Genomic DNA, 61202 nt, shown 5'->3' on the forward strand with positions numbered 1-61202 from the left:
AAATGTAGTTGGGTTTTTTTGTTTTTGCCTATGTTCACCTAAATGAAGGTTTATTAAAAATTAAACCCTTAATTCAGTCAGACTTATATTCACATGAACTCAAATATGAATCTTTTGAAAGTGCTATATGAACTGTACAGAAATATGAAAGCGTACAACAACATAACAAAGAAACTGACATGATGCAAAATTGTGACTTTAGAAAAAACAGACATGAAAAAGAATGTGAAAAAAGAAAAAGAATGGAAAAAGAAAGATATCAGGTGATATAAAAGGAAGGTACATGTTATTTTATGCAACTTCAATTTGAATGAGAAGCCTTAAAAGCAAACTGTCTCATCCATTTGACTTTGTATGACTGTTTTTAAAATGTATTCTTGTAATGCAGTTTCAGTAGAATCTAACACGTTGCAAGACGTTACTGTACTTATGTACAGTTTTGAGGTACTTGTACTTTACTTGATTAATTCCATTCTCTGCCACTTTATACTTCTATGCCACCACATTTGAGAGGCAAATATTGTACTTTTTACTAAATTTCTTTAGTTTTCCAGATTAAGACTTTACATTCAAACCTATGATGCATTGTTATAAATAAAACTAATGAACAGCATATAAAGCAGTACGAATTACTGCACCTTAACCAGCTACGATATTAATAACACGATACGATATCTTACACATTTTTGCAATACTAATGCTTATAACAATACATAGGCTACAACATTACAGCAGCTGATTTCTGTTCATTTTCCAACATTACTGATATATATCTTTGAACGTTTTGATTGCATACATCTATAACAATAACAAAACTTTCGTACTTTGATTTAGGCAAAATTTTGAATGCAGTACCTTTACTTGTAACGGAGTACTTTTGCATTGTTTTATTGCTCCTTTACTTAGTAAAAAAAAATCTGAACACTTTTAAATACTACACACTTGAATGAATATATATATAGAAAGCCTTTTTTATTTTAGAGTTAACATAGATTATGTTTTTAAATTAAATTATGTTTGCTGTGTTTGTGTTACGCTTAGTAGTAGCCCTGTTGAAACTGCATTTGATTGCCTATGACTGAATTTCAGGCTCTCCTAATTTACTATTTTTTACTATTTTCTTCTTTGTAACCCATGTTAATTGTGATGGAGCCAAAGATCATTTCCATAATGTGAAAAGAAAAGTTTCTCATCCAACCTTCCTCTACCAGTGGTTATATTATAAGAATCTTCAGAATCAGAGTACCCCTGAGAGGGAACTGGGTAAAATAGATAGATAAAAATACAAAATTGCATATTACAGGAAACTCTAAACACAAAGAACATACACATTGCCAGCACTCATGTTTTATCGAAACATTTTTTACATTTCATTTCTGCTGGACATGAACCGTCTTTGACATCTGCTGTAAATTCTGGCCTCGCGAGACTAATTGGGGTCATACCTCGTCATGTGACGGTCCCATGATCCTATGCGGAAGAAGGGATTTTCAGCAGCGACAACACAACATAGACAGGGGGAAAACGCTAACATTATCCGATTATATTTTCATTTTTTCATCTTAATCTCGCCTCCTGTCAGACCAGCGATGGACGGATCTATCAGAGCATCTTCAGACGCTGCAGCCGGGCCGCCGCCTTACTTTAGAGGGTAAAAATTCACTTCCTTTAAATTAACAGCTATCCTTAGCTAGCTCGCTAGCTAGCTAGCTCGCTAGCTTCTGGCTTAGTTTGCCAGCTGTTCTGCCTGTGGAGTGGCGGCTGGCCTCAAATTCCGCGTCCCTCCTTGCTGCTTGCTGCTGAGCATGTGCCAAAGTTTTAAAAAGACTTTTATTGAATGTGGCAAATCCTGGAACATTACAGTAATCATTGCCAAAGGACATCCCCACATTAGGAGTCAGCATGTTAGTCTCGTTGCTCCTTAACAGTAAGGTCGCTGTCTTGTTTCCTCTCTGCCGACTTATGAACTTTTGTACTCTGCAGAAATGAAAGCTCCCTGGTTTCAGCCCTCAAGACACTGCTGTTCTTCACTATCCTGATGGTCACGCTGCCCATTGGACTCTACTTCGCATCAAAAGCATACATCTTTGAGGGTAAGGTTTGTAACAGGCCAGTAACAGCACCTTACATCATTAATTCATTTTGCTAATGCACATGCGAGCAGGACACTGGCTCAGTGTGCCCTCTTTACATAAAAAGTCGATGTCCAGATGAATACTTTGCACAGGGGCTTGACTGAAACTGGATTTTTTTTAAGGCTTATAACGCTATTGATAGTGTCAAAGAGATAGTTTGCAGCATTCTTTTTATTCAAGATAAATCATACATTAAACTGTAATTATTCAGAGGGAAATGGTTGTGCAGCAGATGCAGTACAAAGTAAGAAAAAGTGCAAATATATCAATAAACATCTCCAAAATCCATAAATGCACAATGCCAAAAATATAAGCAAGGTCAAACTTGTTTCTTTGTGATTTGCAGATAGAACTGCATGAGAAGTGATGTATAGCAGCTGTTGATGCAAACTGTCTTTGGAACATTAAAGACTCGAGACATTTATACACAGAATGGTATCTTCAGATGGATCAAGCCGTGGCTTTCATTATTAGCTTTATTTTTATTGCTGACATTGTTTTAATTTCGGTGATGCAGGGAAAAAAATCCTGTTGTGGTGTAAATAATTACGTATTGCAATACTGATATATGTAGTGATGCAGTATATTTTCCTGATACTAGCTTGAGGAACAATATCCATTGTGGCCAATTACATATTGAATTACTTTCAGGTACTTGGTGTGTGAAAATCCTGTAAATCCAAGTCTGACGTTAAACAGTCCAGTCATTGGTTTATAATCTGGCCCACAAAGACCTAATACAACAGTTTGGTAGCACCTTAGAAATGTATATAAAACTCTGATGCTAAACAAATTATTGTCATCTCAAGATCAGCCAGTTATTTTAACCGGAGATAAAACGTGCTTTAAATTGAAGTGAATTAGTGTTGTAGGTGTCCTGATTCAGTTTCACATTAAAAATGACAGAGACACCCCTGAATTCCTCCTCGTCATCACCACAAACTCTTCTCCACCTCCTTTCCCCAGGTTCGATGAAGATGTCAAGCTCTGACAGCTACTTCTATGCAGCCATTGTTGCTGTGCTCGCCGTGCATGTGGTTTTGGCTTTGTTTGTTTACGTAGCCTGGAACGAAGGCACGCCTAAAGGGAAGGGCAAAGATGATTAGTGCATGTCCTTATCAGCTCGTAAGACCGCAGGAGGCGGACAGACTCGGGCACGGATTCACAGCCCCCCCAACCATGTGCTCCAGCACCATCTACCACCCAGACTGTTAGGGGATCTGGCTTGCGCTTAGGCTTTAACCCGAGGTTAAAGCAAGGAACTGTTGTATTATTCTGTGGCATGGGGGAGTGGAGGCTGTTGGGTGTTTTTTTTCACCAGCCTCAGCAGGCCCACTTTTTGACTTTTTGTTCTCCGAAAATGTTACTTTTGTTGACAGAAGACAGCCCCTATTTTTAAGAGGCTTTATTATAAGCTGCCATTTGCCAAAATGCTCTTAGTCCCTTCACAGTAAAGAGTTTGTCATGTAGGAAAACATCTTGGGTTTTGGATGCTGCATGCGTACACGCACGCACACATCCGCTGTATGTTCTTGTAACGTGTGTGTGTGTAAAGAATTTGCTCTACATCCATTCTGTGAGAGTCTGTGCTACTGAATTGATCATTCTGTCCTCAAATTTCAGTCCTTATCTGCATAAATTTAAATAGGCCTCTTAACTTCAGTCTAAACCCATAATGTGCTAAACTTTCATCCTGTATTTTGGATCAGATCTTTATGATGTCCCGAAAATAATCACATTCATCTCTTTGTCCTTGTAAGCAAGTGTTTGTCTTTCTGTGTCCGTCAACTTTGAATTCGGAAATTATTGCAAGATCACGATGTATTTAAAGGAATGTTTTGTATTGAAGATGTTTGGTGATTTGAGGATGTAGATGTACGTGAAGTCAGTGTGATGCAGATGAGAAAGTTGACTCAAATAAACTTAAAAAAAAAGAAAATTGTAATTATTTTAGCTGTTTCACATATTTCAAAGGCTTTGTGGTATTTTGCATTAATTCATCAAAACACAATGCAGATTTTTATGTTTTCTAAGATTGTGGGCATTTTAGATTGAGCATGGACAAAAACCCTTGCACAATTTGCTCCTGTTAATATTCCCTACAAGGAAGACGGAGCTATAATGATACAGACAAAGTCAAATAGATGTTGTAATCTTCAGGTTTCATATTTTCTATGTTTTTTTAAACTTGTAAGTATCAGTGGCAGTCTTATCCTGAAAAGGTTTGAGGTGAAATATCCGGAGCTTGAGCGTGTGTGTAAATCATATCAGCAGCTTAATGAAAGAGTTTTTTTTTTTTTTTTTTTTTTTAAATGAGGCCTGTGCGCGTGATGAACAAGCTGTATCACACAAGACGCCATGACTTCTACCATCTGTTGTGTGAGCGGCAGTAAACGAAAAATGCATTGAGATTCATGTGAGCATGTGCATTTATTTATTTAGAGGCCTTGTTTACGCGGCGGGTCATCTTAGGTTTATTTATGCAGAGTCAAAGCTTCTATTGAAAACAAACTGTGAGTACAGTCTTTGTGTTGCTGAGTTGGCCATAGATTTGTGATATTGTTCATCCCTGAGGCAAAAATTAAGCTATCACAGTAACAAGCGTGACATGCAAAGAAAATATTCTATAGTGACAACTATGAAAATGGATGACATTCATCCTCTTTCTGCAAGATTCGCCTAAAGGCAATTACTTTCTAAGTTGACCACCCTGATTTTTTCCAGGACTGATAACAGATTATCACGAAAATAATCAGTCTTGTGGCCAAAAGCACTCATGTTTCCTCTCAAATCTGCCGAGACAACAAGATACCTTATTGAGGTCTGCACAGTGTTTCATCTGTCACATGGTGGCAGCAGACTGTCGGCCTGCACCCACAGACCACACAACATGGAAGCTGGCACGAGAACTGGCAGATGCCAAGCCATAATGGCGTTTTCTGCCTCAGAAACCATGTCAGCAGCTGATTTCTGTTAATTTTCCTCTGTTCTGTGTGAGCCTCTCTCTTTCAGCTGCACCCACCCTGCATTCTGCAGAGTTTGGTGTTGGAGCTGTGCACTCTGCGTTGAGTTGTAACAAGGCTGGTGTTGGTGACGAGGTGACAGGCCTGCAAGCGATCAGACTGATTCAGTCAGCAAACATCAGAAGCCCTGTTTTCCCATCGGCTGATATTTCATAAGCTTACCCTTGCGGCAACACAAAGTTGGTGCAAGGGCAGACTGTGCTCCCGGCTCTTTGTCATTTATCACACATTAGCAGGTTGGGCGCATACTGTCAGTGTGATGACAAACAGGCCAGAGAGCACAGAGCACTTCACTGAGTCAGGGTTTAAATAAATGCTACAATACTCCTTGATTTTATTCTGTGTCCTGCCTCCTAAAACACAATCCACATACTGACTCTTTGTGCATTTGTCCTGATTTAACAGATATATAGGACGACATCATAATAGCTGCTAATAATACTCGTTATTTACCAGCAAGGTGTAAGTTAAAACAGAAATGTCATTGCAAAATACAAGGCGCGTCTGTGACATGAATTTCCTTTGACCAGCAGATGGCACGGCAAGCAAATACAACCCTCAGACGAGCAGCTCGTCAGTGTTGAGGTAACAGTAAAGGGAGGGGGCAGTAGAGCGCTGTGCTACAGCTGGTGGATGTAATATGAAGGCACCACTGGGAACGAACAGAGTAAAGTGATGGAATAACTCATCTGGACACATAGAATTATATCCACTATTAAACTAAGCAAGGCAGCGCTGTATTCTGTTAGTCTGTGTTGTTATTTCCCATGAAACTCTGCTGAGGTTCTTTTGAGAAGATAATTATGGGCTTCAGCACAGCGTAAACAGCAACGCTGGGGTGTTATTGTCTGATTTTATTTATTACATATTCATCCCCAACATGTCAAATATTTCTCACAGCAAATAAAGGCATAAAAAAAAACAGTAATTATTTTTCATAAATTATTATTCATGTATGTTTATATATAGGATTATGCCATTACAGTTTTTCATTTACCTGAAAGGTAACCGGCTGGTTATTGGCCTCTTCAGAGCATTACATTTGCTCATAGCTTTCCTTCATACTTGAAACCATAGCAGCTCATCTGTAATGAGTCAGGCAAGCTACATAAGTAACCACTATTTATTGACTCAGTGGCAATAAAACCATTGTAGCAGTTTCATCTTCCCAGGTTTTAGGGACTATACAAAAATGATTAGGTGGGGGTTCAGGAAATGGGAGGGTTGTGTGTATGTGGGATGTTTTAATATAATTATGTTTCTGTTGTAGTAAGCTAGTCCAGCTTTGGGGGAGTGCAGGATTGTCTTTTTTGAATGAACACTATCTCTGCAGAGAGCGTTTCATTTGGCCCCCTCCTGCAGAAAACTCCCACATTAACTACAGTAAAATGTAAGCGTGTCATATAAGGAGACAGTGAGAGCTCCAGGTTCAACAATAAATAAAGACCAGTCAAAAAAGATGCATCATTTTGTTATGTATGCCATTTTGCTGATTCCACTTCTATTGTGCGATTTGATTTGGTGGCTTTGTGAGCATTTTTATATTCAGATATTTAGGTTCGGGGGGCCCTCATAGCTCACCTGGAAGAGCGTGCACCAGGTGTCAAGGCTGAGTCCTCACCACAGCAGCCCAGACCCTTTGCTGCATGTCATCGCCTGCCAGTCACCAGCCAAAATAAAAAGGCTGGAATTAGGGTACACTATCTTAAATTCTGTTATTACACACTTTTATCTATTAATGGCAAAATGAATCTTACCAACACAGTTTTTTCACGTCACTGTACATTGTGGACAGAGCGTTGCAGTTCTTCTCTTAGTCAAGAGGACGATCCAAAGAAAAAGTCGTGCTGTTTTTGAGAAGTGAAACATAATGTTCAGTGTTGTGTAGTCGAGAGTGTCACAGATGATCATGCTGCTATTAATTTCCCTTGCAGAGTAATACCAAAGCCACCACTGATCAAAGTCACGGCAGCTTTATACAAGAAAAGAATCCTCCGCGTCATCTACTGTGAACAAAAACACACAGACTGAAGCTTTAGATTACGCTGCTCTCTGTGCTGTGCTCTGATATTAGCGCTCGTATAATAGATGTAAGTTCTGTGGCTGACACAGGCGCCCTGTATCTCCAAAAAATGTGCTACACTGCATCGTCTGTAATGCTCCGACACTCTGATGCAACTACAACTTGACATGTTGGCCTCGCACTAAAAGGATTTCATTTCAAAGTGCTGGATTTCCATTTCTAGTCATAACTCAGATCTATACATCTGTCAACATTTCAAAAACACATATAAGCCTCTTCTCAGAGACGATCACTTTATTGTATTTTGAAATGATGTATGTCTTAAAATATATTTCAGTAACCTCCGTGTTTTATATTCATTTGTAAAAGTAGCTGTGACATTTTTTCGAATCAGAGACTATTCTGGTTCGCTTACTGATTTATGGAGCTGTACATTACCAATAACACTCCTGACTGTGTTGTGTGGGAGATCTGAAACATATTGGTTCTGGCACGGCACTGAAGGAAAGGGTAGTACGCCCAGACTGCACTCAATCATGTCCAAACACATCAGCAAGCTACACTTTCAGAGATTGTTCTCTTTTGTTTTAATACATCGAAGTAAAAAGTGGAGTTATTGGCCCCCCCGACACACGAAGCACTGACAGAAAATCCTGCACGTTCCGGTCCGAAGGTATGACTTTAATGTCAAGGTTTCCATACCAGGGGTGTCTGTGTGCTGTGTTTTCCTGGCACAGATGAGTGCAAGATGTGCGTGAGCGGGACATGCAGACAGCAGAGTCTTTACACATGACATGTTTGTTCCCGCTCCAGCACGTCCGATTTTAACAGGTTGAAATGTTTGCGTGTAGATACGAGTGACTCAAGCTGCACCAAATTCTAATATCACAGGTTCAGAAGTGTGTCTGCTGGCGGCAGAGCTGCATTGGACATTACAGCTACTGTGCATAGAAACTGAACATCAGCAGTGTTATCATGTCTGCTCCCCGGTGGATCTGGATTTATTTGTTTGAGGAAGAGCTGCAGCATGTGTTGCACTCAAACGGTTCCCCTTTTTCCTCATAAAGACTCGAGGTTATAGATGCACCGCCTAAATTTGCAAATTTAAGACACATTTATTTCAAGCAAGTTTTACAAATATGGTTGTCACCAAGTGCTTTACAGAAAACAAACGACACAAACACACATATAAACAGATATAAACAAAACAATGTGCTTATGATTATGTGCTTGCTGGCTGTCACAGTGAAAAGAGAGAGTACAAATGTGGGAACTCCTGAGACCAGTGCAATTTCTTTTGAGGCGCGTCCTGGAAGCACGTACAGTATTTCCAGAGTCCAATGTGTTGTCAGGTATTGCACAACTGCTCACTTCAAGTCTAAGCAAGTGAACTATGCCGGATGGTGACCTCAAAACAGTTAAAGGAAGTTTAAATTTAACTATTCGCCCTATCTGATTCCCTCAAACGAGGTCAGGTTTCTGCCCTGGATTCTGTTCCCAAAGTCTGAGCAACTTTATACGTAGAGTTGCATTTTTGAGTTCATTCACATTCATGGCACGTTGGACAAAGGACACTCTGGATGCACAACCTGAGCAGACAGCACTTTGGTGATGATGTTTGAGTCTCAGTGACAATAGTGAATAGTGGAAAGGTTCATACCATACACACATCATTTGAAAAACAAACCAATACTAATCAATTTTGGCTGAAAATATGGTGTACCAAATATCATTACTGCTACAGTCTAATGTGAAATCGAATTAAGTTTTTCAAATAAATACAGCTACAGGCACCTTGAAGAGGTCTTAGTTCATCAGAAATGTGATTATTGAACCACATTGGTCTTAACACATTACTGTACATCTTCTCCATGTGCCCTATGCATGTCACTCCCTTCTCAGCCGGAATGAGTCAAACCTGTGCCATCTTAAAGAGGGGGGGTCGGTTCAGCATGTGTGAATGCTTCCAAACAACATACGATCCCCTCAGAGCAATTTAAGACCCCTCAGAGAAACATAAACCTCCTCATATCTTCAGATCGTCTATTCTAGTCTTGTTGTTGCTGTGTTTGGCAGCGCGGCCGGGCCTGGCCTGCGTAGGTGACCCAGGGGCCGATCCTGCTCCCTTCTTTCCTTTCAGGTCACATTCCTCTGGCATGCTGCTGCTTCTCTCCACCGCCAAGTTGTCCTTATTCTGTTTGTAGGCCGCCTTGCTGTGGTAGGGGTGGAAGGACGAGTCCGTGCCGTCGGGCAGAGGGGAGAGGTTGTAGCTGGGTACGGGCGGGTAGGCCGGCTGGACCTGGTGGTGCCCGTGGAAGTATTCGTCGTAACTCGGGGCGAAGGGCACCGAGGCCTCGCTGGGCTCCTTGTGGAGACCATGAGGTGACCGCTCACCTCTCCTGAAGGTGAGGCCCTGGCGACACTTGGTGAAGCCCAGGTGGTAGACCTCGATGAGGTTTAGCAACAGAGACACGCTGGCCACTCCCAGCATGAAGATGATGAAGATGGTTTTCTCTGTGGGACGGGATATGTAGCAGTTTACCACATTGGGGCAGGGCGGTCTGTCGCAGGTGTACATGGGCTTCAGCTCAAAGCCGTACAAAAGGTACTGAGCCACAATGAAGCCCACCTCAAACAGGGTTTTAAAGACCACATTGAAGACATATGTGCGCAAGAGCTCCCCCTGCAGGCGCACTCGGCCCTTATCGTCCCTCACCAGAGGCTTTTTGTGCTTAGCGTCCACAATTAGGGCCTGCTTGTCTGAATGTTGCGCATGTTCCCTCATCTTGTCTTTCTGCTTTTCCTCCATCCGCACCAGGTGGAGGATGTGTCCCAGGTAGATCAACGTGGGGGTGGACACGAAGATGATCTGCAGCACCCAGAAGCGGACGTGGGAGATGGGGAAAGTGATGTCATAGCAGACGTTCTCGCAACCGGGCTGCTTGGTGTCACAGGTGAAGCCCGACTGCTCGTCGCCCCACACCTTCTCTGTGGCAGCACTCAGGATCAGGATGCGGAAGATGAACAGGACGGTGAGCCACACCTTCCCCACCACAGTGGAGTGCTCCTGGGCTTTTTCAAGAAGCTTTCCCAGCAGGTTCCAGTCCCCCATGGCTGTGTGAGCTCGGGTCTGGGACTGGAGGTGCAAAAACAGTCAAAAACACTCCTCAGTTTGATCAGTGACTCAGATATAGACTTGCCTATGAAGAAAATACATGAAAAGACTAAAATAAAACTAACCTAGAGATTAAAGTAAGCTTCAGATTTCCTTAAGACGATAAACTCTCTGAAACCTTACCAAGTTCAGCAGAGCTCAGGCCAAATGAGTCTCTAGGGAGCCAAGCTGCCGACCGAGTGTACAACAGGGGCACTGCTGCCGAGCAGGTAGTGGCCTTTTCCACGTGGACGCCGACAGGATTATATTTACTTTAGGAGGGTATATATTTGGCAAGTGTAGACAGGAGGGAAGGCAGGTTCCAGTCATGACTGTGCGGCTGCTGGCCTTCAAGGCGCGAGTCACGGCAACGTGATCTCCGCAAGGTGAAATCAAATGCCAGGAAGATGTGGTGGAAGTGCGAATTAGAAATAGTTGTGTAACGTCAGTGCTGCCAGCTCCTGTAACACGCTATTATAAATATGTTCCACTTGTGGCAGATGTAGTGTACAGTAGCAGGGCAGCAAATCAGGGAGGGAGAATGAATTCTGATAACTGCTGAAATGATGTTCAGGGAGACACCATCAACAGATCTGGTGTTTTAGCAGCTGTAGACTGGGTTGCAATCTGATGCAAATGAGGCTTTCAGTATTAAAGTCAGGCTGTGTAATCCCACATGACAGAAGATGACAATGTGAGGAGCATTACTGTCAAAAACTACGTGGTTTTCTCAAGCCTGGACGCCTGCACCTCCTCACATTGTTCCCACAGTTAGTCTGTAAACAAGCCACAGGCTTTAGCCACAGTGTGCACCCAAATCAAGCTACAGCTTTAAGTCCTGAAAGCACTTCAATCCACAAATGTTTGAGATCACAGATAATCAGAGAGAAGTCGCATTTGCTGGATAAACCCACCTTGTCATCTTATCCATCCCCTGCAGTGAAGCCCTGCACGTCTTCGAGGGTCCATGAGGCCGCCTGCCTGGCTGACAGGCCTCAGTGGAAAGCTGATCTTCAGGACCCCAGCAATGCCCTTGAATGGACAGGAAAAGTGGACTTCTGCTGGCCACAACCTCCGCTCCACACCGACAAACCCACCGGCTCCGTCTGCCGCTTTCAAATCCCGCTCAGGCAGGAATCAGGATCCAGGCCCCGGGGTCTTCCACTGACCACCACACGTAACCTGCTGGACACTCTCTCGACCATGTCCTCCCTCAAACCCCCCTCCCCCTGCGGTTAAATTTGGCACAGGGTACACTCTATAATGTAAACTATTAAAGCCCCTCTACTCGCTTGTTACAGTGAGTGACACGGCAGCTGGCCAATGATGTCGTCTGCAAAGTCTGTCTGGCCACAAGTGCCTCTGGGGTCTAAATATAGCACGAGGGTCTCTCCTATCATGGGGGGCATGATTTGGAGATGAGTAGCCATTTGCATCCTCAAGTTACAAATCACAGTGACAGGAAGGAAGAAAGTCAGTGGAAGAGTTCACTTTCAAAATATCTATTATATAATTACTGATGATAATTACTGACACATTCATGAAAAGATGGGCACCATTAATAGATGTGATTCCTGATCTCTAGTTGCCTACCTTAGTCTCTTCTTTCTTTTTCCCTTTCTTTTTAAGTATTTGAGTAATTAGCTCATGTGTTTATTTTCTCTCTCTCTCTTACATATCTCCTTCATGTTGTATATGTTTTGTATTATGTGTTCAATAACAATTAAGTTCTAAAAAAATATTTACTGATGCTACTGTCCATTTAACACCTTTTTGGCAGAAATCCAGTGGAACAAACAAGTTGTATGTTTGCTAAATAACTTCAAATGATGTCAAATTATCAGCCAGTTTATTTCTTTATATTACATAATGTACACATAGAGTATCAACCCATATTATATACAGTATTAACTGGATTGTTGACCTGGATGTAAACTGATATATATGTACATTTAGGCATTTTTGTGTGCACTACACTGTGAATAACTTTATAATAGAATAGTTGTATAAACAGATACCAGCGTATGAGACATTAAGTTTTCAGGACCACAGAGAGATACTGAATAATGTACTATGCAGGGTAATATTAATGAAGGCAAGTGCAACACTGTCAGGCAGTGGTGGGTGTCCGTTAAAAAAGTAGGTCAAGCTGGAACATTTTTCTGAAACAAAGAGAAAAAGATCACACCATGAAGTACGTAGACGGTATTCACAACTGAATCCAAAGATATACACCTCCGAAGACATATGTACAGTACTGGGATTTGCAATATTCTAAAAGTCACCCCGCAGACAAAGGAGGGAGGAATACAAATGAATTATTGTAATTTTGCCATTTCATCTGTTGAACATCACCTTCACCACTTCCTCCAGCTGTGGAGGTTTACGGAGATGCCGCAGCCTCGGGAATGCTTTTGGTCTGTGTGCACAGTCCTCTCTGCTCCGTCGAGATAACACATGCAGTTCATCGCAGTTTACGGTAGTGAAGAGATGTTTGTGCAAAATTGCTTTCAAATGTTACTTTTCAATCACTTGTGGAACAATAATATCCAGTGACAGTTGTCTGTATCTGGACCTTATTTCAAACCTTTCTTTGATTTTCTAGCACCAACTCTTATAATGTTTCCACAGCGGCGTGCCAAGGTACGTAATAGTTACAGCTGTCTGCACAGAGTTTAGCAACATCTAATAACTAAAACTGTCTAATAAAATCGAAGCATACCATTACTGGCTTAAAAGGCTGTTACTGACATTTAATGGCTTTTACTCACACAGTGCTCAGCTCTGACTTTACCTAGCTTTGACTCTGGAATGAAATATGGTACATATTAACAAGACTTAAAAAGTTCACTTTCTATCCAGCATTGTAACCTCTATGGTAAGCTATGCTTCTTTAAAGGACCATACCGCTGTTTGTGCACATTTTGGCCAAGTTACCAGAAATCATATGTACTTTTATATTACTATTGAGTACATTACAAGGCTGACAGTTTAGTTTTTAATGTTTGTATGCTCTCCAGAAAGCTACCTGTTTCCTTTAATTGAAGAATGGTATGATTGATTTTCACACATAAAATACAACCGTAGTTCCAGAAAAGTTGGGACGCTGTAAAAAACAGAAATAAAAACAGAATGAATCATTTGCAAACAAACTGTGTTTGCATCCTTTATCCAATCACATGTTCACAGAGTGGTGAACCTCGCTCCATCCTCACTTGTGAACCACTGAGCCTTTCCAGGATGCTTCTTTCAAACCCAATCATGATACTATCACCTGTTACCAATCAACATGTTTACCTGTGGAATGATCCAAACAGGTGTTTTTGGAGCGTTCCACAACTTTCCCAGTCTGTTGTTGCTCCTGTCTCAACTTGTTTGAAACATGTTGCTGCACCAAATCCAGAATAAGCAGATATTTACAAAAATTGAATGAAGCTGATGAGGTCAAACATGAAATATATTGTCTTTTTACTGTTTTCATTATATGCTAAGAAGGAGAGGCAAATGATCACATTCTGTCTTTATTTACGTTTCACACAGCCTCCCAACTTTTTTTTGAATCAGTGTTGTTTCTAACCGGTGCACCAACATTCAAAATCCATCATTTGAACTGTTTTATCAACAGTTTAAGAAAAATGGATGAAGGTTTGATGCTCACAGGCAGAATTTCTTCTCATACTTCTAATCGTATTCAAAGTGAACCATTAAAAACTTACAAATGAATCGGAGCCAACATCAACTGTGTCTGATGAATAGAAAATAAATATGCAAAAACACAAATGGTACGGTCCTTTAACCTTCACGACTGGCTCCAAATAGTTTAGTCGAGTTCCGACAGCAGCTAGGGTCAGTAAAACCGAAACAGACTGCAAGATGCATAAATAAATGGTCTAAATGTGTATGCTGACAATGATCAAATATACAGTATATGTGACATTAATGCAGAGGACAGGTGTGATTACTGATGATTAGTTTAAAGGGAACAGGAGAGTCTCAGAAAGCTGAACACCTCTCACCCTTCTCAGCTGGGCTCTTTTTGGTCACAGCGAACTTAGGCTTGAGAGAATGGTCCGCTATCAGCTGATTGATTTCATTTTGCCTGTAAGAAGACAATCTTTGACTTATCCAAGCTACTTTAGACTCTTCCTCAGAGCCTCGTAAGCACCGTTTGCAGGCCCTGCCTATGAGGTACACCACCTCGGCCAGGTTAAGCAGCACACACACCCCAGACACTGCCAGCATGAACACGGTGAATATGGTCTTTTCTGTCGGTCTGGACACGAAGCAGTCCACTGTGTTGGGGCATGGGTACGAGTCACACTTCACCAAACGCACCATCTTAAAGTCAGGATAGATCAAGTAGAAGATGTAGAGAAAAGCCACCTCGAAGATGATTCTGAAGATGATGCTGATCATGTAAGTCCACCACAGGGCTCCGGTGATCTGAAACTTCTGGTTCTTGATGTGGTCCAGCTCCTTGGGGCTGCCACGGCCCGCCCTCTTCAGGATCTTCTTGTCGACGTGGCGTCGGTGGGCCACATGCATGGCCACCAGCAGGGCGGGGGTGGAGACCAGGATGAGCTGGAGCGCCCACAGGCGGATGTGCGAGATGGGAAAGAACTGGTCGTAGCAGACGCTGTTGCAGCCGGGCTGCTGGGTGTTGCAGGTGAAGCCGGACTTCTCATCTCCCCAAACGCTCTCAGCAGCGACCACCAGGACCAGGATACGGAAGATGAAGATGACGGACAGCCAAACGCGGCCGATGCCGGTAGAGTGCCTGTTTACGCCGCTGATCACGGCATAAAAGGTCCCCCAGTTCATTTTCGACTCCAGGTCTGCAAAAAGCAGAGATGACACTTTCAGTCAAGGTTACATGGGAATATGCTCAGCTATATTTCAAGCTTGAGGTCAAATTATTAATATATAACAATACAAAGCTAGAGCATCAAATGCCTCTCAAACAGCAGAATAACCAAATTTCTGAAAAAAATGCAACATTTAGCTCTTTGCATTGAACAAAAGTCAAGTTTTTAGCATTAGATTTTCAGTTTAAATAGCTTACAGTTACTGCTGTCGTCCACAGCTCAGTCATTTAGTAAAAGCCTATCTGTTGAACCAGTAGTTTTTAGATGTTTACCAGGCTCAGCCAGCAGTGCAAGCGGCGTAAGCAGCGCCGGGTCCGAAGATGACCATCTTGATGTGCGGCCTGAGCATCAAGCTGGATTTGGCAGAATAAGGAACAACAGAAAAGAATTGCCAAGTAGCCCGTTGGCCGTATAAAAGCAGGGGTGATGGCCTACCGTCGTGCGCCGTCACAAGGCGCAGCAGGACGAAGCCAATTGCGAAACATTCGCCGAGCCACGTGATTGGCTCGCCCCGTATTAATACTGTACTCCCAAACTGACCTACAGCCCAGTTGCCGACAGACTGACAGACTGCCAGCACATTTCTCCAAGGAATCGGCAAGACATCCATCTCATTATGAGATTTTTTTAAGACGACTGAGAGACCTCTATTGTTTGTAAGAAAGGCTACAGACTTGACCAGATTTGCCTGATAAAAAACAACTAAAATTATCAATCACACTCTTGCTGATTTATTCAAATGTCACTACGATCAGGATCATGAGAATTTAAACATCATCTTGCCAAGTATTTGTCGAGTCCAGGCAAGGGGGCATGTCAGCCATCAGTCACATGAAATCTGACCTCATACAGCACTGGGTGTTAGTACAAAACAGGATTAAATGATAGAACGTGTATTTTACCTTCAGCTGTGGTGGTACACAAAAGTGTGTACAAAGCAGGAAGAAATGAATTAAAATATTGTGTTTTTTAGCGAGCCAAAAGGCTGGATTGAGAACACCATGCGTTTGGAAAATGCTAATCATTCCTCCGCCACTAGCCACTGCCCTGCACCGTAGCAGTCATATGCTCTTATATAAACTATTTACATACAATGGCGGCCTTTATTGGGCTGCAACAAGACTCTTTAGAATTCAGATCAAACGCCTCGATTTCCGCCTACCCCGGGCAAAAGAAGGAATCTGTGTGGACACAAAAGGCCTCAGCCTGCCACATTATTTATTGTGCTTGGCAGGGCAGGGAAGTGAAGGAAGCTTTTGACCTGAGGCACTGTCATTGAGAGCACAGTCACAGTAGCTAGGTTTGCAGATTCATCCAGAAAATACTTGAGCTGTTCTGAACTAAAGTCGTTGAAAATGAAAGTCAGTTTTAACTTCATGCACAAGGTTTAATGAGGACCAGTCCTCTCATTTGTTCATGTTGATGTTTCTGTAACACAACAATGTCACAAACTAATACTGTAATTTAGGCAAATATATTGTAGTCACGAACATGAGAATTAATTACTGTTTTGTGCCAGGTGCTGTTCTTATTCATGTTTTTACAAGAGAACTGATGATCTACTTTTGTATAAAATTTGCTTCCATTGTTTTAATAACATGTTTGTGAGTGCATGACATATTTACAGCTTTTGGAACCACGCACACAAATCTGAAAACTTGAAGCTCGTGTGTCAACAAGAGTCCGGACTGCTAAACTCTGAGCACAGATCCACTCAAACAGAAAACTAAATCACACTTTTGCAAAGATCAGAGCTCGACTCGCGTCACGTGGCGCCTGGAGAACGCCGGCCTTCGAAATGCCACACCTGAATTACCTGTTAGTCCCACTCCTCGCGTCTCACCTGTTCAAATTCCACTGGCAAAACACTCCAATCGCGTGTTGGAGCATAAATTAGGCCTCAGGTGAGGTCTCTGAGAACAGAGAGGAAGAGTGAGGAAAAGGACTCAGAAATCTAACACAGCTGCAGCATCAACTCTAAGTTTGCAGTATAAGCTAACTGGATAGACACATGTGCATTATATCCTATTCTGATACAATGTGTGTGTCAATGCAATATCTATATAATAAATTCACAGTATTGTATTACAATATAGCAGCGGTCTTTATGCTGCATGTACCATTAAATTGCAAACTATTTCAGTACAAGGGGGAAAAAGGAAATAATTTCTATTAAATTTTACAAATTTGAATATGTAGCACAGCCTTGTGAAGTCAAAACATAAACAGTGGTTTGATGGTAGTGTTTTAAATTGATCACACCAGTGCTGAACCGATGCTCTGTGAGATGTATGCTGGCTGTGTGAATCGATTTGGTGGAAAGAGTTTTGAGTTTAGAGAAAATGAGCTATAGTTTCAGGAGACATGTTTAAAAAACTTCACACTGTACTGAAGTTCTCATGTGGGTTAAACGTCTCTGCCATAAAGCACGAGCCTGCTTACGAATGAGTGACATGCTGCACGTGAGCAGAGCATCAAACAATGAGGGATGAAACTCCATGCACGTGCTTAGAATTTCAAATCAGACGATTATGCGTTTTTCTGATTCCTTTTATCGTTGTGACAGATATTTCACTTTGCTCTGGTCAAACTCCTCCCTACAACAGTAGAAACAATAATTTACAGTAACAACAACGTGAATGCAAGTGAAAACACAATGTGGTCATTTGTGTTTGCACTATCAGATGACCTACAGCAGTTCACATAGGCATTTCTGCGTCACTTACGACAAATGTAGTGGGAGGGCCTGGGTGGTCTTGTAATTCTTTGAATGAACTAAACCTCATTTATATTCTCTCTATTGAAGATACACAACTGTACAATACAGAGACACGGAGCATACAACTGTAATAAGGCAGTTTTATTACAAAAGCAGAGATTATATATAATGTACATTCAAAATAATAAATCTGCCATTGTACAAGAACTCAATATTAACCAAGGCAACGTGGTAATGTGACTGCTGGCACCGTTTACTTCCTGGAATAACCAGGACTTGATACATACATAAAGTATAACCAACACAATGCAGACATACAAAACTATGTCTATGAAATATGCTCCAAATGCATCACACACACAACAAACAGGGAGTTAGAAATATTCTTTTGTTTCACACTATTCAATCACTGCTTTAAAGACAAAAGTCACAGTTCAGTCTAAAAGAAGAATTTATGTTTACATTACGGAGAATTAACTCCATGCTCACATTCACCAAACATGGCTTTGACTGTATGAACTGCAATCTAAAACATAAAAACACACATGCATTTACTTAATGTGTACAAATCTGGTCACGGCCTTCAGTTTGAATGCAAAACTTTCATTTTTTTGTTTGATTGAATTATCCTTGCACTGCAAAGCGTGGATGACAGCAGTTTGTCAGTATGTGACCTTTCCTTTCAGTCCACTGTATGTTTACTTGTACACAGTCAAAACTGGATGATATGTCCCTCATTTAAGAATCATTTAAAGGTCTTAGTGTTGTTGAATTGGGTGTCAGAGCCAGCTCCTTGGGTGTCAGACAAGCACCAACGCAACTACACACAAGGCCGGCTTTCTGAACTACTTTGAGCATACCACGAGTTGAGGTATTTCTCCCACTCTGAGAGCTGTTTTCTCATATTAACTTGAACAGTTCCTAAAAAGCAAAAGACAACATTTTGATTGTAAGACTTTGAATGAAAAGGAGTGCTGCTGGTCATACACAGGCTACACTGCCATCTACTGTAGATGCACATCTTGGGTTAAACAATTTCCAAACTGCAATTCTTCTTACCTCTTTTCATGTGTCCCATGTCCCTCAGTTTGCAATGTTTTGCATGTCCGTTCTGGGCAAGCCTCAAAGAAAGTGACGCACCCCTCCTGACATGAAGATAATACCATTTTACAGTCAACATATTGGGCAGCTACCGGCCATGAAAGCCTACAGTTATACACATGTTATAAGGTAGAGTGGAGCATATATGTCCAAAAAATACAATAAATAAATACATCACATTGCAATCATTTTGACGTATATTGTGTTATTTTTTTATTAGTTATTATTACACAATTTTAATGGGAATGGAAATGTTTGGTTTCTATTTAACTGCTTTTTATGTCATTTTTGCTGTGGTCTGGACCAAACAAGCTGTTCTCTTATGTCTAGAGAATACGATTTGTAGGCTGAGGCATCTCTATAGCAACACTAAGCTTAATTTGTAATGGTACTTGGCTCCTGCCATTTGGATCCTGCTCTTGGCTGAATTGCCATTTCAATGATATTCTGATTAATTGTTCAGCCCTATTATAGGGTCATCATGAGAATATATCCAATGACTGTTCTCACTGGCACAGATTTCAGGGGGGATGCAGGGGACCCGTCCCCCTCAATATTTTAAACACAAACATTTGTCCGCCCCAATTAAAACCATAAAAGCCGAACAGGGCTTTTCTTTTGACAAACTGCTAGAACATAATTAATAGACACAGCAACGCCTCTGGTAGAGTAGATGGTGGCAGTGTGAAACCTCAAAAGCCACAGTTGCAATCTGCCATAAAACGGAAAGAGGAAGAAGAAACTACGCGTGGTTGATAAGCATGGAGGAGCCAGAGGGGAAAAGAAGGAGGAGGTCTGATATAAGGTTTTTTTTCTCAAGAAGTCTCAAAACCAAGAAGGTTCCCATTCCCTTTCAGCAAAACGTCTTTAGCTACTGGCTCACAGTGTTGGGCAATTTCACATTGTTAACATAAAGCACTGATCGACTTCAATAACACAAGAATTAAACTGTTTTTCTTAACATGGGACCTGTAAGACTAATCCTTTATGCTAAAGATAATGAAAAATGAATTGTTCAAAGGCATTAACATGGTCTCATTATAGGATTTCATCAACCTCTTCATCAGTTATGACCAAAGTGTGTTGTATTCTTGTTTTCAGTCAGCTTCAGCAACAGCTGAGATGCATACGATGTGCATGAGCAGAAAACTTGCTTAAACACATATGAGCAATTAAAGTCCAGGAGTTTAATTATGCTTAATTCATTTCATTCAATGACATGAATAGGTGCCACAAGCACATTTAAAGAGATTACTACACAAACAAAAGATACAAAAAAGAATGGAAAAAATCACGTTTACACGCGTGTTGACTCAGCAGGGATAACATAAGATAAAGAATGCCTGTGAGCCTTCCTGCATTATATTCCATTACATTTCAAACTGTCACCTGGAGCCTGAATTCTTCATTTTCCTTTACATAAATTAAGATCTTTCCACTGTATACTGATGTGGAAAAAGCATAAATTTGTACTTCAAAATTGTGTTGATGCTCAAAATGTTGTGGGGGAGGACCCACAGACCCCCCGCGTAATATGTGTCCCCCAAATGTAGAAATGAAACCTACGTCTTAATTCAACAAAATACATCATGTGCACAGAGATAGCTGGCAAAATAAAAGGACACTTACGGGCAGAAACAACATATGTCAATAAATCTAAGTCACTTTATCTACTTTTTCCGCCATTTACAATTCTGTTCAATCTAAATGTACAACTCACAATTAACCACTTGTGTTTCAGTACCTCATAGCACTGAGTTTTCCCTTTTCCAAGAACAGCTCGGCTGTAACTTTAGGCCCCTGTGGGTAAAGTCTGGCATAGAGCGTCCTGTTGTTCACCATTGCATGGAACCAGCCCACTGCCTCCTCAGACCACTCACTCCCATTCACAGGCGTCACCTTGCGGGGGAGAGGAAACAGACAAGAAAGACCATGAACTGAGATAATTCATTTCCTTTATCACTGAGCAATAGATAAGGCTGTGACTAATCATGTGGACGAACGCCAGTACTGAAACTGAGTCTCCACTCACACAGCACAGCACAGTACATTAACCATTTGCATGTATGCAAATCCTGAAAGGGGATAATCTGCACGCCTGTTGCTGAGCATCTTAACATGTTCATCAGTGAGAGCTTTGTAAGGTAAAATTATGAAGCCAACAGAATCAGTAGGGAACTACTCACACTTGCCAGTGAGACCTGTACAGCCTGAAGTGGCAGGGCGGCCATTTCCGGGGTCAGCTCCTTGATGTTCCACAGTGGCAGGCAGGCACTGTCACCGTGGTCCAGCCTCTTCACCTCCACCTTGATTGATAGGTTATTCCTCGCACCATCAGTGGCATTCTTTTCTGAAATACAAAAGACAGAGAGCATGGCATCTTGAGCTAAAAAAAAAAACATCCAGCAGAGAATTCCCAAGTGGCTACAGGCAAGCAAAGTGACACTGCTACCATCTAGAGGTATGCATTTGTAAATCCATCCCAATACACAAAACTGGACCCACCTCCACTTATTCCACATATCTTCGTCACCTGAGCCCTGCACCATTGTTCTTGCTTGGAGAACCAACCCATGACTTTGGTTCCAATGTCTGGAATGCAGTTCTGCTCAGCATATGAACTACTGGCTTTCATGCTGCTGAAAATGAGGAAAAAAAAAAAAAATGTCAACCAGAAACATGTGGATTATTAAAAAAAAAAAAAAAAAAAAAGGGGGGGGTGTCTACAAAGAAAGCTGTATTGAACACAAAGGATAAGTGGCTCTTTTAGTTCTGTTAACGTGATCAGGGAATCAGTGGGGGTTAAGAACAGTTGAGAAAAAGCAGAACAGAGATTAGAGTCCATGCTGAACGACTTACTCTGTGACAAGGGCCTGCAGCTTCACGATGGAGTCTGCGTGCTGGACGTAGAAGTTGTCTGGACTGACAATATGAGACACAACAACTTCAGTCTCTTTAAACCTCTGGATCTGGAACTCAGGAATGGCGATACTGTTGATCACTGGTGTTTTTGCACCAGCAGAATTGCCCTCATGTTCAGGCTCAGTGCACTGCAGAGTGGTGGTTTTCGAATGGTTGCTTGCACTGGCGTTCTCCACCTGAGCTGTTAAATTTCGGCAGTCTGTATTTTGCAAGAGGTTCCCGTGTCCCACCTCTGTGAAGATGTCGCCAATATCCCACAATTCAGTCTTTGTTGCAATCACACAAGTGTAGGTCAGAGAGCCACTTGATTCCACTCTTTTCACTCTGAAGACTGGGGCTTGGCTTTCTGTGTCAGCAGTCAGTGTTTTTGGCACTTTTGTATTGATCACACCATCTGTCACAACCTGTCTGAATTGGTAGCTTTGTGTTTTGACGGTACGCGACATCGACTGTGGTGAACATGAAGTGTACATACTTTTACTCCACTCCGTAACAGTGACCTCTAGTGCACCCACGTTTTTAGCTTTTGCTCTGAGGAAGTGAAGCAGCTGAGCAGATGTTTGCTTTTGGTGCCGCAGCTGGACATCCTCCTCCTGTCCAGAGCTAGATAGTGGTCTTATTTTCATTGGTTTAGGGTTACTGATCTCTGGGAATATGATCTTGGGACTCTGAATACTGGCAGGTAGAAGAATCACAGCATCTGATGGGCGTTTCTCTTCAAAAACAATAACATGTTCTTTTTCTTCTGGCTTTAAGTCAGACAATGAGCTCGTAGTCGCAGGGACGTTGTTGTAGCTCGATGTGATGCTTCGTATCACGTCATCCTGCTGAACCGCTGCAGGCTGGGAGATGAGGAAATGTTTCACCTTTTGAAGGTGCTGTGTGGCTCCAAGCATCTGGACTGCTTTGGCTACGGAGGGTGACATGAGCGAGTTCTGCAACATGGGCCCAAACTTGAGAACGTTTGTCATCAGGTACGCTTTGTTTGGGAGTGGCTGAAGCTGGTTTGTTCTCACTCTATTTTTGAGACACATGTGTGGATCTGTAAACATGAGAAAAGCAGAAAGAGAAAGACACCGGGCTCCTGTGCAATGCTAGTGATAGATAAGGCACTTATATTACAGTATCATCAACATATTTGGTACATTTGTCTTACACATGGGTATTTGCAATGCTGCATTAGTAGCTAAAAATCGTATGATTAATTCTTGACTTACCGACTGCAAGGTCTTTTAATAAAGCTAAGAGCTTGTCAACAGCTTGACATTTTGAATCCAAAGCCTTTGTGAGATCTCTGAACACACTGGTGGGAAAAGATGAAGTGAAGAAACCTTGAACCTCTTCATAGGCCTGAGGGAAAAGTGAAATAGGCTTAAGAGATGTTGAAAGAAGGACAGACTGTTTTCTGTTCATTCAAAAATACAAGAAAAAAATGAGTGTTGTGATTGGTGGAAAATAAAAATTTTGATGATTTAACAATTTAACTGGAATTTTGCATGAGTGTTGGTTAGCCATAAATCAGTTTCTTGGGCTCTGGGAAGCTGTGACAACCATTTTTCAGTATTTATTTTGATATTTATAGACTACACAATAAATCACTTAGTTTGAATATTATTAAGCCATATGCACTGCAGCTCTGGAAACAATTACATGCAATTTTTAATCAACAATCAGTCAACAGTGCATTGTTTTGTTAGCTAACATTAAGCCAATTCAGCCAATTTAGTTAACTTAGGCAGCCAAACAATTCGATTTGACCATGTGTGCTTGATAGCTAGCTAAACTAACTTTCAGCTAATGACTAGCTGATATGTAAAGTAGTGTGAATGTTAAACTGGTATAATCACTACCTTAGTGGTGAAGTCGAGGAGTTCCTGTTCGAGTGTATTCCGGGCTTTTTCCAGCAAAAACAGTTTGTGAATTAACTGCACTTTCTGGGCGACGATGGAGGAGGGGAGGGACTGGCGGTGGACAGGCATCTGAGGAGGAGTCATGGTCGTCCGCGAGGGATTTCTGCCGGCGGCTGCTGCTGCTGCTGCTGGAGCCCGCGACTCTGACTGAACGGTGCTGGCTAACGTTAGCTAACTAGCCAGTTAAGCTAACTAAAAATGTTAAATTAAGTTGTTAGCTAATACCAGTTTTGACGGCGCTTTGTGTTCACAGCTTTAGGCTTCTGGTTCAAAGGGGTTACCAAAGCGCAGGCAGTCTTCTCTTTCACCCTCTTCTTGTCCCGGCTGACTTCTCCCTCCAGCCGCGGTCGGTGACATGTATCCTGCGCTTTCTGCTGCTGATGACATCGAGGGGACAACCGCCGCCATGTTGGAAGCGCTGAACGGCTGTGCTGGGTTTGCCGTCCAGGTAGTTGCCTGATTTGACGGTAAGGTGTAGTATAACCTAGATATCAGTCCCTGTCCTGCTCTTTCTTCGACTTGTCTGTCACCGGAGCTGACCTTTCAAAAGTTGTTTTCATTTTTTTAAGCAGCCATACTGCTTACATGACTGTGGCCACAAGAGAGAGAGAGAGAGAAAAAATCATATTAATTACCGTTTAACAGGAGGCTTCTTCTTCATGCAGAAGGCTGCTGGACTGCAAGAACTGTGCACCAAGAATCATCAAAAACAACAAAAGAAGTGTATGTGTAGAAAACCCATGACTATTTAAGATCACAAGGAAATGACCTATAACCTCTGGATTGGTAGTTCAATGTTACTGGGATGTAATGCAGACTATCATATAACTGAATTCACAAAGCAAATAATCCAGAAACACATTATTTGATCTGCCCATAAAGTGTGATTAAGATTGCTAATAACAAAGGGGGCCTTACGCCCCATATTTGGCCAGTGACGCTGATTCTGATTTCGATTGATCTTCTGGCCCTTGGTTATTAAGTATCCGTCCATACAGAGTACACTATCTGTTATTTATTTTCAATCAATATATTTTTTCCTACATAATATAGCTACTGCCAAGTCAGACCCTGATGTGTCCTGTCCTGCATCTCTCATTTCCACTGCATAGACAGAGAATCAGAAGAAATGACATACTGTCAACATAATGTAAACGATATCATTAGGAGGATTTTTTGCCCATTGTATGTCGGGAGAAGGCACTATTCCAAAAAATAAATAAAAGCAGAATGCAGTAATTTGCAAGTGAACTGTGTTCCTGAGCCCATGTAGTAACATCCTTTATACAATCATGTGTTTCACAAAGTGGTGAACCTCGCTCCATCCCTGCTTGTGAACGACTGAGCCTTCCCAGGATGCTCCTTTCAAACCCAATCATGATACTATCACCTGTTACCAAGCAACCTGTTTACCTGTGGAATGATCCAAACAGGTGTTTTTGGAGCGTTCCACAACTTTCCCAGTCTGTTGTTGCTCCTGTCTCAACTTGTCTGTATAGGGAGACAGGAAGCAGATGTCAGTGATGTGATATAAAATTATCCTTATTAAGAAAGATTTCCACAGTGTCAGGTTTTATCTTTTACTTGCAAGAATGGGAATACTGGAAATACAGTTAGCCTAGAGGGAGAAGGTGACAGTGATACAACTTTCCAATACTTGCTCAGATGTGCTAACAAACAAGCTGCTGCTAATGTCTAAATGCCAGCTACCATTAATCACCAGGCAGAAGAATGAATACAATTTGCTCGTTGCATTCCTATGGTTTTACACCTAATACTATCCACACAGTGTTCTTTTCTTTGAGTGCTCTGTGCTTGAACTCGTCAAGCTGCTACTTGATCTAGTACCTAGATCTTGTGGGTGGGGCAGCATTTCCTACAGTTATATTGCTCAAGAGCCAGATTGATAGGCATCCTGGCTGTTCAGACACTAATGCTGGCATCACAGCCCCGGCTATCCCCAGTGGACAAAGTGGTAATGGGCATGAGAATTGCAAAATGCCACTTTGCATCAGTTTAAAGGAGAAGGATGTGTCCATAAGAGGACAGTGAGACGATTGCTCAACAGGATATGCTTCTGAGCTGCAGTTTCTCCCCAGCTACTTGCTGAGACTGTACAACCCTGATTCCAAAAAGGTTGGGACGCTGTGTAAAACATAAATAAAACAAAAAGTGATCGTTTGTTAATCCTGTTTGACATAAGACGTTATATTTCATGTTTCTCCTCATCAACTTCACTGATTTTTGTAAATATCTGCTTATTCTGAATTTGATGCAGCAGCACGTTTCAAACAAGTTGGGACAGGAGCAACAAAAGACTGGGAAAGATGTGGAACGCTCCAAAAACACCTGTTTGGATGTTATGTTTTACACAGTGTCCCAACCTCTCGGAATCAGGGTTGTATATAAACACTGTCAAATAAGCTATTTTTATTTGGTATACATATGTTTTCATAGAAACTCGTACAAGGTCTCTCATTGGCAGTGTGTTGAATTGTTCAAGAGTTCAGTCCAAGTAAGCAGGTTGGTTTGAAGCAGGTGGTAGCATCATGATTGGGTATTAAAGGAGCATCCTGGAAAGACAAGCGAAGATGGAGCGAGGTTCGCCGCCAATGGCTGCATTCTGCTTTTATTTATGTTTTGCACAGCGTCCAGACTTTTTGTGGAAGCGTGGGATAAAATTCAAAGTTCGCTCAGGGGTTGTTAGTTTAACTTCCATTTTAACGATTATGTGCTCATTTTCTTAAATGTAGAGGATCCAAATTCAGTTGGATTTATTGAGTGTGAATTCACATCAAAATGAATGATAGTAGCTTTTCCTGTAAATATTTTATGACTCAGTGAACTTCAAGTTGCTCAACCAAAAACAGAAATTCACAGAAACTGAAATTCTTCTCCGAAGAACCTCAGTCATCTTTTTGCAGGTATATAAATGGGGGTTCATATTGTACAATGAAGACTGCCAACATGTTCTGTTGTTATGTTAATAGATACAGCATGTTTATTATGTACTGTTGCCACATTTACAACTGTATTTGACGACAGTCTATCAGGGTCAGCACCACATAAGTTATACAAGACAAAACACGAGCAGATTAACAAAGTGACAGATATTAAAATTGATCTCATACAAGCCCAGATCCAAAAAAGTTACGACGCTATGTAAAATGTAAATAAAACAGGATTCAGTCATTTGCAAAGATACTGTGTTTACTGACATCAGTTTTACAAAGTGTTCCTGAGCCCATGTAGTAACATCCTTTATCCAATCATGTGTTCACAAAGTGGTGAACCTCGCTCCATCCTCACTTGTGAACCACTGAGCCTTTCCAGGATGCTCCTTTCATACCCAATCATGACACTATCACCTGTTACCAATCAACCTGTTTACCTGTGGAATGATCCAAACAGGTGTTTTTGGAGCGTTCCACTACTTTCCCAGTCTGTTGTTGCTCCTGTCCCAACATGTTTGAAACATGTTGCTGCATCAAATTCAGAATAAGCAGATATTTACAAAAATCAGTGAAGTCGATGAGGTAAAACATTGAATATATTGTCTTTGTAGTGTTTTCACTTGAGAATATGTCAAAAAGGATTAGCAAATTATCACATTCTGTTTTATTTATGTTTCCACAGCGTCCCAACGTTTTGGGAGTCGGAGTTGTATATAAACACTGTCAAATAAGCTGTTTTTATTTGGTATACATATGTGTATACAGAAAGCCGTACAAGGTCCCTTATTGGTGTGTTGAATTGTTCAAGAGTTCAGTCCAGATTCTGGGAATGTTGTGCAAGGCCTCACAGACGTCATAAAAATTTGAGCCAAGGTTAAACTTTTCGTCGCGAACAAACATTTCACAATGAAGGATGGGCAAAAATTCTCCGCCTGATTAGTGAATTTGGCACGCACCGTCACCAAACAGCCTGGGAATCGATATGGCCAATTTCAGTTACAACATTTTGGCTGTGCGGCTCGCACAGCACCATGCATGTCCTACAAACCAGTAATATGCAGGGCAGTCATGAGAAAAAGCCTGAATGGAGCTTGAATGGAAATGAGAATAGAATGATGCGTCAGATGATGAAGCTTTTACTGCACTTTCTTAATTAAAAGTCTGTTTTCGCAGTCTGAGCAGCCATTAAGCCCACTTCTGTTCATAGGAAAATGGGCCATGCACACTGAAACTCACAGGAATTATGCTTCAGTTACTGCACTTTACTCTCCGGTGTATTTGGTCGGCTTACTTTATGTAACCATTTCTATATATAGAACTATGTACAGAATAATGATTCAGTTTTAGAGCTCACACTATAAATGATCTGTCTTTGCAACACATGTTCCTGGTGAATATGATCAACACTGTTAACATTACAGATACAAATAAAACAATTATGACCATTTGTCCAAAGTGAGTGTCCTGTGCTTTTGGAGGAAACAAACAATACACTGACATGTTTTTCAGATATCCTGTCATCACAATGTTTCTGTCCCTTGTAAAGCATACCGTGTCACTGATATCAGGCAGTTTTATCTTTAACTCATGCACCACTGTCAGCCATTCACTGTCACAGCAGTTAAAATAGTTTCCACTGATATACATTTGATTGAGGTGAGCAGACATAGCAAGGATCAAAGAATGGTTCAAAGACACAAAAAGATTATTCCTGATGTCGATTTCTGTCAGAGGAGAGCAGCTCAGACTGCTGGGTACCGCATTTAGGTGGTTGTTGGATATGTTCAGCTGAGTCAACACCGGCATGCAAGGTAAAGATAGATCAGAGCTAGTCATGTTTATTTCACTGATAATCAAGGACTGAAGAGTCTTGTGCACACCCTCCAATGCATCTACTTGCATTACCATGTGTGAATTTCTAGCAAGGTTTAGAGAAACCAAAGCTGTCTTTTGAAATGTGTTGGCGTGGAGCATTTCTATGTTGTTGTCTTTAAGATTTAAGTGTTTAAGAGTCTTTAACTGCTCAAAGACAACACAGGATGTGTTGAGATTCATGCTCCGTGTTGACTGAGGGCTTTGCAAGTGCTCCGTAGAGGCACAAGGTTGCACAGAATTGCCTTGTAGGTTTAATGTTTCTATTCGCGTGAGCGCATTTAGAAAAAATGGGGAAATATATACAAGTCCGTTGCTTTGCATGTCAAGGTGCTTTAAGGAGGGGAAGAAAAGCTGCCGATGGCTTCCTGACTCATTATCATTTCTCACATTCCAGATGATGTTTTGCAGACAGTTGTAGCTGAAATTGAGAGTTTCTAAAGATGAGAGAAGGCTCAGAGTCTCCAGAGGGAAAGAGCTGAAGTGATTGTAGCTCAGGTCAATATAAATCAGTGGCATCAGCCTCCAGTTTGAGTGCAGGTTATTTTTTCTGACAGTTCTTTCTTTTATAATCTCATTATAAAGAGCGTTGGCCTCTGATACCATTGTAGCCTCTGAATTTAAGGCACCAACCATATTATTCTGTAAATGAAGATACTTCAGATTGTTGATTTTTGGAACAATTGGGAAGTAAAGGAGTTTGTTGTGACTCAGGTCAAGAATTTCAAGCCTGTACAACAGGTCGTCCTCAGGTGTGACAAAGAACTCAACTGAATTCCTACTGAGATTCAGCAACTTAACTTGATGTAATTTAAAATCGCAGATATGCGCGAGGTTGTTGCCGGCCAAGTTTAGCATCTCTAACCGGCTCAATGGTTCAAATGTCCCCTGTTCTATCACTGATATCTGATTGTCATCAATAGTAATGGACCTCAAACCTTTACTCTCCTTGAACAAGTTGGGTGAAAGTCTTGTTAAAGCATTGCCAGTCATCTTTAGTTCATCAAGAGTAGATTTGTTTCGAAGGTACCGTTCCACCGCATCATCGCTCAAACCGTTCATTGATATGTCCAAAGTCCTCAGTCTACTGATGGATTGGAGGGCTTTGCTGTTACTGCCAAGGTTGTTGTTCAGCGCATTTCTGGACAAATTCAACTCTTCAAGTCGAGCCAGGTTTTCAAAAGCCCCTTCGGAGATGAGATCCAGCTGGTTGGAGCTCAGGTCCAGCTGCTCCAAGTATGGCAGAGCAAGTGTGTGCAACTGTCTGATGAAGTTATTGGACAGGTCCAGTCTCCCAAGCTTTGCATCCAAATCCAGAGGGACAGAATAGAGGTTCTGGTTGTTCCAGGACTGCTCCTTGAAATGAAAGGAACATTAATCATAATCAAAGAGTGAACCATGCAAACCAAAGTCAAACAGTTTTTAGATCTCAAAAGCAGTACATGTGCAACTTCAAGAACAAAAGAATCGCAGCGATGTTGCACTTTTAGTGTTTAGCGTTTCAATTATTCATCGTGAGCCTACCTTTGGCTTGTGATACGTCAGTCCAGTTATGTGCAGGTCATGGCTGAGTGACCAGAGTAGTAGGAGATGAGAGAACATATGTCTGACCATTCTCCCTCTGCTGCTGCTCCTGCTGCTGCTGCACCACTCCTGCTGTCAGAGCTCGTATACACACTCACACACACCCTCTTATAGCCATGCTTCATTAAAAAAAAAAGCCAGACAGAAAACATCTGCGGATACCAGATAGGCATTGTGGATACTATATTTAGACAGTAAAGGCTTGGCTTCTGATACATCACCTTGTATTAAGAAAACGTTCGATTAAGGACCCTTTAATTTGGATAAAAGCAGATTTTTAGACAAAGATGGTCATACATCTATGTTTAATGTAACCAATTATGCACATGCAAAAGTTCAAAATGAGTTGAACTGAAATACCAATTGAGAATTCATTTAAATTCATACAAAAGCATATTTAATTTTGTCAGGATATATGAAAGTATTCACAGTGTTGAAGAGTTCGCGTCAGCCGGGAAAACACCTACAGACTGATATAAATTTATACCTTTGTTTGTTCCTGACACGGTCTCAGGAAAACGGAAACCATTCTAAAATAGACGAGAGGAACAAATAAACAGACAGCGCAGAGGTGGAGCTGGAGGGGAGCCCCCAGCGAGGTATAAAGAGACATGCTAAAATAGACTGATGAAAGGCGGCGGTAGCACGCACAAACAATGCTGGGGGACAGGCCCAGGTGGACTACCTGAAAGATACACTTTAAAGGTTTAAAGCTGCCGGGTTTTAAAAATAGCCGTCGCCAAAGAGCTGACAGATGAGATGCGGCGTTCGTTTAAAAAAGTTCAGCGTGTGTTTTCCTGAGATTCAGGTCCCAGCAGTTTTCCTGCTGCTGTCACTCCGCCCTTTATCAGCATCCCCTCACACAGCTCAGTGTCAGCTTCCTGCATCCTGCGACGTCGAGCTGCGCCGTTATCGTCTCCTCTCTGCCTCGTTTCAGTTCAGCTGCACGGCACCAAAAAAGGTCGAGTCTGCGTCCATGCAGATGAGGGCTCGAGGCCTGTCTGGTATCACCAGCTCTAGCTCGTCGTCCTGATGCAGCTGCACTATACCTGTGACACAGGACACATAGAAGGAGATAGAAGAAAACCTGAAAAAACAGTGCAACTTCTCGTCTAGTAAGGCCACCACAGGCAGCTTCAGAGCTCCCTGGCATGGGTTCGACTCTGAGAGTGTGATGGAGGGATGAATGGCATTCTTACAAAAGATATTTCCTCATTCGGTGCTAAAGTTAAAGGAATAGTTCAACATTTCAGGTAACGTGTGCAAATTTGCTTTATTTCCCAGAGCTAGATGAGAGGATCGATACCCTTCTCGTGCCTGTAGGGTAAATACAAAGCCACCACCAGCAACCGGTTAGCTTAGCTTAGCACAAAGAGTGGAAACAGAGTGAAACAACTCGCCTGCCTGTGTCCATTCCAATCTGATTTGTTTCATCTGCACAAAAACCGAAGTGTAAAAATGACACATTGCAGTTTAAATGGGGGAGGTTGTGAGCCGGACTATTTCTTGGAAAGAAGCGGGCTGGAAACCTCAGAGCGATGACGGGACTCCAGACCGAGAAATAGTCTGGCCCACAACCACAATGTGTTGTTTTTGTACAAATTAAACAAGAACGAAACAAACAGGGTATGTAAGTGCTGGTAGGCGAAGTTTTGTTTACTTTGAACAGAGCCGGGTTAGCTAGTCTGTGTGCTTAGATGAGCTAACCGTCTGCTGGCTGTAGCTTCATCTCTACCGTGCTGGCAGAAGGCTGGTATCAATGCTCTCATGCAACTCTCAACAAGCAAACGGCTTCAGCATATTCCTCTAAACGTGTTTATAATGTATGTGTTGGATGCTAGTGCCTCACCGACCTGCAGTGTAGCACGTATTGTCGGGACTTTCATCGTCAGACATCTCCTGCAGGCAATGCAAGAGCTCTGTCGATGCCCTTCCTGTTTTCATGGAGCCCCATCTTCGAATGATGTGACCCATAACTGTGCTCGGGCTCGTGAACAAAACCTGCGAACGAAGCAGAACATTAGCTAAATCGTCGGAACAAATCAGATGTAATATCAACTTAGTTATGCTTGAGTTACAGTGACACAATACTTGTCCAAACACCAAGTAATAACCATCTTCTTGGACAACAATTCTGTTTTCCTTTTGCGAAATTGCATTTCCTTGCTGCGCAGACACAGTCCAAGGGATCACGGTTATATTTCCTGCGGGAGAAGGCAAGATATATTTATTCAAAATAATGGCATACAGTGCGACGCTAAAAGCCAAAGACGTGAATTTAGTTTTACCTCTTGTATCTGGCTGTTTGTTAGTGTTAGCTGTTAACTGCAGGAATGATGTCGGATCTGGCAAGAGGGAGAAATCAACATAATGCTTTAATTTTATTAACTCAGCACACTGTTTATGGTCTCACTACCAAATTAAACCGTAACTAATGGACACATTTTCAGTTCTCAGCTCCAACCCACCTCTGCAGCTGCCCTGTTCCCTTTTTACTCTCCTCGAAGACATCTTCAGAGAGCTCTGAGCTTTCTGCAACGCGCTTGGCTTTACGTCCTGAGAGAAAACAAAGCATTAGGAGAAAATTTATTATTGCAGCACTATCTGAATACTCACTAATGGCATAAATCTCAGTAGTACGTTGTCCAAGATGACTCCATCCTGCATAATCAGTGACATACCTCACTTGTTTTAGACATCTTGGCCGTTTTCCCACTGACTCCCTCAGAACGTGGCTGATTTAATTGTAGAATTATGTCCCCTTGGAGTTTGCGAAAATCATTCTCTAAAACACTGGCTCTGTGCAGCAGGAAAAGACTAAGACAAAACATAAATGCTGTGAGTGATAATAAAGCACCGTAAAGCATTGCGAGACGAGCGAGACAGACAAGATGTCCACGAGTTACTCAAATGGGTGAGGTCACACATCAGCTAACCCCCGGAAACTTCAATGTTCAGTTTCAAAATTAGTTTCTAAATGAGGAACTATCTTCTCTCTGCCTCTCAAGATGGAACTCATTTAGATTGCATGAAGATTACAGCCAATTTTGCAGCGTATTGTGAAACTTGCAGTCACAGTAAAAGCCACATTTTAATAAAGACAAAGGCCTCACTCAAAGAACATCGTTTGTTCTTGTCAGTACTCGTGCCAGCGGAGTCCGATCTGAAAGAGAAGTTTTAACCTTTTTAAATCAATACCACCCGCTACACAAACACAAGAGACAGACAAATGGGTTTAGACAGAAAATGAAACATTTTAATCCATCAATCAACTCCATTTACAAAAGTATATCCCATTTTATATACAATATGTACATAGACGTATAAACAACTATCATTTTTCCACATGATTCATTCACACGGTAACTAAACAATAGCACTGTAACAAAACATATCACTGATATTCTGCAGGGATGCTGTAGTGCAAATGTGCGCAAAATATATAGTGCTGTTGCTCCGTGAATACCTTATAACTCCAGTTTTAATAGATTTTTCTCAGCTTTGCATAGATACCTTTATACTCGCTTTGAACATGTATACGGTCTTTAGATTGTTTTCTTAACCCAGGGGCGTATGGAGCTTTAAACCACTTACTCATAACTGTTAGTGTAATTAAATTAATTAAAAACTATAAAAACTGCAAATACAACATTTTGAATAGCTGGTGTTTTTGGAGATTCAAGATTATCATTCAACAGCACTTAAAAATATGTAAATATTAAGTATATGTCAGCGCAGTGTCCTTCCTTGTTATAAAGAGAGATGCCGTCTGTGTTGACACAAAATGGTGACTATAAATAGAAACTTTTGTTTGATGAGGACGCTCGGCTCATCGAGGCTGATCTCTTTGCACAGAATCAATGTGAGGGGGAAGTACATCCGTCTATATTGTCCTTTTTAATACAGGGCTGTGAAAGTGGACCAGAGTCACCCGGGGGACTCCCTCGACTTTAATGAGCCAGAGGGTTTAGGTTTCCTCTAAACAGGATCAAGACTTGGGCTAGAAGTTGCTTCCTACTGATTCGACCATTGCGAGCGACTTCTCATTTCTGCATGAGGGCCGGTGGTGTCGTGCAGTTATCAGTTCTGTCCAGCAGATGGAGCCTCTCCAAGTCTGACACTTCCCAGGAAGGTGGTGTGGTTGGTCATACTGATGAGTGTGTCCTCATACACTATGCGTATGGAGATCCTCTGGCCGGCGCGCAGCAGGCTCACCCCAGCCGTGTAGCAGGTGTTGAACTTGCGCTGGCCCGTCTCGATGCTGCAGGTGCAGCGGAGGAACGGGTTTGAGTCCACCATCACCTCATAGCTGGCAATGTCGGTGAAGTTGAGGTAGTACACCTGGTGGAGAGGGGAGACATAAAATTCACAAAAGACTGAGAGGGGTAGTCAAAACAAGTCCACATGATATTTAAGAGCTTATTTAAAGCTGAAACAGCTGGAATATGTGAGTAGCCAACAAGGCTTTGAGTTATAGACATTCACATTTAGCCACAGTGAGAGGCGAAAGAAATACGTCTGCTAATATAACTCAAACATTTATGGAGAAGCAAAGCAAGCAGGTTTTTAAGATTAACTACAGAAGTGCCAGTTCTTTTGACTCTAAACTGTAAATTATAAGAGTTACGTCAAGGACCGTACTCACTTCTACCTGACTATATATGAAGTAGACACCGTCCAGCAGCACCTCTAGCTCTCCAGAGCGAGAGTGCATTTTGAACACACGGTGGTGGATGGACACCATCTTCCAGTTCCTAAGGATGCCTTCAGACAGATCTAAACATGTCACAACAAACAAGCAAACAAGAGGCAAACAGTCAACATAAACAGAATATAAACCTGCTAATGATGCTTCCGCTCCTTTTACACTGACAAAGTGATGCAGGACAACCTGAATCAGCTAGCATGCAAGGCTTCTGCTCTTGACCTGAGTTAACACGGGTCTGACTTACAATATAAGCCTATGACTGCATACTAATCCTATAATAGCTATGGGATTACTTCAGGGTTACGATAATCTTACAGTAAATATTGGTAGCAACCTTGCCCTCTAAACCATAAAATCTTGCTTGTGTTAACTTTCCGTAAAGTGACCAAATAAAGAAAAGGATATCTTAAAAAGAAAAAAAAAATCACAATCTCTTGTTTAAACATTTTTAATCAAGCGAATGTCGACAGTTTACAGTGCTTCTGTTTATTCTGGTGTAAGGCTGTGGCTTGGCAGGGATGTGTTCAGCAGAACAGTTGCAGACTCGGGTCTTTGTCAAAGGACACTGACGGGGATTAAGCGTGTTTATTGTTTTGTGTCGAACACAGTGGCGCAACTACGAGTAAAAGCAGACAGAAGACCCACCTTCTCTCACTTGGATGGTCGTCTCCTGCCCTTGCAGATGAACCACTGCAGGCTGGAAAGCAAAAAGATCTCTGGTGACTAATCTGGATACACGGTAAAACAAGAGAACAGCTGTCTCATCAGGGATTTTGTACGGGATAAAATGTAATTCCCGATACGTGACATACTCTACCTGGAATTCCTTTGTTTTCGTCTTATCTGGAACTCCTGCAACAATAAGAGAGAGACGTGATAAACGGGCCTTCAACACGGCTGAGGAACAAAGAAGAGACGATGATTCAAACAAAACAAACAGCGACATAGTTTTAAGATAGATCACTGCTATCCCACACTATGTTTGACATCCTGCATCAGAAACTCGCGCTGTGAAGGCAATGAGTTCATCAATTTTGTCAACTTGAGCCCTCTTCTAGTGTGGGAACGGGTGTACCGGCAGGAAAATACTGTAATCTAAGAACAAATCTCTCAACTTGTGGGTGTTTCCAAGTCCTCTGGCCTGAGTCTTGGCTATCTCAGCGTGCTATCGTGTCCTGGCTATTTTAAGTTTTATACCTGCTGGACCTTGAGTGCCCGGAGGTCCCTGTGGCCCGGGGGGTCCAGGGGGTCCAGCAGGCCCCACGGCGTTGCTTCCTGGAATGCCGGGGATTCCAGGGATGCCCGGTGGCCCCTGTGGGCCCGGGGGACCAGGGGGGCCAGGGGGGCCCGGCACTGACCTTTTTTTCCCTGCAAAGAGAGAAAGCAAAATGGTTGGCGAGCTTAAAAACTGAGCAGGCTAATCTTTTGACAGTCAAGTGAATTTTATTTATATAGCCTGAAATCCCAAATTTCCCTCCAAGAGCTTTACAGTCTGTACAGCATCTGCATGGACTATAACGCCAAGAGGCAGGAATAACGTCCCTGACGGACAGAGTCAAATAGCTTGTCATTCACGCCAAGCCGGCGCGGTTGTTGGATTCTGGACGACATGTCAAGGAGTAGGCAGCAGGTAGCAGGCTGAATTATGTATTACCTTTTCTCTTCTCTTTCCTTTTTTCCTTCCCAGTCGATTCTGTAAGAAACAAAAACAGTGTGATTAAGCTTGAAATGGTCCCCCGAACAATTATCATCTCGGATAACATCTCGAGTATCCAGCTTATTCCGTGTCGGTATCGCGAACAGGCTAAAATAACAGATTCAGATGTTCGGCACTGAACACTGGAGTGGAGGTATGTCAGTCTGTGGTATCTTATAGTGTAGTAATTTGTAAGTGTGGTTTCACCTCCTCTGTATGAACAAGTGCCTTAAGCATTCACAGGCAGTGGAACTGGAGAAGATCATTAGAGAGATACTTTATCCTGCCAAAATCCTTTTCTTTGAATTAAGCCCAGATGGAGAATGCAGATGAAAGTGTGTCTACATGTGTGTGTGTGCACGCATGTGTTTGTGTGAGCGTGTCTCCCCTTTACAACCATGTGCGTGTGTGTGTGTGTGTGTGTGTGTGTGTTGGTGGGGCATCTATGTCAGCTCTTGAAAGACAAAATGCACTTAGTGTGCATCTGTGTGTGTGTGTGTGCAGCTGAAGAATCCTTTTCAAAAAGCCGTCTCGCTGCTCTTGTGTTTACCATGTCATTACAACTACAAAGGCCATTTAACCTTAAAACCTCACAGTTTGAGTCCCCCTCAAACATATGGCCAGTGTTTCTCCTCTGGCTAAATGACTGGATGCATCCGCATAGATTTCTCTTAACGAGCAGCCCTATCTGGAATCTGGTGCCCGTTAGGAGTGCCCAGAACGCACACATATGCACACACGTGCAAACACAGGACACACACACACACACACACACAGAAAAACACACATCTAAGGCTGAGATTACAAAAGCCTTTGTCTGTGCGCTGAGAGCAGAGGAGAGACCTGGGAATGATTAGTGTTTAGAGGCTCGGGACTTTACTGATTTATGTAGAAAGTCTCAAAGGTGAGTTTTTTCTTCTAATTTAAACACAATCACTAAACTTCCCCCCAAGTATTCAGTGTCACGCCACAGACATTGGAATGCCTTGTGATCATGCTGCACTTGTTGCTCTCAGACATGGAACTTCAAAGGCTTCGCTTTTTTATTTGCATAGCTCACATTCTAAACAACAACTACAAAAGCAAATTCAGACATATCGGCCATGTGGCTGTCTGCGGAGCTATCGATTACGATAAATCAATCCGCTGGAATTAATGAAAACCATCAAAGCCTCAGATGACAACCTCTTTCAGTCTTGGCCACCTGGTTCCTTAAATTGACAGCATGTCCTACAAAGGAGAACATTTTTTGATCTCATTTTGTGATGGTTCAGACCTGACCGTTAGCGCAGCTGGACTCCAACATGCAGATCTGCTTTAGCTGACTGATTCCAAAGATATTTCGGGGACCTGATATTATTTTGAGACGGGGGAAATCAACACGGGCTTCGCTGTCTGTTTCAAATTGGTGAAACCCTCCCAAACTCCTTGTTGTCCTTGTTTGCTGTCCAAGTAATAATCAATCCCATTCCGTTTAATCTCTTGCTCTATAAACTCGGCAACATGATGTGGTGGAGCTGCTTTGTTAAGTAAGCACAAAGCAGTAAAAAATCAATTCCCCAAAAAGTGAGAAGCCATTAACAAACTGTTTTCGAAATTTAAGAGCCTTAAGCCCACCAAAAGCCTGTTATTTACACTGTACTGAATCCCCTCCAAACAAACAAGAGTTACAGAAACCATTGCTCAAAAGCCGACCAGGCTGTTGCCAAGCACATATCCAGTAAGTGGACCGATGCAGGTGCACCACAGAGCAATGGTTCGTGGGGGCTTTCTTGTCGTTAAATGTGCTGAACTTGGAGTATGAGCCTGAAACATACGGAAGGGGAGACCTGGGAGGCAATAAAGCTGAAATGTCAGCATTCATACAGCATTAATGACAAAAGACACAGTAGACATAAATGATAAATCCAAAAAAACAAAAACAACCCATGCCTGGTTCTGGCTGCTTGCCGGGACTCCTTTTCGCTCGCTGAGTTATGCCCCTGTTATCCTCTGTGGCGTGGAAGTCGCTATTTCTGTGCAGTAACTTCTCCTGGTGGAAAACAAAAGGAAATATTAATGAGTGCTGGAAAATTCACAAAGCAGAAAATTCAAGAGGGCCACTGGCTTCACAGACAGAGCCTCTCCTCAGAATATTAATACCAGCCAACATCGCCTCATATTAACTCCGCGAAGCAAACAAAAGGGATGAGTGATACAAGGTTTTGAGAGCGAAACCCATGTTACAAGTGTCCTTTCTATTCTTGGGGTATAATGTTTGCACAAAGACAACTTGGGGCATTTGAAAAGATGGGAGACTCTGTCAGCCAGCACATTCATTTGTGGCCAACTCATTGTCTGTCCCATTGGGGCTGTAACCTATCCTGTAACCCAAGTCACTTTTGTCTGCGTCTCTGCCGTTTGAGACAGTCACCTGGACATGGCTGCTCTAAAATTCACCTTTTTATACAAAAGGAGGACATGAATTGCGGTTAATCTGAGAGCAATACCCATTCATGTGGCACCTGGTCCCAGCCCTATTCAGAGGTAGCACGAATAAACTAAAAAAAAAAAAAAAATTGAGTCAAAGAAAAGGATCTGATGTAGCTGCTCTGAGCTCATCCCTAAAAACAGGAAACGCCATGTTTCAGTGGTGGGTCGTTTCCCATGGGGGAGTGAGTGGCGGGACAAACCGCATGCCTGCGTTCTTATGTGACTGGCTCTGGTCGACCTACATTCACATGAACTCTGTAGGACGTGCTGACCTGACTGTAGCACGCTCAAGACGTGACCGGCCCTGACGACAACAACAACAAGAAAAAAAATAGAGAAACGGGGGTTTCGTGCTAAGGTTTAAAAACGCAGATTGTTCAAAGTCGCCTTCAGTTAGATCAGCCAGTTTGTGATCACATCTTTGGAGGGCTCCCAGAATCCGATAGACAAAGGAACTCTGGCACTGGAAACACAACAAGACCACCCAAAGCCTCCCTTTCGTCGAGGCCCGAAATATACGAGAGCGCTCTCGGTCACACTTTGGAGTGTCGGCATAAATAATGTTGAGAGTGCGAGACAAAGGCTCTGAACGGCTGAGGACAGACGGCCAGGCAACTTGCACTTGTGCTGGACATCTGCTTGGAGTTTGGATAACAGACATCTCCAAAGCAGTGACACGTGCGGCACCTTAGCGAGGATCAAAAGATAATAAATAATGATGTATCAGTTCTTCTCGCTGGAATGAGTCAGACAAGCTTACCGACAGGCACTCTGACCTCTCTTTTTCAACGTGGGGCCTACCATCCCAGCAGGGCACGAGCCGACATACTCCATGTTTCCATCTGTGACGCTCAAGCAAGCACAGTTGTTTAACCCCCCCTCCCGGCGGCGGGAACTCTCCTTGTCCTGAAAGTAGCGTGAACTCCCCGTGCCTCTTTGTGTGGTTTTCAAGCAGAGCCACCGAAAGACCATAAGAAGGCAGACGAGAAAAGTTATGTTTCGAGTTTCTTCTATACCTCGTCTCAGATGTGGGAACCCCCTCCTGTGGTGAGGGATGAACTGTATCATGTCAAACACCACCCGCCGGCTGTGTTGGGCGAGCTCAAAGTAGTTAAAGTCTACATCCCTGACCAGCTGCCAGCCATGTCTGACCTTATAAGCACGGGAATTCCAGCCTGATGGAGGAGTATGTGTTGGAACGGTTTATCGGCACACAGACCTCCAGATGTTCCCGCGAGCAGCGACGCTTGCTGTTCATTTGGCGCGCAGGTGTCTCCACATCTCCTCTCCAGCTGTTGGCATATAAGGGGCTTTTACCTCTCAAAGGATTCTGGGTGTATGTTCAGGCATATGGCATTACACTTTCCTCTGTTCTGACAGCCAAACATGATTCAACAGCCAGTTTCTGGCCCGAGATTAAGCTCCAGCAGAACGACAAAAAACAAACAAGCAATCTGCGAGGCTACTACCAGATTGGTGCGGCGTGTGTTGTTGATGAAGGCAACAAAGTGATTGGGGGGGGTGGGGAGGGAGAAGAAGAAAAAGTTATGCCATTATACGACTATGAGAAATGGTTTTGCGCCCTTGTTTGCTTCATTTCACTTCATTACAACATTTACGGCCTTCATACCCTTCAAAGGCACGCAGAGTTACAGTAAATCAGGATGACAACGTGTTGGTATGTATGCCAAGTGCCAACTATTGAGTAAACCATTCTTTTTCAGCACAAGGGAAAAAATGCTATTAATTAGAGGGCTTTCAAATCTTCAAAGCGTGGGGGGTGCTGTTGAGCGCAGAGGACGCGATTCCCCGTTGCTCCGTGAGGATATGACTAAAATTCAGTCACCCCAGGGATGTGTAATTTTGTGATCACAAGGCTTCTTTTTGCCCTATTAACACTTACTATTACGACGCTTGTATCTCAACCCATTTCTACACTTACACTACTGAAATTCTCTGACACGCAGAGCTTTTCAGGCTGTTTATAAAAATAAAAAGCTACAGCTCGAATCTTTTTTTTTTTTGTTGCCCAGCGCTGTTTCCTAGCTCACATATTTCCACAAATACAGACATTCTGGCTGCAGCAACGCCTCTAAATCTTGGACTCGCACAGACAATTAGTCACTAAATTGCGGTTGAGGTTGTGAGGATTGAGGAGGTGAAACTCGGGGCTGGTGGCCGTGGGTGCCAGATGCAGACTAGGTGTCCATCTCTGCTGTACAGGCATTGCTGCATTGAACAGCTGGCTTGCTGCGGAGAACCGAAGGTCCATAATACTCCTGGATGGAACGCTGACAGTGTGTTTTCTGCTTAGAACTCAGACAGAAAGGAGTGTCCTGACCTCAGCCAAAATCAGACCCTGCTCTCTGGAATGCCATGTGTTTTAAACCATAACTTGGATAATTTAATAACAGCATCCATAGATTATCATCTAAAAAAGCTGTGGAGCTCAACCTAAGGGAAATGTTGCCTGTCAGCAGCCAATCACATTTCAGATTGTTGCAACACTGCTGGCAAAGTGACTCCTAGCTGAATGCTGTGAATGCCTGGAGAATTTATTATTTTGGTAGATGTTTGTGACTCTGGACTTAATCTTTACTGGGCGTCAACGCCATCCGTCTGTCAAGACAAGTCAGTCTTCTATGGAAAAGCTTTGCAGCCTCGTATCTCTGATGTTTCAACCTCCTTTGCTTTGTGCTTTTATGGCACTTGTGTCCGCGCTGATTAATCCCTGATATGTGGGCTATCTGTACATATGATACTCCTGTTTTAACTAATCACGCACTGGTCACAATTAAAGTCGATGTGGTTGACAGCCCACCCTGGAGCCCCCAGAGCTTGTATTCTGCTGAGGACTTTGTGTCCCATCAAACTGACTTTTTTAATAGCCGTTAACTAGACTCCAGATGTTTCAGCATCTGTTCTCTGCAAGACTTTGAAGGCACACATCAGAGGAGAAAATTATTTCATAAAACGGTTATAAGAAAAATGTTAGGCAAGAATAAAACGCTATCTGAGCTAACACAATTAAATATTCCATGGACTGACTTTTACTGCGTTTCGCACGCCGAGGTCGGGTGAGCGAGGGTCAGGCTGACTGTGAGCGACACTTGCTCTTACTCAGTAATGCTCTGCACCGTGCTCGCGCCTCAGAGCCACACACACCTGGGAGGGGCTTTTTACTGTTGGGAACTGCGCAGATCTGCTGGGCAGCTGGGATTTACTGCCTTGCTCAAGGGCATACCAACTGTGACTGTTGAGGGGGAAGACTGTTTGTTCACTTCCCAGGCCCGGATCATAAATGACCACATCATCTGCTCTCATTAAGAAGCAACTAGATGGATCTGGAAAAAGTGTGAGATGTTAAGTGGTGTGTCATTTTTGAGCTCATGCCAGAAATGTCTGTTTTTCCTGATGCTTTTATGGTATATTTTCCTGTTACAGGGAGAATCACCGCTAGGAAAGTCTCTGAAGATCTAGAAACCTTTGAAGTGTCAAGTTTCGACTGCAAAACTATATTGTTTCTGTTGCTGTACTCACATCTGAGGAAACATGTAAAATAAAATGTTTCAGACATCCTGACTGTGTTACGTTGGTAAACATTTGACTTGATAAGCTTTTGCTGTCACTCTTTGCCTCGCATCACCCCACAACCCCGGCTCCAAGCAGTCCCCCCTCTGTTCAGAGAGAGAATATGAAAGCTGATCAGAGACCTGTAACGCTGCAGCTTGAATAGCCCAGATCTTTATCTACAGCCACAATCACTTTTTCCAGATCAGGTGTGCATCTATAAATTCTGCCAATTTTCAGCCCAAAATGCCTGGCCTTAATAGGCCCGCTTGAGTTTTATTTTTCCCCAGTGAAAGACATGTAAAACAAGTGATGGGTGGTGGCTGAAGCACAGCTAAAATACGATCAAACCTAAAAATGGATTAAATCAAAGTATAACACTCACATTAACATTTAGAAAGCAGCTTTGCTTCTGCGCACGAGCACTTGCTGTAGAGAAGACATTTCCCCCCAATTACCCTCCTTGATATCATGATCTCAACCGAGCAAAAGTTCTCTTTCCATTCAGTTTGACTCGACTAAACAAGAGAATTATGCCAAAAAGCGTCCACCGTGTGCACAGTTCACTGAGGTTCACCCATGTTCGCCACTGATCAGCCGAGTTGAAAACTATGTGACACTCTCAGCGCACTAAACCTGGCGTGCAAAGCTGTTATTGCGTGAGAAGCCGCAACAATTTCTTAAAATACATCCCAACCTGACCAGAGGTTACACCCTGATACAGCGGTGCTATTTGATGGCCGTGGCTCTGCGTGTCTTTCAGATGTAGGTCCATGTGGTATGTAGGTTTGGCCCTAAACCTGATTGTTTCTGATTTTCTTTGTTTTCAACGATGTTATGTTACACTTGTCTGTATACCTGCACATCACATCGAATTTCACTGATGCTCCTGAAGCTCCTTTGATGATGACTTGTGTGAAAAATCCAATAAACAATTTTTAGCTCTACGAAAAAAGAGCCTTCAAAGGAAATGCTTGAAAAGCTAACAAGTGCGGCCGCTGCGTCCAAATGCCACATGCTCCTGTTTCTCCAACTATGTAAACTGTGGGATGTGTAATCAGAGTTGTTTAATGCAGACATCTGGCAAGGACAGCATCACAGCGCTGTTAAATATTTACAGCTGGGCCACAGTCTTTCACCTCATGAAGCGTCACCATCTGGGTTGAATACCAGGCCCATCTCACTCGGCTCTAACCAGGGAAACCAAACTAAAATAAGCTTAGCAAAGGACTAAATGAATAGGCTGGGCTTCCCACTTGTGAAAGGAAAATGTCACAGATCAAACACCAATGCCAGCCATTGATCTCGATAATCTTTCCTACAGAGAAATAAATGCCTCCGTCCCGAATAGCAGGAATTCCTCCGGGTCGCTGTCAAGTCGACGGCTCCGTGTCCGGCCAATGCCGCACACAGAGGATCGTTTTCTCTGAAAAAAAGGTTACACAACTGGTGACATATGAGCTAATTGAGCGAGCAATGCAAAGTTGAGACCTACACTTGGTCCCTTTGTACTGATGAAATTAGGGAGTGTGTGGAGGTGGTGGTGGTGGTGGTGGTGGGGTTGGGGGGGGCTGTTGCCAAAGCCACAGACAACACAATGAACATTCAATCAGGCCGCTGCCAGAAAAGAAAACACATGTGAGACGAGACTGGCTCGGCTCCAAGTACCAACTGCCCCATCTAAGTCCTGATGAATTTACATCAGCCCCTGGGCTTTGCACCTGCTGGTGATCCAGTTAATTTTCCGTCCACCTGCTCCAGCACACTGACTGACCCCCGTCTCTGTGAATCCAGCTGGGCACGCTGCCTAACTTTGGAGCAGCAACCTCTGTCTGTTTGGGGGGGAGCTCTGGAAACAAGACAAATTGAGTTAAATGTGGTTTGATTAAGGGAGGGGGGATAAAAAGCTACTTCAGAGGTAAAAGAGTTAATTTCCATAAGCTGCCTCTTGTTTGTGCACCATACCTCTCTACCTTCCTTGACATGCCTCCCTGGATGTGTTTACCTGAACAGGAGACTTTGGCCAGGTGACAGACTTGAAGCTTACACCTTTGTGCATCTTTCTCCAGGAGGCTGAATCACGCACACCACACGGGAGCGCAAACTCAAAACATATTTGTCTGGAAACTGAGCTGGCAAAACTTCGTGACAGGCTACTGTAAAATAAGTTGCCCAGAAACATGCCATGACAGAGCACGGGCGCAAAACCTGACACCGTGATCCGGGAACAGGAGGACTGAGCGGAGGTGAATGAACACGAACAACCTCCGTGTGAGGAATGAAAACAATGTCGTGTTGAATGAGCTGCTGCGGCTCTTCATTTAGCTATTTTTTTTATTATTATTTCGGATGTTTTTACCTCATGACCCTCTCCTCCTCCTCCTCCTCCTCCGCCGCCGCCGCGGCCGCTGCCGGAGTCCAGTCGCGGGTGGCCGGTCGAGAGCAGCGCCGCCGGGTCAGCCAGGTCACTCCCCGCGAGTGTCAACATGGAGTCCCGCTTCTGGTGGATAATTTCCCTTTTGACTTCGGAGCGCAGGTCCAAATAGCAGACGAGGGTGACAGCGTGCAGGCACAGCGACAGCAGGAATAATCCCAGGAAGACGACACTGCCGCTCCGACTCCTGCACTTCTTGCTGCACGTGCAGGGAGCAGCTCTGGGCATCACTTTGTCCGGGAAATCCTCCGCGGGTGAACCACCGCATGCCATTATCGGACAGAGCGCGAGTCAGATGCTCTTTATCTCGGCATAATCGTCTCGTTGGTCTCGCGCGGGCCGCGGCTATTCATTAACGTGGAGGCTCATAGGTGCAGCTGCGGCAGGTCGGCGCAAACTTCTTCGAGTATCTGTAGTAACAATGGAGACCCGCCCACCTCTCCTGCGATTGGTCCAGGACGGTTACGAACCCAGGCAATCCGGGCCAGAGGTTGGAGGGCTGGATGCGCCAGGTGCGGTAGCGCAGCGACACCTACAGGACAAGCCGAGCAGCTGCAGCGCCTTCGAGGGCACGATGATGAGATGATGTGAGAACATTTCTCTTTTCATAGCTGTTTGTTGTTCACAGCGTCGTGTGATTATTGCTGAGCACTTCGAGGCAGGAAAACACCTTTCGTGACCTTCCTCAGTGATTTATTTTCTCTTACGTGAGTGTGAATGGGAAGGGGTGGTCACTGATGTAATGTATATTGTTTATGTGTGTGTTTTTCTTGTGTTTTAGGCTGCGGACAAGCCATTTTTCACTGGTGTACTTTGTTTGGCACTTTGTTTTGTTATGTGGGTGGCACATGGAGTGGTGGTCCTGTGTGAGGAATTGATTCAAAACCCTGGTAAATATGGCTCAGTGTTGTTATTGAAAAAGGACAAGCGGTTGATGATTTCATCATATCATCAAAGAGTGGAAAAGTATTGCAAATTATGTCCTTAAACAGACTACACATTACACAATTATATTTAATTACATCTGGACCCTGTCAGACTGAGCCGTATGATAGCAGGCCTGGAAGAGAGTCAGTGTCACAGTGAGGTCAGCACCGCTCTGTGTACAACACCATCAAATACTCTAAACACGTGTCACTCAGATGGACTCGGGGAATAGTTTGACATTTATGTTTCCAAAAAGCCAGCTGAGGACAACGCTCTAACGAGATTGAATGTGGCACTGCGGTTTCTACATTTTCGACATCCAAAGCAAACCCTACTTTTTGTTCCTCTCAGATGTCGACACTTTGATCTCTGAAGCAAGGAACCAGAGGTAGTCTGTGGACCGGCCCGTCCTTGAGCCGTGAGATGATGAAACCAGTGCACTGAGCGGGGCTGAAACTTGGGGGCTTGATGGATCACCGGCTTAGATTGGTTTTCAGGCAAGTGCCACAAAACATCTGTCTTTATTTCTTTGGGACAAAACCTGACATTTGAGTGCACTTGACCTACAGAGAGGTACGCTCTTTCACAATATGAGCTCACCCTGGCAGACGCTGAGTAATCGCTGGTTTTCGCTTGGTATTGTGGAGGAGCGTAATGGAGAAGAATGTCTTTTTGGAGATCAGAATACGGGTATTTCATCACCGTGAAATGTTTTCAGCATGAAGCTGATTACTACAAGAAGGTGTGAACTCGTGAGATTTGCCATATTTCTCGAGGTGGATTCCGCAGTGACTGCCACTGTATCACAGCCCATTTCTCCTCACCGCAAGCCCTTTCATTCCTACGACAGAAAAAAAGTGATTCCAGTCAGCTGCCACTGAAGGGCAGCATTGCCAAGCCGTAAATCAATAACACTGCATGTCAGTGTCCTGATGAACTTGATCTTAAAAACATAAAACAGCTTCATCCTGGGCGGGAAATGAAATTTAAATACTCCATATGTATATCTTTATAGAGCTTGTCTGTGGACTATTGATCGCACATTAAGCATCCACCTTTTTTCTCTCCCGGGAAGTCATTTCTCCATTGTTCGAATATGAGATAGTGAAATCGAAGAGGGAAAGACATTCAAAGTAACCCTCACAGGGCCTGTGACTGAGGGCTAAGCCTAAGCATGTTTGCCACGCTTTTCATCCAAGCAGCAGGCACAATGACTTTGAGAAGCAGATAATTCAGGGCTGGAATGGTTAGGCACATGCATCTCCTGTGATTTCAACCCATTTTTTAAATGAGGTTGAGGAGTTGCCTCGGGCTACTTATTCTGTCAATTTTTATTCTAAATAATTTGTTGTTGTTTGTTTTTAATGGAAAGCGGAGGTCAGACGGCCCTGAGCTGAAGGCCTTTGTCTGAGTCACCTCTGTATATGCTGCCTTGTTTCAGAAGAGCCTGTGACAATTAAAACCGGTCTTGTCATGATTGGGGTTTTTTTTTTTTGGCATCAAAAAGAGGAGGAATAATTCTTATAACATCCCCCGGGCATCAATGCAGCGTTCATAAATGGTGTGCCACTCTATCCTCTCTGAGCTTATAACAAGATTTAGAGGCTTTCCCTGCCAGATGATGGAGTTTTGCAGGAGGAATAGGCACCCTTATATTTTGCCATGGAGAGTTGAGTGGTGGGCTGGGGCTCATGACTTCAACAAGCTGTTGGAAGATGATGCTGGTCTCAACTGAAGAGGTGCTCTCTGTAAATTTCTCCTTTCTGCTACCCATTGATAAAAGAGCGCAAATTAAAATCGACTTTCAATTGCCATCAGGAGGGATCACATATGAGCTAAAGTGATTCATAGCTAATAGAATAACACCATTACATATTACAGAAAATTGTTTTAGACCTCTCCACTCCATACATTACGTTCTCAGGAGTCATTGTTTCTGAACATTGAATTGCGGAGGTGCAACCTTGCCTAATTAATATGCTGTGGCATTTGATTTCCTACCTATAAATCTCCTGTAAATTTAAACCACGTCTCCCATTTCCCTGAACAATGATTAATTCACTCTCATTGTGGGTGTCTGTCTTAAGAGTCCTTATCAAGATGCAGGAGCTCTCTCTCTCCTTCTCTCTGCCTTTCGTTTTGCACTGTGCTGCCTTTGTGTCCTGGCCTCTCTTTCCCTGCTTCCATATATTTGCTGAAACTCTTGGCTAAACTTAATTGATTTTTTTTTTATTCCACACAGAGTTGGTGCAGTTAAGTGGTCCTTTTAGCATGCAAAGGATTTTTTGTGTGTTTTCTCAAGACGGCCACGTTCAGGGGAGTCAGTACACAATAGCATTTTAGAGTTGCACTTGTTCATTTACTGTTTTTGTTGTAATATATGACTATTATGGGGGCATTTCTGAATAGGGAAGAGAGAAGAATATGATATGCAACAAAGAACCTCAGCCAGAAATCAACCTGGAAAGACGTGATCACATGGAATGCATCTTAACCACAAGGCATTCAATGACTGTCTGAGTAAAGTAATAATACTAGAGTGTCAAAGATACTCAATCACAGGCAAAAAAAAAAAAGAGTCAAAAGTAAAACTATTCATCTTACAGTATTAAATAATTACAAACAGTATGTCGCCTATATATATAGGATAATTATTACTGATTCATTAACCTGTAAGCAACATGTTGTAGCTGCCGGAGGTGAAGCTAATTCTAATGAACTCAAATGCTGTTGGGTAGTTTTAGGCTATTAATGGAAAATATTATATGTTAAAAGTTTAACTCTGAAAAGTTAGTAACAAAACCTGTTGAATAAATGTTGGGGGGGTAAAAAGTGCAGTACTGTCCAATAAAAAAGATGGAGTAAAAGTTGCCTGTGGAGTAGCATCAAATGAAAATACTCAAGCACAAGTACCTCAAAATTACACTTAAAGCAGCATTCATTTATTTCTTTGGCCACTTTGCAGGAAGCTGTAAATATGGATATAGCAAATGTGTTAGCAAACAGTTAGCATTTCTTTAGAGTTCTGAAGTCCTGATGAATGGATATCCAATATTTATTGTCCTTTTTGCTTTGTTTTGGTCTCCACAGGCTACTGAGGGAAACATCTGGCTCTTTTAGCTGCTCAATGCTTCGCTATGTTCACCAGCTGATGCTAAAGCGCTCTGCAGAGTTGAGGGGAACTGCAGAGTCTCTCTGTGTTTTCCTTTCACATTCTGACCATTTTTAAATATGAAAATATTGATTAGTTCAACATCAAGAACTGTGCTTTAGTAGATATAATTACACAAGGAGCAAAGAAAAAGAGCTTCCTCTCTTCATTGGCAAAGATGGAGCTTCTGAAGGTGGAGGCTCAGGTATGCATCACTCGATAGTTTACAGATAACCAGCACCAGTTTAAAGTGAAAGTGCACGCAGCAGGTTTAGCGTTTGAACTTTTTTTAGTACTCAAAGTTTGTGCTTACTTTCATGAAAGTTCGTGTCCCTCAAAGCATTTTTTTTTTCCTGTGCCAAGTTTTCACAGTTTAAGGCGGTTTATTAAACAGTGATGTTTTGCTGTAAAAGCTGCCTTGCCTCAAGCTCAGCAGTACTCCTCTGTGAGTAACCTTGTTGGTTACACTGCAGCACCATCAGCAGAGACATGATTCTGTAATTGTGTTTATTAATGAAAAGCAGAGGACCTGAGAGACATACCGCACGCTCACATGTCACAGAGTGAAGAGCTGAGGAAAGCCCGGAGGAATACCACCCTGCCACTGATCAGCTGCACAAAGGATGTCAAAAGAATCCAAAGTAACACATCACTGTTTGCGTGCTAACAGCTAAACAATCATTAAGCATTCATTAATTAGAATGAACATGTTTTAAATGTTATTAAAATGCATTATTCATGCTCAGCTAATATAGATATTAATTATACTGCAGGTTTACAAGCTGGCCCAAAGAGTAAAAGATAGATTAATTAGCATTACACTTATTTATAAGCCATAAAACGAATTGCACTAATAAACTGATGTACTGTTACAGTAGTTAAATATATCATTAACATTGTGCTAATCAATATTTTTGGATTTAACGTCTCTCCTCTCTCACAATGATGGATTCACTGAAAAAGACTCATTCTGGGATCTTTCGGGTTTTTGTTTGTTTTATAGCTAAAAACCTGCTTTATGCTCCCTGGCCAGCAATAAACAGACAAAGGTGGTGACCAGCTGGTGAACATGGTGAAGCATTAAGCAGCTAACCAATGACATTTCCCTCAGGAGATAGTGGAGCCAAAAACAGAGCTAAAAGGAAATTGAGTAATGTAATGTGAAAAATGCTAATGATGAATGTGTAGATAGGCAGCTGTGTTTTGTTTACAAACTGTTGTGCTGCCCCCAAGTGGCCAAACAATAAAAAGTCAATTATCGCTGCTTTAAAGCATTTAAACCTGCAATAACTGAGCTACCACTTGGGGGCAGCAGAAACAAGCTCTTTTCTTCTGCTATTTAAACATTCAGCACATGTGGAGCAACTTTAGCATTTACTCTGAGTCGTGTTTGTGGCCTCCTGACAAATACAAAACCTATATTCACTCTCTTCATTGCTCTGTTTTGGTCTCTGCTTACGCCTGAGGGAAAGACCTGACTCTGTAGCTGCTAAATGCTCCACTGTGTTCACCAGCTAGTTGCTAATTTTGCCTGCTGCTGTTTGGTGTTTTGCAGATAGCGTCCAGTGTGGTTATCAGAGGTCATCGCTGCTAGCTGTGGCCGACAGTGAAACTATGAAAGCGGTGAGAGTGAACCTAAGCAGTAAAGCTGCAGGCAAGAAAACCAAAACACAGAGCTGAAAGATGCTAAAACAGATCTCAGAAAGGAAAGTGCAGAGGTAATTCTGTGTGGGATTATCACTATGAGAGACCCTTTCAGATATGGATTGATGTATAAATATTTCATTAAACCCACTTTGAATATTAATCAGCATATGAGCCAAGCGAGGTACACTGAATGGCAAACAGAGAAGGCTGGTGGTCAACAACAGAGCAATAAAATAAATCTCCAGATTAATTAACACATTAACTGCGGGGAGACTTCCTCTGGCTCTTTCTACCGGGTTAAATTTAGAAAATGACAGTGAAAAGTACATGTCACCGGAAAGAATTCATAAGATATGAATCAGGGTACACTTCAAGCCATTATCCCACTCAGACTTTTCATGCTTTGCTGCCAGCTCCATCATCACAGGAATGTTTACACTTTGGGTTTTTAGGCATCAAATTGCTCAGTAACCCAGAGCAGGTATGGTGATGGAGAGATAATTTAGACTATCTTCTTGTAGACACTTGTATATCTTGGCTGTGCTATGAAGCGGAGTCCAATAAAGAGGTGAAATATGAGTGAGATGCATGTTTATATGGGCCTTTATATGTGCCAGGATGATGGTTTACAGCCTCTCCCTGGAAGTCTTCCACGCTGCTTGTTTCTGAGGCTCATGTGAAACCGCCACCTCCAAGAGCACAACCTCTGCCAACTTCAATAAACAGTCACTACCCATATCAAAACCTCTAAGCCAGACCAACAGCATGATCAAGAGGAACACCTGAGGTGAACCCAGAGGTAATCTACCCTTCAGCCTCCCTCTTTGTTTATTTCTCTCGTCTTTTGTGTTGCACCTGCTTGTATTTTCTCCTGGTTTGGAATGGGAACCGAATCCTCGCCGATGTCATGTCATGATAATCTAAAACTCTCACATGCCAGGGTTTTCCATTTCCTACCCAGGACCCAGTGACCTCAGTCCATTTCACATATTGCCAACCATGCACTTTGTCACACATCTTTTTTTTTTCTGTCTCCCTCAATCTCACTCTTATTCTCAACTTAGAGCCCCGCTCCCCAGCGCAGTCATTGCTGGGAAGAAAAATACCCGTTTGCTGGGGTCAGTGTTCATATTTTTCTTCCTTATGGGGTGAATTCACCTGTACTCCACAAGATGAATGACTTGAGCAATCTCACTGGGAAATGGCTGTAGTTAAACAATACACCCCCCCCCACCCCCTCATTCTCCAACCAGCTGAATGGACAGGCTAAAAAAAAAAAAAAAAAAAATGTGAATGGGAGGTGTGAAAAGGCCAACCACTGAAAGTAATTGCTGTTGTGTTCACCAGAGAGAAAGAAAACAACTTACAAAGAAGTTGTTTGCAGCACACCAGGAGAGCAACATATCAAACTGCCCAGGCAGAAGTGGCACAAGTTCAATCACCTGAAATGAGCTAATTCATTTTAAAGCATGAATTCTCTGCTATTTTCACTCTCCTTCCAACACACTCTCAACCCAAAGACCGGTATTAGCGCTGCCGCGCCTGTTACGTCACACGTTGGTGGCTTTAAAAGGCGGCAAGAGACCGCTGTTTGAAACTTGTACTCTGACACCCAGACATCGTGCAACGGAGTGCCAGTTAATGACACGGTGCACGGTCAGATCCACAAACCGGACTCACCTGTGATAGTTTATTCCAAAGGCTTCCAGAGGGACACGGCGGGGAAAAGATCCAACACTGGTGAGTCCAGCATTTTCTGCTCAAAGCTCTTGTAGAAGGCCTGTGTTGCACTTCCAAGTTTTTTTGTTGTTCGCTTCGGGTGGCAAAGATATCATGTGAGAGCCTACGCCCGTGTAGTAAATTCACACGTTCTCAATATTTTCTATGCAGTAATCCCACAGTCTAGATCTTATATTATAAACTGTTTTCCATACTTTGTTAAAATTCAGCAGTGCTTATGAACCACATTCCCATAAAAGAACTTTTTTATTTTCTTTTTACAACTTAGGTCTCATTTTATAGTGCTCAGTGTTATTGCTCTCGGTTATCACAACTTGATAGAGAAATATGAGGAGGGGATGACTCTGCTCGGCATGGCTTCACAACTGAGCGTGCGGGGCAGTCGCATAATGGATGTGGCAAGTTTTAAACGAATTAACTACGTAATCATGAACAGCCACCGCCTGGTTCAAATTTGACCTACAGCGCTCATTTGTGCACATGCAGTTTTACAATTCAATGAACGGTTATACAAGATAATATGGCTGCCCTTCTTATTCTGCTGGACCGGTTCTGGTGACGCCTCAGCCTCAGATCTCGTCTGAAAGGAACACGTTAATCCGACCCGGACCTGTGCGCCGTGGTACTTTGAGCTAAACTCTAACTTCAGAATGCTAACGATGACAATGCTAATACGCAAATGATTTGCAGGTAGGTTGACCACATTCGCCATCTTAGGCTGGCATGATGGATTGACCTCACCACACCGTGAAGCGTCAAGTTACAATTCAAAACCACTGGTCTCACAAACGATCCAATCAGATGTACAGTATCTCCCCCTGGTGTTTACAGTATATGTATGGCTAAGAAACTCAAAATTGCATCATCTGGGAAGAAATGTAGTAAGGTTAAAGTTAAAAGTTAAAGGCCCAGAAATAAAGTTGGTAATGAAGACAGGTGAAATCTCTATTAACAAGGTTTTAGTCATCATTGTGAAGCCATCCCATTGGCTCCAATCAATGAAGTAAAGTATAATAATACATTAGCATTTGGATCATTTTCAAATAAAGCGTAAATCTCACCTTCGTGAAGTACGGTTCTGATTGTAGTGCCAAGTCCACCTCGTTCTGGTCCCCATTGGCCACAGGGGCAGTAATAAGCCACACAAAGGTGAGATTATACTTTGCTGGAGTTATTTTCAGACAGTGTGTTTTGGCTTGACAAGACAAAGTGTTTGAGAGCAGAGCGTTTTCTTCTCCTAGCTTTAGAGTCATGGGGCTGAGGGCCAGCATGACTTTTAGACTCCAGCGACAGACTACCCTTCTTATGTGTCCTTATTCCACATTTGTCTTCATGTTTGAGACAGATTGGATTGGATTTTTCGAGGACGGCACTGGCCTCCGTTGTGTGTGGTTTAAAATGGAGTATTTCTCGCTAAATTCACAATCCAGTAAAATTGGAAAAAGTAAACCTTTGTTTTGGATTTATTGAAGGGGCCATGAAACATAAAGCCCGAGGTTCTCAATGATGTAGTTTTCAAACTATCAAGATTTAATACTGCCAAGCCCTGAAAGCCTATTAGAGAACCACAATGACCATAATTCATTGCACCTATATGGCACAGTGCATCTGTGCATCAGAGCGTCCTCTGATTTGCAGCGTGTCTGTGGCAACACAGGCTGAAAGGAGAGTAAATTTGAAATGTGGCCTCGGCGCTCAGGTGGAAGCACAGCAGGCAGACTGTTGCAGTGTCATTAGCTCATACAAAAATGATGCTTTGGCAAAAATGATGTCATGATGGCAGTGGTTGCACTTTCTCCGTCCTCTTTTGTTTGATCAAACAATATCACTGACTTTTTTCCCCCTTGTTATATGCTCACATTCTTTAAGGGTTTGGTTTGCTATTTACTGTTTCACCTCATCAACCTCATTGATTTTTGTAAATATCTGCTTATTCTGAATTTGATGCAGCGACATGATTCAAACAAGTTTGGACAGGAGCAACAAAAGACTGGGAAAGCTGTGGAACGCTCCAAAAACACCTGTTTGGATAATTCCACAGGTAAACAGGTTGATTGGTAACAGGTGATAGTATCATGATTGGGTATGAAAGGAGCATCCTGGAAAGGCTCAGTCGCTCACAAGCGAGGATGGAGCGAGGTTCACCACTTTGTGATCACATGATTGTATAAAGGATGTTGCTACATGGACTCAGAAACACTTTGTTAAACTGTTGTCAGTGAACACAGTTCACTTGTAAATGACTGCATTCCGTTTTATTTAGCGTCCCAACTTTTTTGCAATCATGATTGTATCTGTTCAAATGTAGAAAAGTGTTTCTCTGAATATCTCAGCTTGACCTTGAAAAGAGCTTCAAACGCCCAACTGTCAGTTTGTGCAAAGACTTTTCTGCTGATGATCTCAGCTCCTTCACGCCCTCTATCTCCTTCCCTCCATCTCATTATCTCTTCAAATATCATAACTTATTCAGAAGCTCTTAAAAGGCAGACTATACCCTGACACAGCAATATCCACCAGGAGTCCGCCGGTTCATTAAAAAACCTCATCAAACATGCACAACACAAACACACAGAGACAGACGCACACACACACACCGAAATACACATAGCAGCTAATTCAGCTTTCTGAGAAGCGCTGCCCTGTGGTGCTAACAAGTTCCTCTCATATATAGTGTCTTATCAGGGTGCAAGATGTAGACGTCGTCCCCTCTGAAAGGCCTTTGTCTCTGTAAAAGTCAAATTTAATGTAGCGAGAGCATGCTGTCTGCAACCTGTGAGCAACATGTGTAGCTTTGGTCTGTCACAAGCAGAACTGCTGACCTGAAAACATTTACATTATGTCATCAGCTGTCACATACCCTGATAATTTTCCCTTCTGGCATCCAGCGTTCAAATTGCCCGCACCTGGTTGCCATGTTGGTTGCATGTTTTTGATGAAAATCACTTGCCAAGAAGGAATGCTTTTCAATAGTCTCTCAGTAGAACAGCTCAGGGCTTTATTAGGGACCATACGCCTGTCTGACAACACACTCCTGATGTTGTGTTAAATCCCATATGCAGCTGTGTGTTATTCAGAGCGTCTTAAGGTATGTGTGCCTGTGTGTGTATGCTGTTGGGTAAACGGCCCTCTTCAGCTTTATTACCTGGCCATGAATCATGAGCCTTCATTACAGCCTGCTCATTGTGCTCTGAAGGTTAAGCAAACCAATTAGAGTTCCCCACACGCCGTTGGGGTTCTCGGCAACAACCGCATCCCCTCGTCTTGCATTTTAAATAGGCAGGCGAGGGCCGGGATTAAAGACAGAAAGGAAGCGAGAGCTAGGGATGAGGATGTTTGGGAGGCTGGGAAGGGTTCACGGTTGGCAGTATACAAGAGAGGTGAAAGAATCTATGAGGGAGAGGAGGAAACAGACTATGAGAGAAAGAAAAAGTGAGATGGAGAAAGGGAGAAAGAAGCCCTATTAAAAGAAATGACACCGTCATGGTTCACTGAGTGCCTGCACTGGGCGGCAGTAGCCCTGTGCTTAATGCTCTCTGGCTGTCAACGCCACAGTCAGCAGCACTGCCTGGCTGCTCCCAGAGGGAAGCTGTGTTGGTCTATGCTCTCGATTAACTCTGCCGCTTATTAGAATAGATACTGGGGAAGGGCTCAGCCAACCAAAGAGCAGATCCGATAGAGTGCAGACGTGGCACACTGTAATCATAATGTGAAGTGTAATTTTGAGAGTTCCTCTGCAAGACAGATCTGAGGTTTAGATACAGCCGCAGCGCCATCAGATTCTTTGATTACACAGACGTTTGAACTCCTAGCGCATTGGTTTTGACTGATACGCGGAGCCCTTTTTAATTGTCATCACATTCATTTTCCTTGGATGAATGAACAGTTAGACTTGCCTGTCAGGAGGATGTAAAAGCCTGCGTGCATCTGCATCGGGAAGAATCTGGCACCAAGTGTTGAGACTGTAAAGCACGAGTCTCTCTCTTATTCCAGTGAGCACCCTTGGGATTCAGGTACACTGAAAGAACTGTCAAAGGAAGTTTTGAGAAACAGCTGAAATTATAGCTTTCATCCACACGCAAAGCGGATAAAGGTGGCTGGAATTGGTTCTTTTCAGAGCGGTACAAAGAAAGGTCACTGCGTTGGCGAGTCGTGACGAGGGGTAGTGTTTAATAGTATGTGGCTCTTTCTTTTTTCCCTTCTTGTCAGGGAGGATGCAAAATGTACATGACCGCTGACCTTCTCCTAAGTTTGTAGATATTTTAAATAAGCCGGAACTAAACTCTGCTTTTGTGCAAGTCTAGAAGAGGAAGCAGAGGGACTGATGAAGGGGGAGAGAGAGAGCGATCTCTTCCAGGAGATATATACATCTGAGGCGAAGGCTGGGAAAGGCTGACGCTGGCGCACTAAGTTGCCATATTAGCATTTCAGAGGGAATAGTAGAGGAATCAGCTTGGAAACAAAAAGGCTGGATCAGCACTGACTGACAGAACCAAGGACTAATGTTCAGTGGGAAAAAAAAAACTCCTCCTCTTCCTCCTTCTGCTTTTCCTTCCAGCTCCACTCAGCCAGAACACCAGCGAAAGATGAATGACTGTCGGGCTTTCATTGTGTCGGGGCTCATTGTTGGTGCATAGACTTCATATTTCCACACATTCATCATTATTGTTATAAGAAAATGATGTGTTCTTGCTTTTCGCGGCCACAGTGGATATGAAGAGGCCACAACTACAATTACTCCAGCACTGTTCTTGAGCACAATTTCAGGCACTTGCACTTCACTTGAGTATTTTCACCCACAAAACATATGCACATCTTTTAAAACCTTGACCAGCTGCAACATTATAAAGTGTTGATGCATCAGTGATAATAATCCAGTATTATAATTCACTGCATACACTGAAAGGATTCATGCATACTGATGTTGTTGATGATGTTTTTGGTGCTTTAATTGCATTTTGCATCGTACACGTCTGTACATTAAACTCAACTTTTTTTACTTGTATTTTTACATTGTGGTGCTGCAACTTTTACTTGCATAAAAGATCAAAATACTTCTTTTCCACCACCCCCAGTTATAAAATGTAACTATTCATGCTAGAAAGGTTTGTGTTTGAAAATGCTGCTTTCATTTTATGCCATACCATTAACTTATGTTGCCATAGCTACTGTTTTGATGTACTTTTTCAGCAGTGCAACCACAAAATATTCTTTACACACCAAAAAGACTTGCGAGAGGAAGAATGTCTTTGTTTGTATGTACAGCTATTTACTGAAGGTGTTTACGTCTCTGCGCAGTTTATACTTGATGTGCACATTTGCAGATGTAGCACTGGCTGAACACGCTGTTCTGTTCCCTGGTGTGTGTAATGTGGCTCCAGGAGCTGCCCTGGCGGTGAGACAGTCCAGTCGTCCCCTCCTTCTGTCAGATTTCCTCCAAGCGGAGCCTGGCGCAGGGGTCCCGGCTGCTGCCCCGTCAGCTTGACCTGCTTTAAAACGCCACCATCATCAGAGGAAAAGAGCCTTGAAATGCCTGTTAGTGCTGAGCCCCGGCTTCCCATTCACAGCCCCCTGAAAGCCCCACTCACCACAACCTGATAACAGCTCCAGGTGTCTGGACGGCGTCCAAATAGCTGCCTATAGTCTTCGCTCAGTTAGAATGGCCCAGTCCTAGTGCCCGTGTTTGCACGGTCTCCCTCCTCGACTTCCCCACCTGGTTCCTCTTTCATTCGCTCTCCTGCTCCCTCTTTCATGCATCCACTCGTTTTCCCTGCGCCTGTGCCTGAAATCTTTGTTAAAGCCTCCTGTAAAGGACGATTTTGCGTTGATAAACTGAGCTCCTTGAAAAAGTCACTCCAGCCTGTATAGTCTTCAGCTCAGTGCCTTTCAGTGCCAGTTAAACTGTGTGCTGAGATGGGAGTCATATTTACTGCAGTCAGCAACTTTATTACGGCTTAGATTGCTTGGGTTGCTGCTGTTTCCATATGATTTTTTTGTAATGTCACATCTCTTGGGATAGTTTGTATAAGGCGAGGTAAACCATTAAAGTTGTTTTTTTGCGATTTTATGGCCTTTGTGAATTATTCATGTGCTACAGTGTGGGTCATTCTGGGTAAATTACTTTGGGGCATCCCTGTTCTCATTTTGAACCCGCAGGATGTGTAAATTTCTCTTATGTTGAGCACAGCAATACGTTTAGTTGCAATTGTGAGATTTTGGCTCTGATAACCTGTCCTTGAGGCAATGGGTCTTGGGGCAGAAGTAATTCTTACATCTTTTTTCCCTGCCTTCTATTCCCATACCGCAGCTGCGTTAGTGGTCGGACACTAACTCCGTCTATGTCCCACTGGAAACCAGCAGTCACCAAAGTTCACCCGCTGAATTAAAACTCGCTCTCTTCTTTCCAGCGCCCCAGAGTACAGTACAATGCAAATGCTCAAAAGTTCTCCCTCCACCGAAGTTATGTGACTGGAATGTGAGAGCTAGTTTGACCCAGTTTCTCTATTATCACAAAATGTTGAACATGCAAAAATGGAAAGATGAGCTTTAAAATGAGAAGACCCAGAATATCCTTGAGGCACATGGCTGGAATGAAATCTACCCAACCCAGGCAATCTGTTTGCCAGGGAAAGAGACATTCAAGGCGTTTTTGATATATTCATGTTGCACTCGTCCACTGAGCACCTGCCTTCATCTCAACCCTGCCTTCACTTGCTTCTTGGCTTCCTGTGAGGATGGCTCCTGTCCCGCGGGCCCTCTGGCACTCCAGGTAATGGAATCATGAGGCAAGTATCAGTTAGACATAGAGGATGTGAGCGTCTCTTGTCAGCGTGACTAAAGAGTCAGCCGAGACGTGTCCTCGGCTTCCTGTCAAATCATAACCCCTACAAGTGTCATCACTGCCGACCAGGAGGACACCTTCAGCTGGTGGATAAGCTGATAAGGCAACGTCATTACCTACATGATAATGTTCAGACAGAAATAACACATTTTACAATTCAAAGCAGCTGCCAGCTTTTTTAAATGTGGGACTATCTGTTCTCACTGCCTGCAATACAATTAGGATAGGTTTAATAGAGCAATTAAAATACTGTCAAGGTTTTCCCGTTGTGTTTGCATTTGAATTCTATTATTGGCAGCCTAAAAGGCAGTCAGGGCTTATTTGGGATGAGATCCTGCTGTTGCACAGCTGGACAAAACTGGCATTTAATCAAAATGTTGGTGAATTGACCACCTTCCCCGAACAGTGATTGTCCTGTCACGGCTCTGCAGTCATACCTACGTCGGGCAGGTCTGTCAGTGTGCCAACCAGTAAGTATGAAGAGCGATGCTCTGCAGCTAAAGGACTTGGAGGGTGGTGTCCTTTTTTTTAAACCACACACCAAAATCAAAAACGCAAGAGCAAATGTGTTAGTAGTGAATTGCAGTACCATGTGTTTAGCATACTAAAGTTGTTAGCATGTGCAGCTTATGAGCTAAGCTAGTGCTACTTCAAATGGCAAGAGCATTTAAATAGCTTTCTACATTTTGTGGGGTTACAGGGGATGTTTGAATAAAAAGAAATAAAAAAAACATATAGCACATATAGTATTTCCCCTCTGCATGGCAGCTGCTCCTGGAGGCTACGATATCAGTAACACGGCAGCCGTGTCCTGCCCCTTTGTTGGACTTTGGTAAGTTTACCCTCCAGCAACCAAAGCCAGACTCGTTATCCGAGATAGCATTGTGCTCGCAAGCACAGTGGCTCACCCTAAAAGCCTTTTCTGGTGTAACGTTAAAAGTCTGACCCTTAATTTGTCATACTTATAAAAGTAGAACTAACTAGCTCTACACTGCAATACAGGAACAATATTGTTTTCTTTTAATTTTCTACGTCGTCCTCCTGGATTATCAAAGGGTGAGGATGCAGATTTTTTGCTAACGAACAGCAGCGTTAGCCTCAGTGTTTTAGCACGACATTATTTATGAAGCTATCAAGAAATTGGTCAGCAGGAAAGATTAAAAAGTTATCCGTCCGGTGTTTGTGACCAACTCACGGATCTAACGTTAGCTTAATTAGCTAGCAGGCTACAGCTAGTAAAGTCTGTTCGCATCATTTCAGCTGTCCAACTTGACGTCTGTGAGTTGGAAATGAGAGGCCTGCAAGAATTTCCTTGAATTTCAACCTGCCGCTCGCATCACTGTGAACATTTGTGTCGTGTGAGAGCGGGAAGCTTGACGGTAGCAGCAATAACTGAGGGGGACAGGGCTAACAAACAGTAAACTCATTCAATTCAATACACAAAACATTATGTTAGATGCCAAACAAGCATTCAAACTGACAAACAGATGACAAGAGAAGTGAGATTTACTTTGGTTGAATTTCCAGTTATTAGCCGAAAACCCAACATTCATGCTGAAGTAATGAATGGAGCTTAAGTTGTCAGAAGGAGATGGAAAGTCAATGCAGGCTAATAAAGATGTGCAAAAAATCTAAAAATAACAAATCTCTGCCTGCACATTTCCGTGCACGCACACACACATGCGCGCACACACACAATTTGCTTCCTGTGACGCCAGCTGTAGGCTTCAGCGTGTATTTCTGCTTCTGTTTATTCC

General features: G+C 42.8%; 5 protein-coding genes and 1 pseudogene across 7 annotated transcripts; 1 reads left to right on the forward strand and 5 right to left on the reverse strand.

The window, feature by feature from the left end:
• The first annotated feature begins 1483 nt into the window (after positions 1–1483).
• Positions 1484–4413, forward strand: vma21 (vacuolar ATPase assembly factor VMA21). Its single transcript, XM_041944412.1, has 3 exons — positions 1484–1651; positions 1984–2093; positions 3102–4413. The coding sequence occupies exons 1-3, from the start codon at positions 1590–1592 to the stop codon at positions 3239–3241; spliced, it is 312 nt and encodes a 103-aa protein (XP_041800346.1). The 5' UTR covers positions 1484–1589; the 3' UTR covers positions 3242–4413.
• Positions 4414–9207: 4794 nt separating this feature from the next.
• LOC121611162 (gap junction alpha-3 protein-like) lies at positions 9208–10293 on the reverse strand. Its single transcript, XM_041943548.1, has one exon. The coding sequence runs from the start codon at positions 10291–10293 to the stop codon at positions 9208–9210; it is 1086 nt and encodes a 361-aa protein (XP_041799482.1).
• Positions 10294–11461: 1168 nt separating this feature from the next.
• Positions 11462–24370, reverse strand: LOC121611161 (annotated as a pseudogene).
• A 2989-nt stretch (positions 24371–27359) lies between these two features.
• LOC121611480 (transforming growth factor beta activator LRRC32-like) lies at positions 27360–30375 on the reverse strand. The gene is made up of 2 exons (XM_041944055.1): positions 30203–30375; positions 27360–30034 (listed from the first exon to the last, which is right to left on the reverse strand). The coding sequence occupies exons 1-2, from the start codon at positions 30290–30292 to the stop codon at positions 28157–28159; spliced, it is 1968 nt and encodes a 655-aa protein (XP_041799989.1). The 5' UTR covers positions 30293–30375; the 3' UTR covers positions 27360–28156.
• A 29-nt stretch (positions 30376–30404) lies between these two features.
• LOC121611481 (tumor necrosis factor ligand superfamily member 13B-like) lies at positions 30405–33157 on the reverse strand. 2 transcript variants are annotated; one of them, XM_041944057.1, is made up of 6 exons: positions 32944–33157; positions 32731–32818; positions 32551–32607; positions 32354–32466; positions 32116–32263; positions 30405–31311 (listed from the first exon to the last, which is right to left on the reverse strand). In XM_041944057.1, exons 1-6 carry the CDS (start codon positions 33127–33129, stop codon positions 31196–31198), a joined length of 708 nt encoding a protein of 235 aa, XP_041799991.1. In that variant the 5' UTR covers positions 33130–33157; the 3' UTR covers positions 30405–31195. The 2 variants fall into 2 exon arrangements, with proteins under 2 accessions (XP_041799991.1, XP_041799990.1); XM_041944056.1 differs by having other exon boundaries at positions 32116–32466.
• A 372-nt stretch (positions 33158–33529) lies between these two features.
• Positions 33530–45507, reverse strand: eda (ectodysplasin A). Of its 2 annotated transcripts, none has more exons than XM_041944452.1 (8): positions 45068–45507; positions 38599–38698; positions 36625–36663; positions 36168–36338; positions 35788–35822; positions 35616–35667; positions 34914–35038; positions 33530–34603 (listed from the first exon to the last, which is right to left on the reverse strand). In XM_041944452.1, exons 1-8 carry the CDS (start codon positions 45413–45415, stop codon positions 34343–34345), a joined length of 1131 nt encoding a protein of 376 aa, XP_041800386.1. In that variant the 5' UTR covers positions 45416–45507; the 3' UTR covers positions 33530–34342. The 2 variants fall into 2 exon arrangements, with proteins under 2 accessions (XP_041800386.1, XP_041800385.1); XM_041944451.1 differs by having other exon boundaries at positions 34908–35038.
• Between the last annotated feature and the right edge of the window lie 15695 nt (positions 45508–61202).

The sequence above is a fragment of the Chelmon rostratus genome, chromosome 9 (assembly GCF_017976325.1).
Source record: "Chelmon rostratus isolate fCheRos1 chromosome 9, fCheRos1.pri, whole genome shotgun sequence".
Lineage (NCBI taxonomy): Eukaryota > Metazoa > Chordata > Actinopteri > Chaetodontiformes > Chaetodontidae > Chelmon > Chelmon rostratus.

What these genes read in the sequence shown, in the direction of transcription:
- vma21 (XM_041944412.1), top strand. Translation starts at nt 1,590, where the DNA reads ATGGACGGATCTATCAGAGCATCTTCAGACGCTGCAGCCGGGCCGCCG. An exon ending in CCGCCGCCTTACTTTAGAGG is followed by an intron (nt 1,652 to 1,983) that starts GTAAAAATTCAC and finishes TGTACTCTGCAG; the next exon opens with AAATGAAAGCTCCCTGGTTT. An exon ending in AAAAGCATACATCTTTGAGG is followed by an intron (nt 2,094 to 3,101) that starts GTAAGGTTTGTA and finishes TCCTTTCCCCAG; the next exon opens with GTTCGATGAAGATGTCAAGC.
- LOC121611162 (XM_041943548.1), bottom strand. Translation starts at nt 10,293, where the DNA reads ATGGGGGACTGGAACCTGCTGGGAAAGCTTCTTGAAAAAGCCCAGGAG.
- LOC121611480 (XM_041944055.1), bottom strand. Translation starts at nt 30,292, where the DNA reads ATGGTCAGACATATGTTCTCTCATCTCCTACTACTCTGGTCACTCAGC. An exon ending in TGACGTATCACAAGCCAAAG is followed by an intron (nt 30,035 to 30,202) that starts GTAGGCTCACGA and finishes TTTCATTTCAAG; the next exon opens with GAGCAGTCCTGGAACAACCA.
- LOC121611481 (XM_041944056.1), bottom strand. Translation starts at nt 33,129, where the DNA reads ATGCTTTACGGTGCTTTATTATCACTCACAGCATTTATGTTTTGTCTT. An exon ending in AGATGTCTAAAACAAGTGAG is followed by an intron (nt 32,819 to 32,943) that starts GTATGTCACTGA and finishes GTTTTCTCTCAG; the next exon opens with GACGTAAAGCCAAGCGCGTT. An exon ending in CAATACGTGCTACACTGCAG is followed by an intron (nt 31,312 to 32,115) that starts GTCGGTGAGGCA and finishes CCTGTGTCACAG; the next exon opens with GTATAGTGCAGCTGCATCAG.
- eda (XM_041944451.1), bottom strand. Translation starts at nt 45,415, where the DNA reads ATGGCATGCGGTGGTTCACCCGCGGAGGATTTCCCGGACAAAGTGATG. An exon ending in GAGGAGGAGAGGGTCATGAG is followed by an intron (nt 38,699 to 45,067) that starts GTAAAAACATCC and finishes GTTTTCCACCAG; the next exon opens with GAGAAGTTACTGCACAGAAA. An exon ending in CGGCAAGCAGCCAGAACCAG is followed by an intron (nt 36,664 to 38,598) that starts GCATGGGTTGTT and finishes TGTTTCTTACAG; the next exon opens with AATCGACTGGGAAGGAAAAA.